This window comes from Eucyclogobius newberryi, unplaced genomic scaffold (genome assembly GCF_026437365.1).
Source record: "Eucyclogobius newberryi isolate DKJ021-1_F unplaced genomic scaffold, fEucNew1.0.hap1 SCAF_152, whole genome shotgun sequence".
NCBI lineage: Eukaryota > Metazoa > Chordata > Actinopteri > Gobiiformes > Gobiidae > Eucyclogobius > Eucyclogobius newberryi.
Genome location: NW_027315782.1, coordinates 15,483 through 83,453, shown reverse-complemented (window position 1 = coordinate 83,453; position 67,971 = coordinate 15,483). Strand labels below are relative to the sequence as shown.

At 46.9% G+C, this 67,971-nt stretch overlaps 2 protein-coding genes across 3 annotated transcripts; both read right to left on the bottom strand.

The window, feature by feature from the left end:
* Positions 1–38,067: 38,067 nt before the first annotated feature.
* Positions 38,068–54,516, bottom strand: smim19 (small integral membrane protein 19). The gene is made up of 3 exons (XM_072447059.1): positions 54,227–54,516; positions 49,267–49,391; positions 38,068–38,168 (listed from the first exon to the last, which is right to left on the bottom strand). The coding sequence occupies exons 1-3, from the start codon at positions 54,361–54,363 to the stop codon at positions 38,107–38,109; spliced, it is 324 nt and encodes a 107-aa protein (XP_072303160.1). The 5' UTR covers positions 54,364–54,516; the 3' UTR covers positions 38,068–38,106.
* A 1,655-nt stretch (positions 54,517–56,171) lies between these two features.
* On the bottom strand, positions 56,172–66,595 carry fam199x (family with sequence similarity 199, X-linked). 2 transcript variants are annotated; one of them, XM_072447060.1, is made up of 8 exons: positions 66,504–66,595; positions 64,952–65,171; positions 62,515–62,731; positions 59,558–59,716; positions 58,308–58,469; positions 56,648–56,855; positions 56,463–56,566; positions 56,172–56,391 (listed from the first exon to the last, which is right to left on the bottom strand). In XM_072447060.1, the coding sequence occupies exons 2-8, from the start codon at positions 65,116–65,118 to the stop codon at positions 56,218–56,220; spliced, it is 1,191 nt and encodes a 396-aa protein (XP_072303161.1). In that variant the 5' UTR covers positions 65,119–65,171; positions 66,504–66,595; the 3' UTR covers positions 56,172–56,217. The 2 variants fall into 2 exon arrangements, with proteins under 2 accessions (XP_072303161.1, XP_072303162.1); XM_072447061.1 differs by having other exon boundaries at positions 56,463–56,563.
* Between the last annotated feature and the right edge of the window lie 1,376 nt (positions 66,596–67,971).

The window sequence follows — 67,971 nt, the reverse complement described above, 5'->3', positions numbered from 1 at the left end:
ATCTAAAGCGAATCTAAAGCGGGTCTAAAGCGGGTCTAAAGAGGATCTAAAGCGGGTCTAAAGAGGATCTAAAGCAGGTCTAAAGAGGATCTAAAGCGGGTCTAAAGAGGATCTAAAGCGGGTCTAAAGAGGATCTAAAGCGGGTCTAAAGAGGATCTCAAGCGGATCTAAAGCGGATCTAAAGAGGATCTAAAGCAGGTCTAAAGAGGATCTAAAGAGTATCTAAAGCGGGTCTAAAGAGGATCTAAAGCGGGTCTAAAGAGGATCTAAAGCAGGTCTAAAGAGGATCTAAAGCGGGTCTAAAGAGGATCTAAAGCGGGTCTAAAGAGGATCTAAAGCGGGTCTAAAGAGGATCTAAAGAGGATCTAAAGCGGGTCTAAAGAGGATCTAAAGCGGGTCTAAAGAGGATCTAAAGAGGATCTAAAGCGGGTCTAAAGAGGATCTAAAGCGGATCTAAAGCGGGTCTAAAGAGGATCTAAAGCGGGTCTAAAGAGGATCTAAAGCAGGTCTAAAGAGGATCTAAAGCGGGTCTAACGAGGATCTAAAGAGGATCTAAAGCAGGTCTAAAGTGGGTCTAAAGAAGGTCTAAAGAGGGTCTAAAGAGGATCTAAAGAGGATCTAAAGCGGGTCTAAAGCGGGTCTAAAGAGGATCTAAAGAGGATCTAAAGCGGGTGTAAAGCGGGTCTAAAGCGGGTGTAAAGAGGATCTAAAGCGGGTCTAAAGCGGGTCTAAAGCGGGTCTAAAGAGGATCTAAAGCGGGTCTAAAGAGGATCTAAAGCAGGTCTAAAGAGGATCTAAAGAGGGTCTAAAGCGGGTCTAAAGCAGGTCTAAAGAGGATCTAAAGAGGATCTAAAGCGGGTCTAAAGAGGATCTAAAGAGGATCTAAAGCGGGTCTAAAGAGGATCTAAAGAGGATCTAAAGCGGGTCTAAAGAGGATCTAAAGCGGGTCTAAAGCGGGTCTAAAGAGGATCTAAAGCGGGTCTAAAGAGGATCTAAAGAGGATCTAAAGAGTATCTAAAGCGGGTCCAAAGAGGATCTAAAGCGGGTCTAAAGAGGATCTAAAGCGGGTCTAAAGAGGATCTAAAGCGGGTCTAAAGAGGATCTAAAGAGGATCTAAAGCGGGTCTAAAGAGGATCTAAAGCGGATCTAAAGCGGGTCTAAAGAGGATCTAAAGCGTCTAAAGAGGATCTAAAGCGGGTCTAAAGAGGATCTAAAGCGGGTCTAAAGAGGATCTAAAGCGGGTCTAAAGAGGATCTAAAGCGGGTCTAAAGAGGATCTAAAGCAGGTCTAAAGAGAATCTAAAGAGGATCTAAAGCGGGTCTAAAGAGGATCTAAAGCGGGTCTAAAGAGGATCTAAAGCGGGTCTAAAGCGGATCTAAAGCGGGTCTAAAGCGGGTCTAAAGAGGATCTAAAGCGGGTCTAAAGAGGATCTAAAGCGGGTCTAAAGAGGATCTAAAGCGGGTCTAAAGCGGATCTAAAGCTGGTCTAAAGAGGATCTAAAGCGGGTCTAAAGAGGATCTAAAGCGGGTCTAAAGAGGATCTAAAGCGGATCTAAAGCGGGTCTAAAGAGGATCTAAAGAGGATCTAAAGCGGGTCTAAAGAGGATCTAAAGCGGGTCTAAAGAGGATCTAAAGCGGGTCTAAAGCAGGTCTAAAGAGGATCTAAAGAGGATCTAAAGCGGATCTAAAGCGGGTCTAAAGCGGGGCTAAAGAGGATCTAAAGCGGGTCTAAAGAGGATCTAAAGCAGGTCTAAAGAGGATCTAAAGCGGGTCTAAAGAGGATCTAAAGAGGATCTAAAGCGGGTCTAAAGAGGATCTAAAGAGGATCTAAAGCGGGTCTAAAGCAGGTCTAAAGAGGATCTAAAGAGGATCTAAAGCGGGTCTAAAGAGGATCTAAAGAGGATCTAAAGGGGGTCCAAAGAGGATCTAAAGCGGGTCTAAAGAGGATCTAAAGAGGATCTAAAGAGGATCTAAAGCGGGTCTAAAGCAGGTCTAAAGAGGATCTAAAGCAGGTCTAAAGAGGATCTAAAGAGGATCTAAAGCAGGTCTAAAGAGGATCTAAAGCGGGTCTAAAGCAGGTCTAAAGAGGATCTAAAGCAGGTCTAAAGAGGATCTAAAGAGGATCTAAAGAGGATCCAAAGCAGGTCTAAAGAGGATCTAAAGCGGGTCTAAAGAGGATATAAAGCGGGTCTAAAGAGGATCTAAAGCGGGTCTAAAGAGGATCTAAAGAGGATCTAAAGCGGATCTAAAGCGGGTCTAAAGCGGGTCTAAAGAGGATCTAAAGCGGGTCTAAAGAGGATCTAAAGCAGGTCTAAAGAGGATCTAAAGCGGGTCTAAAGCGGGTCTAAAGAGGATCTAAAGCGGGTCTAAAGAGGATCTAAAGAGGATCTAAAGAGTATCTAAAGCGGGTCCAAAGAGGATCTAAAGCGGGTCTAAAGAGGATCTAAAGCGGGTCTAAAGAGGATCTAAAGCGGGTCTAAAGAGGATCTAAAGAGGATCTAAAGCGGGTCTAAAGAGGATCTAAAGAGGATCTAAAGCGGGTCTAAAGAGGATCTAAAGCGGATCTAAAGCGGGTCTAAAGAGGATCTAAAGCGGGTCTAAAGAGGATCTAAAGCGGGTCTAAAGAGGATCTAAAGCGGATCTAAAGCGGGTCTAAAGAGGATCTAAAGCGGGTCTAAAGAGGATCTAAAGCGGGTCTAAAGAGGATCTAAAGCAGGTCTAAAGAGGATCTAAAGAGGATCTAAAGCGGGTCTAAAGAGGATCTAAAGCGGGTCTAAAGAGGATCTAAAGCGGGTCTAAAGCGGGTCTAAAGCGGGTCTAAAGAGGATCTAAAGCGGGTCTAAAGAGGATCTAAAGCGGGTCTAAAGAGGATCTAAAGCGGGTCTAAAGCGGATCTAAAGCTGGTCTAAAGAGGATCTAAAGCGGGTCTAAAGAGGATCTAAAGCGGGTCTAAAGAGGATCTAAAGCGGATCTAAAGCGGGTCTAAAGAGGATCTAAAGAGGATCTAAAGCGGGTCTAAAGAGGATCTAAAGCGGGTCTAAAGAGGATCTAAAGCGGGTCTAAAGCAGGTCTAAAGAGGATCTAAAGAGGATCTAAAGCGGATCTAAAGCGGGTCTAAAGCGGGGCTAAAGAGGATCTAAAGCGGGTCTAAAGGGGATCTAAAGCAGGTCTAAAGAGGATCTAAAGCGGGTCTAAAGAGGATCTAAAGAGGATCTAAAGCGGGTCTAAAGAGGATCTAAAGAGGATCTAAAGCGGGTCTAAAGCAGGTCTAAAGAGGATCTAAAGAGGATCTAAAGAGGATCTAAAGAGGATCTAAAGCGGGTCTAAAGAGGATCTAAAGAGGATCTAAAGGGGGTCCAAAGAGGATCTAAAGCGGGTCTAAAGAGGATCTAAAGAGGATCTAAAGAGGATCTAAAGCGGGTCTAAAGCAGGTCTAAAGAGGATCTAAAGCAGGTCTAAAGAGGATCTAAAGAGGATCTAAAGCAGGTCTAAAGAGGATCTAAAGCGGGTCTAAAGCAGGTCTAAAGAGGATCTAAAGCAGGTCTAAAGAGGATCTAAAGAGGATCTAAAGAGGATCTAAAGCAGGTCTAAAGAGGATCTAAAGCGGGTCTAAAGAGGATCTAAAGCGGGTCTAAAGAGGATCTAAAGCGGGTCTAAAGAGGATCTAAAGAGGATCTAAAGCGGATCTAAAGCGGGTCTAAAGCGGGTCTAAAGAGGATCTAAAGCGGGTCTAAAGAGGATCTAAAGCAGGTATAAAGAGGATCTAAAGCGGGTCTAAAGAGGATCTAAAGCGGGAATAAAGAGGATCTAAAGCGGATCTAAAGCGGATCTAAAGAGGATCTAAAGCAGGTCTAAAGAGGATCTAAAGAGTATCTAAAGCGGGTCTAAAGAGGATCTAAAGCGGGTCTGAAGAGGATCTAAAGGAGGTCTAAAGAGGATCTAAAGCGGATCTAAAGAGGATCTAAAGCGGGTCTAAAGAGGATCTAAAGCGGGTCTAAAGAGGATGTAAAGCGGGTCTAAAGAGGATCTAAAGAGGATCTAAAGCGGGTCTAAAGAGGATCTAAAGCGGGTCTAAAGAGGATCTAAAGAGGATCTAAAGCGGGTCTAAAGAGGATCTAAAGCGGATCTAAAGCGGGTCTAAAGAGGATCTAAAGCGGGTCTAAATAGGATCTAAAGCAGGTCTAAAGAGGATCTAAAGCGGGTCTAAAGAGGATCTAAAGAGGATCTAAAGAGGATCTAAAGCAGGTCTAAAGCGGGTCTAAAGAAGGTCTAAAGAGGGTCTAAAGAGGATCTAAAGAGGATCTAAAGCGGGTCTAAAGCGGGTCTAAAGAGGATCTAAAGCGGGTCTAAAGCGGGTCTAAAGCGGGTCTAAAGAGGATCTAAAGCGGGTCTAAAGAGGATCTAAAGCAGGTCTAAAGAGGATCTAAAGAGGATCTAAAGCGGGTCTAAAGCGGGTCTAAAGCGGGTCTAAAGAGGATCTAAAGCGGGTCTAAAGAGGATCTAAAGCAGGTCTAAAGAGGATCTAAAGAGGGTCTAAAGCGGGTCTAAAGCAGGTCTAAAGAGGATCTAAAGAGGATCTAAAGCGGGTCTAAAGAGGATCTAAAGAGGATCTAAAGCGGGTCTAAAGAGGATCTAAAGAGGATCTAAAGCGGGTCTAAAGAGGATCTAAAGCGGGTCTAAAGCGGGTCTAAAGAGGATCTAAAGCGGGTCTAAAGAGGATCTAAAGAGGATCTAAAGAGTATCTAAAGCGGGTCCAAAGAGGATCTAAAGCGGGTCTAAAGAGGATCTAAAGCGGGTCTAAAGAGGATCTAAAGCGGGTCTAAAGAGGATCTAAAGAGGATCTAAAGCGGGTCTAAAGAGGATCTAAAGCGGATCTAAAGCGGGTCTAAAGAGGATCTAAAGCGTCTAAAGAGGATCTAAAGCGGGTCTAAAGAGGATCTAAAGCGGGTCTAAAGAGGATCTAAAGCGGGTCTAAAGAGGATCTAAAGCGGGTCTAAAGAGGATCTAAAGCAGGTCTAAAGAGAATCTAAAGAGGATCTAAAGCGGGTCTAAAGAGGATCTAAAGCGGGTCTAAAGAGGATCTAAAGCGGGTCTAAAGCGGATCTAAAGCGGGTCTAAAGCGGGTCTAAAGAGGATCTAAAGCGGGTCTAAAGAGGATCTAAAGCGGGTCTAAAGAGGATCTAAAGCGGGTCTAAAGCGGATCTAAAGCTGGTCTAAAGAGGATCTAAAGCGGGTCTAAAGAGGATCTAAAGCGGGTCTAAAGAGGATCTAAAGCGGATCTAAAGCGGGTCTAAAGAGGATCTAAAGAGGATCTAAAGCGGGTCTAAAGAGGATCTAAAGCGGGTCTAAAGAGGATCTAAAGCGGGTCTAAAGCAGGTCTAAAGAGGATCTAAAGAGGATCTAAAGCGGATCTAAAGCGGGTCTAAAGCGGGGCTAAAGAGGATCTAAAGCGGGTCTAAAGAGGATCTAAAGCAGGTCTAAAGAGGATCTAAAGCGGGTCTAAAGAGGATCTAAAGAGGATCTAAAGCGGGTCTAAAGAGGATCTAAAGAGGATCTAAAGCGGGTCTAAAGCAGGTCTAAAGAGGATCTAAAGAGGATCTAAAGCGGGTCTAAAGAGGATCTAAAGAGGATCTAAAGGGGGTCCAAAGAGGATCTAAAGCGGGTCTAAAGAGGATCTAAAGAGGATCTAAAGAGGATCTAAAGCGGGTCTAAAGCAGGTCTAAAGAGGATCTAAAGCAGGTCTAAAGAGGATCTAAAGAGGATCTAAAGCAGGTCTAAAGAGGATCTAAAGCGGGTCTAAAGCAGGTCTAAAGAGGATCTAAAGCAGGTCTAAAGAGGATCTAAAGAGGATCTAAAGAGGATCCAAAGCAGGTCTAAAGAGGATCTAAAGCGGGTCTAAAGAGGATATAAAGCGGGTCTAAAGAGGATCTAAAGCGGGTCTAAAGAGGATCTAAAGAGGATCTAAAGCGGATCTAAAGCGGGTCTAAAGCGGGTCTAAAGAGGATCTAAAGCGGGTCTAAAGAGGATCTAAAGCAGGTCTAAAGAGGATCTAAAGCGGGTCTAAAGCGGGTCTAAAGAGGATCTAAAGCGGGTCTAAAGAGGATCTAAAGAGGATCTAAAGAGTATCTAAAGCGGGTCCAAAGAGGATCTAAAGCGGGTCTAAAGAGGATCTAAAGCGGGTCTAAAGAGGATCTAAAGCGGGTCTAAAGAGGATCTAAAGAGGATCTAAAGCGGGTCTAAAGAGGATCTAAAGAGGATCTAAAGCGGGTCTAAAGAGGATCTAAAGCGGATCTAAAGCGGGTCTAAAGAGGATCTAAAGCGGGTCTAAAGAGGATCTAAAGCGGGTCTAAAGAGGATCTAAAGCGGATCTAAAGCGGGTCTAAAGAGGATCTAAAGCGGGTCTAAAGAGGATCTAAAGCGGGTCTAAAGAGGATCTAAAGCAGGTCTAAAGAGGATCTAAAGAGGATCTAAAGCGGGTCTAAAGAGGATCTAAAGCGGGTCTAAAGAGGATCTAAAGCGGGTCTAAAGCGGGTCTAAAGCGGGTCTAAAGAGGATCTAAAGCGGGTCTAAAGAGGATCTAAAGCGGGTCTAAAGAGGATCTAAAGCGGGTCTAAAGCGGATCTAAAGCTGGTCTAAAGAGGATCTAAAGCGGGTCTAAAGAGGATCTAAAGCGGGTCTAAAGAGGATCTAAAGCGGATCTAAAGCGGGTCTAAAGAGGATCTAAAGAGGATCTAAAGCGGGTCTAAAGAGGATCTAAAGCGGGTCTAAAGAGGATCTAAAGCGGGTCTAAAGCAGGTCTAAAGAGGATCTAAAGAGGATCTAAAGCGGATCTAAAGCGGGTCTAAAGCGGGGCTAAAGAGGATCTAAAGCGGGTCTAAAGGGGATCTAAAGCAGGTCTAAAGAGGATCTAAAGCGGGTCTAAAGAGGATCTAAAGAGGATCTAAAGCGGGTCTAAAGAGGATCTAAAGAGGATCTAAAGCGGGTCTAAAGCAGGTCTAAAGAGGATCTAAAGAGGATCTAAAGAGGATCTAAAGAGGATCTAAAGCGGGTCTAAAGAGGATCTAAAGAGGATCTAAAGGGGGTCCAAAGAGGATCTAAAGCGGGTCTAAAGAGGATCTAAAGAGGATCTAAAGAGGATCTAAAGCGGGTCTAAAGCAGGTCTAAAGAGGATCTAAAGCAGGTCTAAAGAGGATCTAAAGAGGATCTAAAGCAGGTCTAAAGAGGATCTAAAGCGGGTCTAAAGCAGGTCTAAAGAGGATCTAAAGCAGGTCTAAAGAGGATCTAAAGAGGATCTAAAGAGGATCTAAAGCAGGTCTAAAGAGGATCTAAAGCGGGTCTAAAGAGGATCTAAAGCGGGTCTAAAGAGGATCTAAAGCGGGTCTAAAGAGGATCTAAAGAGGATCTAAAGCGGATCTAAAGCGGGTCTAAAGCGGGTCTAAAGAGGATCTAAAGCGGGTCTAAAGAGGATCTAAAGCAGGTATAAAGAGGATCTAAAGCGGGTCTAAAGAGGATCTAAAGCGGGAATAAAGAGGATCTAAAGCGGATCTAAAGCGGATCTAAAGAGGATCTAAAGCAGGTCTAAAGAGGATCTAAAGAGTATCTAAAGCGGGTCTAAAGAGGATCTAAAGCGGGTCTGAAGAGGATCTAAAGGAGGTCTAAAGAGGATCTAAAGCGGATCTAAAGAGGATCTAAAGCGGGTCTAAAGAGGATCTAAAGCGGGTCTAAAGAGGATGTAAAGCGGGTCTAAAGAGGATCTAAAGAGGATCTAAAGCGGGTCTAAAGAGGATCTAAAGCGGGTCTAAAGAGGATCTAAAGAGGATCTAAAGCGGGTCTAAAGAGGATCTAAAGCGGATCTAAAGCGGGTCTAAAGAGGATCTAAAGCGGGTCTAAATAGGATCTAAAGCAGGTCTAAAGAGGATCTAAAGCGGGTCTAAAGAGGATCTAAAGAGGATCTAAAGAGGATCTAAAGCAGGTCTAAAGCGGGTCTAAAGAAGGTCTAAAGAGGGTCTAAAGAGGATCTAAAGAGGATCTAAAGCGGGTCTAAAGCGGGTCTAAAGAGGATCTAAAGCGGGTCTAAAGCGGGTCTAAAGCGGGTCTAAAGAGGATCTAAAGCGGGTCTAAAGAGGATCTAAAGCAGGTCTAAAGAGGATCTAAAGAGGATCTAAAGCGGGTCTAAAGCAGGTCTAAAGAGGATCTAAAGAGGATTTAAAGCGGGTCTAAAGAGGAACTAAAGAGGATCTAAAGCGGGTCTAAAGAGGATCTAAAGAGGATCTAAAGCGGGTCTAAAGAGGATCTAAAGCGGGTCTAAAGAGGATCTAAAGCAGGTCTAAAGAGGATCTAAAGCAGGTCTAAAGAGGATCTAAAGAGTATCTAAAGCGGGTCTAAAGAGGATCTAAAGCGGGTCTAAAGAGGATCTAAAGCGGGTCTAAAGAGGATCTAAAGCGGGTCTAAAGAGGATCTAAAGCAGGTCTAAAGAGGATCTAAAGAGGATCTAAAGCGGGTCTAAAGAGGATCTAAAGCGGGTCTAAAGAGGATCTAAAGCGGGTCTAAAGCAGGTCTAAAGAGGATCTATAGAGGATCTAAAGCGGATCTAAAGCGGGTCTAAAGCGGGGCTAAAGAGGATCTAAAGCGGGTCTAAAGAGGATCTAAAGCAGGTCTAAAGAGGATCTAAAGCGGGTCTAAAGAGGATCTAAAGAGGATCTAAAGCGGGTCTAAAGAGGATCTAAAGAGGATCTAAAGCGGGTCTAAAGCAGGTCTAAAGAGGATCTAAAGAGGATCTAAAGAGGATCTAAAGAGGATCTAAAGCGGGTCTAAAGAGGATCTAAAGAGGATCTAAAGGGGGTCCAAAGAGGATCTAAAGCGGGTCTAAAGAGGATCTAAAGAGGATCTAAAGAGGATCTAAAGCAGGTCTAAAGAGGATCTAAAGAGGATCTAAAGCAGGTCTAAAGAGGATCTAAAGCGGGTCTAAAGCAGGTCTAAAGAGGATCTAAAGCGGGTCTAAAGAGGATCTAAAGAGGATCTAAAGCGGGTCTAAAGAGGATCTAAAGAGGATCTAAAGAGGATCTAAAGCGGGTCTAAAGAGGATCTAAAGCAGGTCTAAAGAGGATCTAAAGCGGGTCTAAAGAGGATCTAAAGCGGGTCTAAAGAGGATCTAAAGAGGATCTAAAGAGGATCTAAAGAGGATCTAAAGCGGGTCTAAAGAGGATCTAAAGCAGGTCTAAAGAGGATCTAAAGCAGGTCTAAAGAGGATCTAAAGAGGATCTAAAGCGGGTCTAAAGAGGATCTAAAGCGGGTCTAAAGAGGATCTAAAGCGGGTCTAAAGCGGATCTAAAGCGGGTCTAAAGCGGGTCTAAAGAGGATCTAAAGCGGGTCTAAAGCGGGTCTAAAGAGGATCTAAAGCAGGTCTAAAGAGGATCTAAAGCAGGTCTAAAGAGGATCTAAAGAGGATCTAAAGCGGGTCTAAAGAGGATCTAAAGCGGGTCTAAAGAGGATCTAAAGCGGGTCTAAAGCGGATCTAAAGCGGGTCTAAAGCGGGTCTAAAGAGGATCTAAAGCGGGTCTAAAGAGGATCTAAAGCGGGTCTAAAGAAGATCTAAATCGGGTCTAAAGCGGATCTAAAGCGGGTCTAAAGAGGATCTAAAGCGGGTCTAAAGAGGATCTAAAGCGGGTCTAAAGAGGATCTAAAGCGGATCTAAAGCAGGTCTAAAGAGGATCTAAAGAGGATCTAAAGCGGGTCTAAAGAGGATCTAAAGCGGGTCTAAAGAGGATCTAAAGCGGGTCTAAAGCAGGTCTAAAGAGGATCTAAAGAGGATCTAAAGCGGATCTAAAGCGGGTCTAAAGCGGGGCTAAAGAGGATCTAAAGCGGGTCTAAAGAGGATCTAAAGCAGGTCTAAAGAGGATCTAAAGAGGATCTAAAGCGGGTCTAAAGAGGATCTAAAGAGGATCTAAAGCGGGTCTAAAGAGGATCTAAAGAGGATCTAAAGCGGGTCTAAAGCAGGTCTAAAGAGGATCTAAAGAGGATCTAAAGAGGATCTAAAGCGGGTCTAAAGAGGATCTAAAGAGGATCTAAAGGGGGTCCAAAGAGGATCTAAAGCGGGTCTAAAGAGGATCTAAAGAGGATCTAAAGAGGATCTAAAGCGGGTCTAAAGCAGGTCTAAAGAGGATCTAAAGCAGGACTAAAGAGGATCTAAAGAGGATCTAAAGAGGATCTAAAGAGGATCTAAAGCAGGTCTAAAGAGGATCTAAAGCGGGTCTAAAGCAGGTCTAAAGAGGATCTAAAGCAGGTCTAAAGAGGATCTAAAGAGGATCTAAAGAGGATCTAAAGCAGGTCTAAAGAGGATCTAAAGCGGGTCTAAAGAGGATCTAAAGCGGGTCTAAAGAGGATCTAAAGCGGGTCTAAAGAGGATCTAAAGAGGATCTAAAGCGGATCTAAAGCGGGTCTAAAGCGGGTCTAAAGAGGATCTAAAGCGGGTCTAAAGAGGATCTAAAGCGGGTCTAAAGAGGATCTAAAGCGGGTCTAAAGAGGATCTAAAGCGGGTCTAAAGAGGATCTAAAGCGGGTCTAAAGAGGATCTAAAGCGGATCTAAAGCGGATCTAAAGAGGATCTAAAGCAGGTCTAAAGAGGATCTAAAGAGTATCTAAAGCGGGTCTAAAGAGGATCTAAAGCGGGTCTAAAGAGGATCTAAAGCAGGTCTAAAGAGGATCTAAAGCGGGTCTAAAGAGGATCTAAAGCGGGTCTAAAGAGGATCTAAAGCGGGTCTAAAGAGGATCTAAAGAGGATCTAAAGCGGGTCTAAAGAGGATCTAAAGAGGATCTAAAGCGGGTCTAAAGAGGATCTAAAGCGGATCTAAAGCGGGTCTAAAGAGGATCTAAAGCGGGTCTAAAGAGGATCTAAAGCAGGTCTAAACAGGATCTAAAGCGGGTCTAACGAGGATCTAAAGAGGATCTAAAGCAGGTCTAAAGTGGGTCTAAAGAAGGTCTAAAGAGGGTCTAAAGAGGATCTAAAGAGGATCTAAAGCGGGTCTAAAGCGGGTCTAAAGAGGATCTAAAGAGGATCTAAAGCGGGTGTAAAGCGGGTCTAAAGCGGGTGTAAAGAGGATCTAAAGCGGGTCTAAAGCGGGTCTAAAGCGGGTCTAAAGAGGATCTAAAGCGGGTCTAAAGAGGATCTAAAGCAGGTCTAAAGAGGATCTAAAGAGGGTCTAAAGCGGGTCTAAAGCAGGTCTAAAGAGGATCTAAAGAGGATCTAAAGCGGGTCTAAAGAGGATCTAAAGAGGATCTAAAGCGGGTCTAAAGAGGATCTAAAGAGGATCTAAAGCGGGTCTAAAGAGGATCTAAAGCGGATCTAAAGCGGGTCTAAAGAGGATCTAAAGCGGGTCTAAAGAGGATCTAAAGAGGATCTAAAGCGGATCTAAAGCGGGTCTAAAGCGGGTCTAAAGAGGATCTAAAGCGGGTCTAAAGAGGATCTAAAGCAGGTCTAAAGAGGATCTAAAGCGGGTCTAAAGAGGATCTAAAGCGGGTCTAAAGAGGATCTAAAGCGGGTCTAAAGAGGATCTAAAGCGGATCTAAAGCGGATCTAAAGAGGATCTAAAGCAGGTCTAAAGAGGATCTAAAGAGTATCTAAAGCGGGTCTAAAGAGGATCTAAAGCGGGTCTAAAGAGGATCTAAAGCAGGTCTAAAGAGGATCTAAAGCGGGTCTAAAGAGGATCTAAAGCGGGTCTAAAGAGGATCTAAAGCGGGTCTAAAGAGGATCTAAAGCGGGTCTAAAGAGGATCTAAAGAGGATCTAAAGCGGGTCTAAAGAGGATCTAAAGAGGATCTAAAGCGGGTCTAAAGAGGATCTAAAGCGGATCTAAAGCGGGTCTAAAGAGGATCTAAAGCGGGTCTAAAGAGGATCTAAAGCAGGTCTAAAGAGGATCTAAAGCGGGTCTAACGAGGATCTAAAGAGGATCTAAAGCAGGTCTAAAGTGGGTCTAAAGAAGGTCTAAAGAGGGTCTAAAGAGGATCTAAAGAGGATCTAAAGCGGGTCTAAAGAGGATCTAAAGAGGATCTAAAGCGGGTGTAAAGCGGGTCTAAAGCGGGTGTAAAGAGGATCTAAAGCGGGTCTAAAGCGGGTCTAAAGCGGGTCTAAAGAGGATCTAAAGCGGGTCTAAAGAGGATCTAAAGCAGGTCTAAAGAGGATCTAAAGAGGGTCTAAAGCGGGTCTAAAGCAGGTCTAAAGAGGATCTAAAGAGGATCTAAAGCGGGTCTAAAGAGGATCTAAAGAGGATCTAAAGCGGGTCTAAAGAGGATCTAAAGAGGATCTAAAGCGGGTCTAAAGAGGATCTAAAGCGGGTCTAAAGCGGGTCTAAAGAGGATCTAAAGCGGGTCTAAAGAGGATCTAAAGAGGATCTAAAGAGTATCTAAAGCGGGTCCAAAGAGGATCTAAAGCGGGTCTAAAGAGGATCTAAAGCGGGTCTAAAGAGGATCTAAAGCGGGTCTAAAGAGGATCTAAAGAGGATCTAAAGCGGGTCTAAAGAGGATCTAAAGAGGATCTAAAGCGGGTCTAAAGCGGGTCTAAAGAGGATCTAAAGCGGGTCTAAAGAGGATCTAAAGCGGGTCTAAAGAGGATCTAAAGCGGGTCTAAAGAGGATCTAAAGCGGGTCTAAAGAGGATCTAAAGCAGGTCTAAAGAGGATCTAAAGAGGATCTAAAGCGGGTCTAAAGAGGATCTAAAGCGGGTCCAAAGAGGATCTAAAGCGGGTCTAAAGCGGATCTAAAGCGGGTCTAAAGCGGGTCTAAAGAGGATCTAAAGCGGGTCTAAAAAGGATCTAAAGCGGGTCTAAAGAGGATCTAAAGCGGGTCTAAAGCGGATCTAAAGCTGGTCTAAAGAGGATCTAAAGCGGGTCTAAAGAGGATCTAAAGCGGGTCTAAAGAGGATCTAAAGCGGATCTAAAGCGGGTCTAAAGAGGATCTAAAGAGGATCTAAAGCGGGTCTAAAGAGGATCTAAAGCGGGTCTAAAGAGGATCTAAAGCGGGTCTAAAGCAGGTCTAAAGAGGATCTAAAGAGGATCTAAAGCGGATCTAAAGCGGGTCTAAAGCGGGGCTAAAGAGGATCTAAAGCGGGTCTAAAGAGGATCTAAAGCAGGTCTAAAGAGGATCTAAAGCGGGTCTAAAGAGGATCTAAAGAGGATCTAAAGCGGGTCTAAAGAGGATCTAAAGAGGATCTAAAGCGGGTCTAAAGCAGGTCTAAAGAGGATCTAAAGAGGATCTAAAGAGGATCTAAAGCGGGTCTAAAGAGGATCTAAAGAGGATCTAAAGGGGGTCCAAAGAGGATCTAAAGCGGGTCTAAAGAGGATCTAAAGAGGATCTAAAGAGGATCTAAAGCGGGTCTAAAGCAGGTCTAAAGAGGATCTAAAGCAGGTCTAAAGAGGATCTAAAGAGGATCTAAAGCAGGTCTAAAGAGGATCTAAAGCGGGTCTAAAGCAGGTCTAAAGAGGATCTAAAGCAGGTCTAAAGAGGATCTAAAGAGGATCTAAAGAGGATCCAAAGCAGGTCTAAAGAGGATCTAAAGCGGGTCTAAAGAGGATATAAAGCGGGTCTAAAGAGGATCTAAAGCGGGTCTAAAGAGGATCTAAAGAGGATCTAAAGCGGATCTAAAGCGGGTCTAAAGCGGGTCTAAAGAGGATCTAAAGCGGGTCTAAAGAGGATCTAAAGCAGGTCTAAAGAGGATCTAAAGCGGGTCTAAAGCGGGTCTAAAGAGGATCTAAAGCGGGTCTAAAGAGGATCTAAAGAGGATCTAAAGAGTATCTAAAGCGGGTCCAAAGAGGATCTAAAGCGGGTCTAAAGAGGATCTAAAGCGGGTCTAAAGAGGATCTAAAGCGGGTCTAAAGAGGATCTAAAGAGGATCTAAAGCGGGTCTAAAGAGGATCTAAAGAGGATCTAAAGCGGGTCTAAAGAGGATCTAAAGCGGATCTAAAGCGGGTCTAAAGAGGATCTAAAGCGGGTCTAAAGAGGATCTAAAGCGGGTCTAAAGAGGATCTAAAGCGGATCTAAAGCGGGTCTAAAGAGGATCTAAAGCGGGTCTAAAGAGGATCTAAAGCGGGTCTAAAGAGGATCTAAAGCAGGTCTAAAGAGGATCTAAAGAGGATCTAAAGCGGGTCTAAAGAGGATCTAAAGCGGGTCTAAAGAGGATCTAAAGCGGGTCTAAAGCGGATCTAAAGCGGGTCTAAAGCGGGTCTAAAGAGGATCTAAAGCGGGTCTAAAGAGGATCTAAAGCGGGTCTAAAGAGGATCTAAAGTGGGTCTAAAGCGGATCTAAAGCTGGTCTAAAGAGGATCTAAAGCGGGTCTAAAGAGGATCTAAAGCAGGTCTAAAGAGGATCTAAAGCGGATCTAAAGCGGGTCTAAAGAGGATCTAAAGAGGATCTAAAGCGGGTCTAAAGAGGATCTAAAGCGGGTCTAAAGAGGATCTAAAGCGGGTCTAAAGCAGGTCTAAAGAGGATCTAAAGAGGATCTAAAGCGGATCTAAAGCGGGTCTAAAGCGGGGCTAAAGAGGATCTAAAGCGGGTCTAAAGAGGATCTAAAGCAGGTCTAAAGAGGATCTAAAGCGGGTCTAAAGAGGATCTAAAGAGGATCTAAAGCGGGTCTAAAGAGGATCTAAAGAGGATCTAAAGCGGGTCTAAAGCAGGTCTAAAGAGGATCTAAAGAGTATCTAAAGCGGGTCTAAAGAGGATCTAAAGCGGGTCTAAAGAGGATCTAAAGCAGGTCTAAAGAGGATCTAAAGCGGATCTAAAGAGGATCTAAAGCGGGTCTAAAGAGGATCTAAAGCGGGTCTAAAGAGGATGTAAAGCGGGTCTAAAGAGGATCTAAAGAGGATCTAAAGCGGGTCTAAAGAGGATCTAAAGCGGGTCTAAAGAGGATCTAAAGAGGATCTAAAGCGGGTCTAAAGAGGATCTAAAGCGGATCTAAAGCGGGTCTAAAGAGGATCTAAAGCGGGTCTAAAGAGGATCTAAAGCAGGTCTAAAGAGGATCTAAAGCGGGTCTAAAGAGGATCTAAAGAGGATCTAAAGAGGATCTAAAGCAGGTCTAAAGCGGGTCTAAAGAAGGTCTAAAGAGGGTCTAAAGAGGATCTAAAGAGGATCTAAAGCGGGTCTAAAGCGGGTCTAAAGAGGATCTAAAGCGGGTCTAAAGCGGGTCTAAAGCGGGTCTAAAGAGGATCTAAAGCGGGTCTAAAGAGGATCTAAAGCAGGTCTAAAGAGGATCTAAAGAGGATCTAAAGCGGGTCTAAAGCAGGTCTAAAGAGGATCTAAAGAGGATTTAAAGCGGGTCTAAAGAGGATCTAAAGAGGATCTAAAGCGGGTCTAAAGAGGATCTAAAGAGGATCTAAAGCGGGTCTAAAGAGGATCTAAAGCGGGTCTAAAGAGGATCTAAAGCAGGTCTAAAGAGGATCTAAAGCAGGTCTAAAGAGGATCTAAAGAGTATCTAAAGCGGGTCTAAAGAGGATCTAAAGCGGGTCTAAAGAGGATCTAAAGCGGGTCTAAAGAGGATCTAAAGCGGGTCTAAAGAGGATCTAAAGCAGGTCTAAAGAGGATCTAAAGAGGATCTAAAGCGGGTCTAAAGAGGATATAAAGCGGGTCTAAAGAGGATCTAAAGCGGGTCTAAAGCAGGTCTAAAGAGGATCTATAGAGGATCTAAAGCGGATCTAAAGCGGGTCTAAAGCGGGGCTAAAGAGGATCTAAAGCGGGTCTAAAGAGGATCTAAAGCAGGTCTAAAGAGGATCTAAAGCGGGTCTAAAGAGGATCTAAAGAGGATCTAAAGCGGGTCTAAAGAGGATCTAAAGAGGATCTAATGCGGGTCTAAAGCAGGTCTAAAGAGGATCTAAAGAGGATCTAAAGAGGATCTAAAGAGGATCTAAAGCGGGTCTAAAGAGGATCTAAAGAGGATCTAAAGGGGGTCCAAAGAGGATCTAAAGCGGGTCTAAAGAGGATCTAAAGAGGATCTAAAGAGGATCTAAAGCGGGTCTGAAGCAGGTCTAAAGAGGATCTAAAGCAGGTCTAAAGAGGATCTAAAGAGGATCTAAAGCAGGTCTAAAGAGGATCTAAAGCGGGTCTAAAGCAGGTCTAAAGAGGATCTAAAGCAGGTCTAAAGAGGATCTAAAGAGGATCTAAAGAGGATCTAAAGAGGATCTAAAGCGGGTCTAAAGAGGATCTAAAGAGGATCTAAAGCGGGTCTAAAGCAGGTCTAAAGAGGATCTAAAGAGGATCTAAAGCGGGTCTAAAGAGGATCTAAAGGGGGTCCAAAGAGGATCTAAAGCGGGTCTAAAGAGGATCTAAAGAGGATCTAAAGAGGATCTAAAGCGGGTCTAAAGCAGGTCTAAAGAGGATCTAAAGCAGGTCTAAAGAGGATCTAAAGAGGATCTAAAGCAGGTCTAAAGAGGATCTAAAGCGGGTCTAAAGCAGGTCTAAAGAGGATCTAAAGCAGGTCTAAAGAGGATCTAAAGAGGATCTAAAGAGGATCCAAAGCAGGTCTAAAGAGGATCTAAAGCGGGTCTAAAGAGGATATAAAGCGGGTCTAAAGAGGATCTAAAGCGGGTCTAAAGAGGATCTAAAGAGGATCTAAAGCGGATCTAAAGCGGGTCTAAAGCGGGTCTAAAGAGGATCTAAAGCGGGTCTAAAGAGGATCTAAAGCAGGTCTAAAGAGGATCTAAAGCGGGTCTAAAGCGGGTCTAAAGAGGATCTAAAGCGGGTCTAAAGAGGATCTAAAGAGGATCTAAAGAGTATCTAAAGCGGGTCCAAAGAGGATCTAAAGCGGGTCTAAAGAGGATCTAAAGCGGGTCTAAAGAGGATCTAAAGCGGGTCTAAAGAGGATCTAAAGAGGATCTAAAGCGGGTCTAAAGAGGATCTAAAGAGGATCTAAAGCGGGTCTAAAGAGGATCTAAAGCGGATCTAAAGCGGGTCTAAAGAGGATCTAAAGCGGGTCTAAAGAGGATCTAAAGCGGGTCTAAAGAGGATCTAAAGCGGATCTAAAGCGGGTCTAAAGAGGATCTAAAGCGGGTCTAAAGAGGATCTAAAGCGGGTCTAAAGAGGATCTAAAGCAGGTCTAAAGAGGATCTAAAGAGGATCTAAAGCGGGTCTAAAGAGGATCTAAAGCGGGTCTAAAGAGGATCTAAAGCGGGTCTAAAGCGGGTCTAAAGCGGGTCTAAAGAGGATCTAAAGCGGGTCTAAAGAGGATCTAAAGCGGGTCTAAAGAGGATCTAAAGCGGGTCTAAAGCGGATCTAAAGCTGGTCTAAAGAGGATCTAAAGCGGGTCTAAAGAGGATCTAAAGCGGGTCTAAAGAGGATCTAAAGCGGATCTAAAGCGGGTCTAAAGAGGATCTAAAGAGGATCTAAAGCGGGTCTAAAGAGGATCTAAAGCGGGTCTAAAGAGGATCTAAAGCGGGTCTAAAGCAGGTCTAAAGAGGATCTAAAGAGGATCTAAAGCGGATCTAAAGCGGGTCTAAAGCGGGGCTAAAGAGGATCTAAAGCGGGTCTAAAGGGGATCTAAAGCAGGTCTAAAGAGGATCTAAAGCGGGTCTAAAGAGGATCTAAAGAGGATCTAAAGCGGGTCTAAAGAGGATCTAAAGAGGATCTAAAGCGGGTCTAAAGCAGGTCTAAAGAGGATCTAAAGAGGATCTAAAGAGGATCTAAAGAGGATCTAAAGCGGGTCTAAAGAGGATCTAAAGAGGATCTAAAGGGGGTCCAAAGAGGATCTAAAGCGGGTCTAAAGAGGATCTAAAGAGGATCTAAAGAGGATCTAAAGCGGGTCTAAAGCAGGTCTAAAGAGGATCTAAAGCAGGTCTAAAGAGGATCTAAAGAGGATCTAAAGCAGGTCTAAAGAGGATCTAAAGCGGGTCTAAAGCAGGTCTAAAGAGGATCTAAAGCAGGTCTAAAGAGGATCTAAAGAGGATCTAAAGAGGATCTAAAGCAGGTCTAAAGAGGATCTAAAGCGGGTCTAAAGAGGATCTAAAGCGGGTCTAAAGAGGATCTAAAGCGGGTCTAAAGAGGATCTAAAGAGGATCTAAAGCGGATCTAAAGCGGGTCTAAAGCGGGTCTAAAGAGGATCTAAAGCGGGTCTAAAGAGGATCTAAAGCAGGTATAAAGAGGATCTAAAGCGGGTCTAAAGAGGATCTAAAGCGGGACTAAAGAGGATCTAAAGCGGATCTAAAGCGGATCTAAAGAGGATCTAAAGCAGGTCTAAAGAGGATCTAAAGAGTATCTAAAGCGGGTCTAAAGAGGATCTAAAGCGGGTCTGAAGAGGATCTAAAGGAGGTCTAAAGAGGATCTAAAGCGGATCTAAAGAGGATCTAAAGCGGGTCTAAAGAGGATCTAAAGCGGGTCTAAAGAGGATGTAAAGCGGGTCTAAAGAGGATCTAAAGAGGATCTAAAGCGGGTCTAAAGAGGATCTAAAGCGGGTCTAAAGAGGATCTAAAGAGGATCTAAAGCGGGTCTTAAGAGGATCTAAAGCGGATCTAAAGCGGGTCTAAAGAGGATCTAAAGCGGGTCTAAAGAGGATCTAAAGCAGGTCTAAAGAGGATCTAAAGCGGGTCTAAAGAGGATCTAAAGAGGATCTAAAGAGGATCTAAAGCAGGTCTAAAGCGGGTCTAAAGAAGGTCTAAAGAGGGTCTAAAGAGGATCTAAAGAGGATCTAAAGCGGGTCTAAAGCGGGTCTAAAGAGGATCTAAAGCGGGTCTAAAGCGGGTCTAAAGCGGGTCTAAAGAGGATCTAAAGCGGGTCTAAAGATGATCTAAAGCAGGTCTAAAGAGGATCTAAAGAGGATCTAAAGCGGGTCTAAAGCAGGTCTAAAGAGGATCTAAAGAGGATTTAAAGCGGGTCTAAAGAGGAACTAAAGAGGATCTAAAGCGGGTCTAAAGAGGATCTAAAGAGGATCTAAAGCGGGTCTAAAGAGGATCTAAAGCAGGTCTAAAGAGGATCTAAAGCAGGTCTAAAGAGGATCTAAAGAGTATCTAAAGCGGGTCTAAAGAGGATCTAAAGCGGGTCTAAAGAGGATCTAAAGCGGGTCTAAAGAGGATCTAAAGCGGGTCTAAAGAGGATCTAAAGCAGGTCTAAAGAGGATCTAAAGAGGATCTAAAGCGGGTCTAAAGAGGATCTAAAGCGGGTCTAAAGAGGATCTAAAGCGGGTCTAAAGCAGGTCTAAAGAGGATCTATAGAGGATCTAAAGCGGATCTAAAGCGGGTCTAAAGCGGGGCTAAAGAGGATCTAAAGCGGGTCTAAAGAGGATCTAAAGCAGGTCTAAAGAGGATCTAAAGCGGGTCTAAAGAGGATCTAAAGAGGATCTAAAGCGGGTCTAAAGAGGATCTAAAGAGGATCTAAAGCGGGTCTAAAGCAGGTCTAAAGAGGATCTAAAGAGGATCTAAAGAGGATCTAAAGAGGATCTAAAGCGGGTCTAAAGAGGATCTAAAGAGGATCTAAAGGGGGTCCAAAGAGGATCTAAAGCGGGTCTAAAGAGGATCTAAAGAGGATCTAAAGAGGATCTAAAGCAGGTCTAAAGAGGATCTAAAGAGGATCTAAAGCAGGTCTAAAGAGGATCTAAAGCGGGTCTAAAGCAGGTCTAAAGAGGATCTAAAGCGGGTCTAAAGAGGATCTAAAGAGGATCTAAAGCGGGTCTAAAGAGGATCTAAAGAGGATCTAAAGAGGATCTAAAGCGGGTCTAAAGAGGATCTAAAGCAGGTCTAAAGAGGATCTAAAGCGGGTCTAAAGAGGATCTAAAGCGGGTCTAAAGAGGATCTAAAGAGGATCTAAAGAGGATCTAAAGAGGATCTAAAGCGGGTCTAAAGAGGATCTAAAGCAGGTCTAAAGAGGATCTAAAGCAGGTCTAAAGAGGATCTAAAGAGGATCTAAAGCGGGTCTAAAGAGGATCTAAAGCGGGTCTAAAGAGGATCTAAAGCGGGTCTAAAGCGGATCTAAAGCGGGTCTAAAGCGGGTCTAAAGAGGATCTAAAGCGGGTCTAAAGCGGGTCTAAAGAGGATCTAAAGCAGGTCTAAAGAGGATCTAAAGCAGGTCTAAAGAGGATCTAAAGAGGATCTAAAGCGGGTCTAAAGAGGATCTAAAGCGGGTCTAAAGAGGATCTAAAGCGGGTCTAAAGCGGATCTAAAGCGGGTCTAAAGCGGGTCTAAAGAGGATCTAAAGCGGGTCTAAAGAGGATCTAAAGCGGGTCTAAAGAAGATCTAAATCGGGTCTAAAGCGGATCTAAAGCGGGTCTAAAGAGGATCTAAAGCGGGTCTAAAAAGGATCTAAAGCGGGTCTAAAGAGGATCTAAAGCGGATCTAAAGCAGGTCTAAAGAGGATCTAAAGAGGATCTAAAGCGGGTCTAAAGAGGATCTAAAGCGGGTCTAAAGAGGATCTAAAGCGGGTCTAAAGCAGGTCTAAAGAGGATCTAAAGAGGATCTAAAGCGGATCTAAAGCGGGTCTAAAGCGGGGCTAAAGAGGATCTAAAGCGGGTCTAAAGAGGATCTAAAGCAGGTCTAAAGAGGATCTAAAGAGGATCTAAAGCGGGTCTAAAGAGGATCTAAAGAGGATCTAAAGCGGGTCTAAAGAGGATCTAAAGAGGATCTAAAGCGGGTCTAAAGCAGGTCTAAAGAGGATCTAAAGAGGATCTAAAGAGGATCTAAAGCGGGTCTAAAGAGGATCTAAAGAGGATCTAAAGGGGGTCCAAAGAGGATCTAAAGCGGGTCTAAAGAGGATCTAAAGAGGATCTAAAGAGGATCTAAAGCGGGTCTAAAGCAGGTCTAAAGAGGATCTAAAGCAGGACTAAAGAGGATCTAAAGAGGATCTAAAGAGGATCTAAAGAGGATCTAAAGCAGGTCTAAAGAGGATCTAAAGCGGGTCTAAAGCAGGTCTAAAGAGGATCTAAAGCAGGTCTAAAGAGGATCTAAAGAGGATCTAAAGAGGATCTAAAGCAGGTCTAAAGAGGATCTAAAGCGGGTCTAAAGAGGATCTAAAGCGGGTCTAAAGAGGATCTAAAGCGGGTCTAAAGAGGATCTAAAGAGGATCTAAAGCGGATCTAAAGCGGGTCTAAAGCGGGTCTAAAGAGGATCTAAAGCGGGTCTAAAGAGGATCTAAAGCGGGTCTAAAGAGGATCTAAAGCGGGTCTAAAGAGGATCTAAAGCGGGTCTAAAGAGGATCTAAAGCGGGTCTAAAGAGGATCTAAAGCGGATCTAAAGCGGATCTAAAGAGGATCTAAAGCAGGTCTAAAGAGGATCTAAAGAGTATCTAAAGCGGGTCTAAAGAGGATCTAAAGCGGGTCTAAAGAGGATCTAAAGCAGGTCTAAAGAGGATCTAAAGCGGGTCTAAAGAGGATCTAAAGCGGGTCTAAAGAGGATCTAAAGCGGGTCTAAAGAGGATCTAAAGAGGATCTAAAGCGGGTCTAAAGAGGATCTAAAGAGGATCTAAAGCGGGTCTAAAGAGGATCTAAAGCGGATCTAAAGCGGGTCTAAAGAGGATCTAAAGCGGGTCTAAAGAGGATCTAAAGCAGGTCTAAAGAGGATCTAAAGCGGGTCTAACGAGGATCTAAAGAGGATCTAAAGCAGGTCTAAAGTGGGTCTAAAGAAGGTCTAAAGAGGGTCTAAAGAGGATCTAAAGAGGATCTAAAGCGGGTCTAAAGCGGGTCTAAAGAGGATCTAAAGAGGATCTAAAGCGGGTGTAAAGCGGGTCTAAAGCGGGTGTAAAGAGGATCTAAAGCGGGTCTAAAGCGGGTCTAAAGCGGGTCTAAAGAGGATCTAAAGCGGGTCTAAAGAGGATCTAAAGCAGGTCTAAAGAGGATCTAAAGAGGGTCTAAAGCGGGTCTAAAGCAGGTCTAAAGAGGATCTAAAGAGGATCTAAAGCGGGTCTAAAGAGGATCTAAAGAGGATCTAAAGCGGGTCTAAAGAGGATCTAAAGAGGATCTAAAGCGGGTCTAAAGAGGATCTAAAGCGGATCTAAAGCGGGTCTAAAGAGGATCTAAAGCGGGTCTAAAGAGGATCTAAAGAGGATCTAAAGCGGATCTAAAGCGGGTCTAAAGCGGGTCTAAAGAGGATCTAAAGCGGGTCTAAAGAGGATCTAAAGCAGGTCTAAAGAGGATCTAAAGCGGGTCTAAAGAGGATCTAAAGCGGGTCTAAAGAGGATCTAAAGCGGGTCTAAAGAGGATCTAAAGCGGATCTAAAGCGGATCTAAAGAGGATCTAAAGCAGGTCTAAAGAGGATCTAAAGAGTATCTAAAGCGGGTCTAAAGAGGATCTAAAGCGGGTCTAAAGAGGATCTAAAGCAGGTCTAAAGAGGATCTAAAGCGGGTCTAAAGAGGATCTAAAGCGGGTCTAAAGAGGATCTAAAGCGGGTCTAAAGAGGATCTAAAGCGGGTCTAAAGAGGATCTAAAGAGGATCTAAAGCGGGTCTAAAGAGGATCTAAAGAGGATCTAAAGCGGGTCTAAAGAGGATCTAAAGCGGATCTAAAGCGGGTCTAAAGAGGATCTAAAGCGGGTCTAAAGAGGATCTAAAGCAGGTCTAAAGAGGATCTAAAGCGGGTCTAACGAGGATCTAAAGAGGATCTAAAGCAGGTCTAAAGTGGGTCTAAAGAAGGTCTAAAGAGGGTCTAAAGAGGATCTAAAGAGGATCTAAAGCGGGTCTAAAGAGGATCTAAAGAGGATCTAAAGCGGGTGTAAAGCGGGTCTAAAGCGGGTGTAAAGAGGATCTAAAGCGGGTCTAAAGCGGGTCTAAAGCGGGTCTAAAGAGGATCTAAAGCGGGTCTAAAGAGGATCTAAAGCAGGTCTAAAGAGGATCTAAAGAGGGTCTAAAGCGGGTCTAAAGCAGGTCTAAAGAGGATCTAAAGAGGATCTAAAGCGGGTCTAAAGAGGATCTAAAGAGGATCTAAAGCGGGTCTAAAGAGGATCTAAAGAGGATCTAAAGCGGGTCTAAAGAGGATCTAAAGCGGGTCTAAAGCGGGTCTAAAGAGGATCTAAAGCGGGTCTAAAGAGGATCTAAAGAGGATCTAAAGAGTATCTAAAGCGGGTCCAAAGAGGATCTAAAGCGGGTCTAAAGAGGATCTAAAGCGGGTCTAAAGCGGGTCTAAAGCAGGTCTAAAGAGGATCTAAAGAGGATCTAAAGCGGGTCTAAAGAGGATCTAAAGAGGATCTACAGCGGGTCTAAAGAGGATCTAAAGAGGATCTAAAGCGGGTCTAAAGAGGATCTAAAGAGGATCTAAAGCGGGTCTAAAGAGGATCTAAAGCGGATCTAAAGCGGGTCTAAAGAGGATCTAAAGCGGGTCTAAAGAGGATCTAAAGAGGATCTAAAGCGGATCTAAAGCGGGTCTAAAGCGGGTCTAAAGAGGATCTAAAGCGGGTCTAAAGAGGATCTAAAGCAGGTCTAAAGAGGATCTAAAGCGGGTCTAAAGAGGATCTAAAGCGGGTCTAAAGAGGATCTAAAGCGGGTCTAAAGAGGATCTAAAGCGGATCTAAAGCGGATCTAAAGAGGATCTAAAGCAGGTCTAAAGAGGATCTAAAGAGTATCTAAAGCGGGTCTAAAGAGGATCTAAAGCGGGTCTAAAGAGGATCTAAAGCAGGTCTAAAGAGGATCTAAAGCGGGTCTAAAGAGGATCTAAAGCGGGTCTAAAGAGGATCTAAAGCGGGTCTAAAGAGGATCTAAAGCGGGTCTAAAGAGGATCTAAAGAGGATCTAAAGCGGGTCTAAAGAGGATCTAAAGAGGATCTAAAGCGGGTCTAAAGAGGATCTAAAGCGGATCTAAAGCGGGTCTAAAGAGGATCTAAAGCGGGTCTAAAGAGGATCTAAAGCAGGTCTAAAGAGGATCTAAAGCGGGTCTAACGAGGATCTAAAGAGGATCTAAAGCAGGTCTAAAGTGGGTCTAAAGAAGGTCTAAAGAGGGTCTAAAGAGGATCTAAAGAGGATCTAAAGCGGGTCTAAAGAGGATCTAAAGAGGATCTAAAGCGGGTGTAAAGCGGGTCTAAAGCGGGTGTAAAGAGGATCTAAAGCGGGTCTAAAGCGGGTCTAAAGCGGGTCTAAAGAGGATCTAAAGCGGGTCTAAAGAGGATCTAAAGCAGGTCTAAAGAGGATCTAAAGAGGGTCTAAAGCGGGTCTAAAGCAGGTCTAAAGAGGATCTAAAGAGGATCTAAAGCGGGTCTAAAGAGGATCTAAAGAGGATCTAAAGCGGGTCTAAAGAGGATCTAAAGAGGATCTAAAGCGGGTCTAAAGAGGATCTAAAGCGGGTCTAAAGCGGGTCTAAAGAGGATCTAAAGCGGGTCTAAAGAGGATCTAAAGAGGATCTAAAGAGTATCTAAAGCGGGTCCAAAGAGGATCTAAAGCGGGTCTAAAGAGGATCTAAAGCGGGTCTAAAGAGGATCTAAAGCGGGTCTAAAGAGGATCTAAAGAGGATCTAAAGCGGGTCTAAAGAGGATCTAAAGAGGATCTAAAGCGGGTCTAAAGCGGGTCTAAAGAGGATCTAAAGCGGGTCTAAAGAGGATCTAAAGCGGGTCTAAAGAGGATCTAAAGCGGGTCTAAAGAGGATCTAAAGCGGGTCTAAAGAGGATCCAAAGCAGGTCTAAAGAGGATCTAAAGAGGATCTAAAGCGGGTCTAAAGAGGATCTAAAGCGGGTCTAAAGAGGATCTAAAGCGGGTCTAAAGCGGATCTAAAGCGGGTCTAAAGCGGGTCTAAAGAGGATCTAAAGCGGGTCTAAAAAGGATCTAAAGCGGGTCTAAAGAGGATCTAAAGCGGGTCTAAAGCGGATCTAAAGCTGGTCTAAAGAGGATCTAAAGCGGGTCTAAAGAGGATCTAAAGCGGGTCTAAAGAGGATCTAAAGCGGATCTAAAGCGGGTCTAAAGAGGATCTAAAGAGGATCTAAAGCGGGTCTAAAGAGGATCTAAAGCGGGTCTAAAGAGGATCTAAAGCGGGTCTAAAGCAGGTCTAAAGAGGATCTAAAGAGGATCTAAAGCGGATCTAAAGCGGGTCTAAAGCGGGGCTAAAGAGGATCTAAAGCGGGTCTAAAGAGGATCTAAAGCAGGTCTAAAGAGGATCTAAAGCGGGTCTAAAGAGGATCTAAAGAGGATCTAAAGCGGGTCTAAAGAGGATCTAAAGAGGATCTAAAGCGGGTCTAAAGCAGGTCTAAAGAGGATCTAAAGAGGATCTAAAGAGGATCTAAAGCGGGTCTAAAGAGGATCTAAAGAGGATCTAAAGGGGGTCCAAAGAGGATCTAAAGCGGGTCTAAAGAGGATCTAAAGAGGATCTAAAGAGGATCTAAAGCGGGTCTAAAGCAGGTCTAAAGAGGATCTAAAGCAGGTCTAAAGAGGATCTAAAGAGGATCTAAAGCAGGTCTAAAGAGGATCTAAAGCGGGTCTAAAGCAGGTCTAAAGAGGATCTAAAGCAGGTCTAAAGAGGATCTAAAGAGGATCTAAAGAGGATCCAAAGCAGGTCTAAAGAGGATCTAAAGCGGGTCTAAAGAGGATATAAAGCGGGTCTAAAGAGGATCTAAAGCGGGTCTAAAGAGGATCTAAAGAGGATCTAAAGCGGATCTAAAGCGGGTCTAAAGCGGGTCTAAAGAGGATCTAAAGCGGGTCTAAAGAGGATCTAAAGCAGGTCTAAAGAGGATCTAAAGCGGGTCTAAAGCGGGTCTAAAGAGGATCTAAAGCGGGTCTAAAGAGGATCTAAAGAGGATCTAAAGAGTATCTAAAGCGGGTCCAAAGAGGATCTAAAGCGGGTCTAAAGAGGATCTAAAGCGGGTCTAAAGAGGATCTAAAGCGGGTCTAAAGAGGATCTAAAGAGGATCTAAAGCGGGTCTAAAGAGGATCTAAAGAGGATCTAAAGCGGGTCTAAAGAGGATCTAAAGCGGATCTAAAGCGGGTCTAAAGAGGATCTAAAGCGGGTCTAAAGAGGATCTAAAGCGGGTCTAAAGAGGATCTAAAGCGGATCTAAAGCGGGTCTAAAGAGGATCTAAAGCGGGTCTAAAGAGGATCTAAAGCGGGTCTAAAGAGGATCTAAAGCAGGTCTAAAGAGGATCTAAAGAGGATCTAAAGCGGGTCTAAAGAGGATCTAAAGCGGGTCTAAAGAGGATCTAAAGCGGGTCTAAAGAGGATCTAAAGCAGGTCTAAAGAGGATCTAAAGAGGATCTAAAGCGGGTCTAAAGAGGATCTAAAGCGGGTCTAAAGCGGATCTAAAGCGGGTCTAAAGCGGGTCTAAAGAGGATCTAAAGCGGGTCTAAAGAGGATCTAAAGTGGGTCTAAAGCGGATCTAAAGCTGGTCTAAAGAGGATCTAAAGCGGGTCTAAAGAGGATCTAAAGCAGGTCTAAAGAGGATCTAAAGCGGGTCTAAAGCGGATCTAAAGCGGGTCTAAAGCGGGTCTAAAGAGGATCTAAAGCGGGTCTAAAGAGGATCTAAAGTGGGTCTAAAGCGGATCTAAAGCTGGTCTAAAGAGGATCTAAAGCGGGTCTAAAGAGGATCTAAAGCAGGTCTAAAGAGGATCTAAAGCGGATCTAAAGCGGGTCTAAAGAGGATCTAAAGAGGATCTAAAGCGGGTCTAAAGAGGATCTAAAGCGGGTCTAAAGAGGATCTAAAGCGGGTCTAAAGCAGGTCTAAAGAGGATCTAAAGAGGATCTAAAGCGGATCTAAAGCGGGTCTAAAGCGGGGCTAAAGAGGATCTAAAGCGGGTCTAAAGAGGATCTAAAGCAGGTCTAAAGAGGATCTAAAGCGGGTCTAAAGAGGATCTAAAGAGGATCTAAAGCGGGTCTAAAGAGGATCTAAAGAGGATCTAAAGCGGGTCTAAAGCAGGTCTAAAGAGGATCTAAAGAGTATCTAAAGCGGGTCTAAAGAGGATCTAAAGCGGGTCTAAAGAGGATCTAAAGCAGGTCTAAAGAGGATCTAAAGCGGATCTAAAGAGGATCTAAAGCGGGTCTAAAGAGGATCTAAAGCGGGTCTAAAGAGGATGTAAAGCGGGTCTAAAGAGGATCTAAAGAGGATCTAAAGCGGGTCTAAAGAGGATCTAAAGCGGGTCTAAAGAGGATCTAAAGAGGATCTAAAGCGGGTCTAAAGAGGATCTAAAGCGGATCTAAAGCGGGTCTAAAGAGGATCTAAAGCGGGTCTAAAGAGGATCTAAAGCAGGTCTAAAGAGGATCTAAAGCGGGTCTAAAGAGGATCTAAAGAGGATCTAAAGAGGATCTAAAGCAGGTCTAAAGCGGGTCTAAAGAAGGTCTAAAGAGGGTCTAAAGAGGATCTAAAGAGGATCTAAAGCGGGTCTAAAGCGGGTCTAAAGAGGATCTAAAGCGGGTCTAAAGCGGGTCTAAAGCGGGTCTAAAGAGGATCTAAAGCGGGTCTAAAGAGGATCTAAAGCAGGTCTAAAGAGGATCTAAAGAGGATCTAAAGCGGGTCTAAAGCAGGTCTAAAGAGGATCTAAAGAGGATTTAAAGCGGGTCTAAAGAGGATCTAAAGAGGATCTAAAGCGGGTCTAAAGAGGATCTAAAGAGGATCTAAAGCGGGTCTAAAGAGGATCTAAAGCGGGTCTAAAGAGGATCTAAAGCAGGTCTAAAGAGGATCTAAAGCAGGTCTAAAGAGGATCTAAAGAGTATCTAAAGCGGGTCTAAAGAGGATCTAAAGCGGGTCTAAAGAGGATCTAAAGCGGGTCTAAAGAGGATCTAAAGCGGGTCTAAAGAGGATCTAAAGCAGGTCTAAAGAGGATCTAAAGAGGATCTAAAGCGGGTCTAAAGAGGATCTAAAGCGGGTCTAAAGAGGATCTAAAGCGGGTCTAAAGCAGGTCTAAAGAGGATCTATAGAGGATCTAAAGCGGATCTAAAGCGGGTCTAAAGCGGGGCTAAAGAGGATCTAAAGCGGGTCTAAAGAGGATCTAAAGCAGGTCTAAAGAGGATCTAAAGCGGGTCTAAAGAGGATCTAAAGAGGATCTAAAGCGGGTCTAAAGAGGATCTAAAGAGGATCTAATGCGGGTCTAAAGCAGGTCTAAAGAGGATCTAAAGAGGATCTAAAGAGGATCTAAAGAGGATCTAAAGCGGGTCTAAAGAGGATCTAAAGAGGATCTAAAGGGGGTCCAAAGAGGATCTAAAGCGGGTCTAAAGAGGATCTAAAGAGGATCTAAAGAGGATCTAAAGCGGGTCTGAAGCAGGTCTAAAGAGGATCTAAAGCAGGTCTAAAGAGGATCTAAAGAGGATCTAAAGCAGGTCTAAAGAGGATCTAAAGCGGGTCTAAAGCAGGTCTAAAGAGGATCTAAAGCAGGTCTAAAGAGGATCTAAAGAGGATCTAAAGAGGATCTAAATCAGGTGTAAAGAGGATCTAAAGCGGGTCTAAAGAGGATCTAAAGCGGGTCTAAAGAGGATCTAAAGCGGGTCTAAAGAGGATCTAAAGAGGATCTAAAGCGGATCTAAAGCGGGTCTAAAGCGGGTCTAAAGAGGATCTAAAGCGGGTCTAAAGAGGATCTAAAGCAGGTCTAAAGAGGATCTAAAGCGGGTCTAAAGAGGATCTAAAGCGGGTCTAGAGGGTCTAAAGCGGGTCTAAAGAGGATCTAAAGCGGATCTAAAGCGGATCTAAAGAGGATCTAAAGCAGGTCTAAAGAGGATCTAAAGAGTATCTAAAGCGGGTCTAAAGAGGATCTAAAGCGGGTCTAAAGAGGATCTAAAGCGGGTCTAAAGAGGATCTAAAGCGGGTCTAAAGAGGATCTAAAGCGGGTCTAAAGAGGATCTAAAGCAGGTCTAAAGAGGATCTAAAGAGGATCTAAAGCGGGTCTAAAGAGGATCTAAAGCGGGTCTAAAGAGGATCTAAAGCGGGTCTAAAGCAGGTCTAAAGAGGATCTAAAGAGGATCTAAAGCGGATCTAAAGCGGGTCTAAAGCGGGGCTAAAGAGGATCTAAAGCGGGTCTAAAGAGGATCTAAAGCAGGTCTAAAGAGGATCTAAAGCGGGTCTAAAGAGGATCTAAAGAGGATCTAAAGCGGGTCTAAAGAGGATCTAAAGAGGATCTAAAGCGGGTCTAAAGCAGGTCTAAAGAGGATCTAAAGAGGATCTAAAGAGGATCTAAAGCGGGTCTAAAGAGGATCTAAAGAGGATCTAAAGGGGGTCCAAAGAGGATCTAAAGCGGGTCTAAAGAGGATCTAAAGAGGATCTAAAGAGGATCTAAAGCGGGTCTAAAGCAGGTCTAAAGAGGATCTAAAGCAGGTCTAAAGAGGATCTAAAGAGGATCTAAAGCAGGTCTAAAGAGGATCTAAAGCGGGTCTAAAGCAGGTCTAAAGAGGATCTAAAGCAGGTCTAAAGAGGATCTAAAGAGGATCTAAAGAGGATCTAAAGCAGGTCTAAAGAGGATCTAAAGCGGGTCTAAAGAGGATCTAAAGCGGGTCTAAAGAGGATCTAAAGCGGGTCTAAAGAGGATCTAAAGAGGATCTAAAGCGGATCTAAAGCGGGTCTAAAGCGGGTCTAAAGAGGATCTAAAGCGGGTCTAAAGAGGATCTAAAGCAGGTCTAAAGAGGATCTAAAGCGGGTCTAAAGAGGATCTAAAGCGGGTCTAGAGGGTCTAAAGCGGGTCTAAAGAGGATCTAAAGCGGATCTAAAGCGGATCTAAAGAGGATCTAAAGCAGGTCTAAAGAGGATCTAAAGAGTATCTAAAGCGGGTCTAAAGAGGATCTATAGCGGGTCTAAAGAGGATCTAAAGCAGGTCTAAAGAGGATCTAAAGCGGGTCTAAAGAAGATCTAAAGCGGGTCTAAAGAGGATCTAAAGCGGGTCTAAAGAGGATGTAAAGCGGGTCTAAAGAGGATCTAAAGAGAATCTAAAGCAGGTCTAAAGCGGGTCTAAAGAAGGTCTAAAGAGGGTCTAAAGAGGATCTAAAGAGGATCTAAAGCGGGTCTAAAGCGGGTCTAAAGAGGATCTAAAGCGGGTCTAAAGCGGGTCTAAAGAGGATCTAAAGCGGGTCTAAAGAGGATCTAAAGCAGGTCTAAAGAGGATCTAAAGCGGGTCTAAAGCAGGTCTAAAGAGGATCTAAAGAGGATCTAAAGCGGGTCTAAAGAGGATCTAAAGAGGATCTAAAGCGGGTCTAAAGAGGATCTAAAGCGGGTCTAAAGAGGATCTAAAGCAGGTCTAAAGAGGATCTAAAGCAGGTCTAAAGAGGATCTAAAGAGTATCTAAAGCGGGTCTAAAGAGGATCTAAAGCGGGTCTAAAGAGGATCTAAAGCGGGTCTAAAGAGGATCTAAAGCGGGTCTAAAGAGGATCTAAAGAGGATCTAAAGCGGGTCTAAAGAGGATCTAAAGAGGATCTAAAGCGGGTCTAAAGAGGATCTAAAGCGGATCTAAAGCGGGTCTAAAGAGGATCTAAAGCGGGTCTAAAGAGGATCTAAAGCGGGTCTAAAGAGGATCTAAAGCGGATCTAAAGCGGGTCTAAAGAGGATCTAAAGCGGGTCTAAAGAGGATCTAAAGCGGGTCTAAAGAGGATCTAAAGCAGGTCTAAAGAGGATCTAAAGAGGATCTAAAGCGGGTCTAAAGAGGATCTAAAGCGGGTCTAAAGAGGATCTAAAGAGGATCTAAAGCGGGTCTAAAGAGGATCTAAAGAGGATCTAAAGCGGGTCTAAAGAGGATCTAAAGCGGATCTAAAGCGGGTCTAAAGAGGATCTAAAGCGGGTCTAAAGAGGATCTAAAGCGGGTCTAAAGAGGATCTAAAGCGGATCTAAAGCGGGTCTAAAGAGGATCTAAAGCGGGTCTAAAGAGGATCTAAAGCAGGTCTAAAGAGGATCTAAAGCAGGTCTAAAGAGGATCTAAAGAGGATCTAAAGCGGGTCTAAAGAGGATCTAAAGCGGGTCTAAAGAGGATCTAAAGAGGATCTAAAGCGGGTCTAAAGAGGATCTAAAGCGGATCTAAAGCAAGTCTAAAGAGGATCTAAAGCGGGTCTAAAGAGGATCTAAAGCGGGTCTAAAGAGCATCGAAAGCAGGTCTAAAGAGGATCTAAAGCGGGTCTAAAGAGGATCTAAAGAGGATCTAAAGCGGGTCTAAAGAGGGTCTAAAGAGGGTCTAAAGAGGATCTAAAGAGGATCTAAAGCGGGTCTAAAGCGGGTCTAAAGAGGATCTAAAGCGGATCTAAAGCGGGTCTAAAGCAGGACTAAAAAGGATCTAAAGCGGGTGTAAAGCAGGTCTAAAGAGGATCTAAAGCGGGTCTAAAGAGGATATAAAGAGAATCTAAAGTGGGTCTAAAGAGGATCTAAAGAGGATCTAAAGCGGGTCTAAAGAGGATCTAAAGCGGATCTAAAGCAGGTCTAAAGAGGATCTAAAGCGGATCTAAAGCGGGTCTAAAGAGGATCTAAAGAGGATCTAAAGCGGATCTAAAGCGGGTCTAAAGAGGATCTAAAGAGGGTCTAAAGAGGATCTAAAGCGGGTCTAAAGAGGATCTAAAGCGGGTCTAAAGAGGATCTAAAGCAGGTCTAAAGAGGATCTAAAGAGGATCTAAAGCGGATCTAAAGCGGGTCTAAAGAGGATCTAAAGAGGATCTAAAGCGGGTCTAAAGAGGATCTAAAGCGGATCTAAAGCGGATCTAAAGAGGATCTAAAGCGGGTCTAAAGAGGATCTAAAGCAGGTCTAAAGAGGATCTAAAGAGGATCTAAAGCGGGTCTAAAGAGGATCCAAAGCGGGTCTAAAGAGGATCTAAAGAGGATCTAAAGCGGGTCTAAAGAGGATCTAAAGCGAATCTAAAGCGGGTCTAAAGAGGATCTAAAGCAGGTCTAAAGAGGATCTAAAGCGGGTCTAAAGAGGATCTAAAGCAGGTCTAAAGAGGATCTAAAGCGGGTCTAAAGAGGATCTAAAGCGGGTCTAAAGAGGGTCTAAAGAGGATCTAAAGAGGATCTAAAGCGGGTCTAAAGCGGGTCTAAAGAGGATCTAAAGCGGATCTAAAGCGGGTCTAAAGCGGGACTAAAAAGGATCTAAAGCGGGTGTAAAGCAGGTCTAAAGAGGATCTAAAGCGGGTCTAAAGAGGATCTAAAGCGGGTCTAAAGAGGATCTAAAGAGGATCTAAAGCGGGTCTAAAGAGGATCTAAAGAGGATCTAAAGCGGGTCTAAAGAGGATCTAAAGCGGATCTAAAGCGGGTCTAAAGAGGATCTAAAGCGGGTCTAAAGAGGATCTAAAGAGGATCTAAAGCGGGTCTAAAGAGGATCTAAAGCGGATCTAAAGCGGGTCTAAAGAGGATCGAAAGCGGATCTAAAGTGGGTCTAAAGAGGATCTAAAGCGGGTCTAAAGAGGATCTAAAGCGGGTCTAAAGAGGATCTAAAGCGGATCTAAAGCGGGTCTAAAGAGGATCTAAAGCGGGTCTAAAGAGGATCTAAAGCGGATCTAAAGCGGGTCTAAAGAGGATCTAAAGCGGGTCTAAAGAGGATCTAAAGCGGGTCTAAAGAGGATCTAAAGCGGGTCTAAAGAGGATCTAAAGAGGATCTAAAGCGGGTCTAAAGAGGATCTAAAGAGGATCTAAAGCGGGTCTAAAGAGGATCTAAAGCGGATCTAAAGCGGGTCTAAAGAGGATCGAAAGCGGATCTAAAGCGGGTCTAAAGAGGATCTAAAGCGGGTCTAAAGAGGATCTAAAGCGGGTCTAAAGAGGATCTAAAGAGGATCTAAAGCGGGTCTAAAGAGGATCTAAAGCGGGTCTAAAGAGGATCTAAAGCGGATCTAAAGCGGGTCTAAAGAGGATCTAAAGCGGGTCTAAAGAGGATCTAAAGCGGGTCTAAAGAGGATCTAAAGCGGGTCTAAAGAGGATCTAAAGCGGGTCTAAAGAGGATCTAAAGAGGATCTAAAGCGGGTCTAAAGAGGATCTAAAGCGGATCTAAAGCGGGTCTAAAGAGGATCGAAAGCGGATCTAAAGCGGGTCTAAAGAGGATCTAAAGCGGGTCTAAAGAGGATCTAAAGCGGGTCTAAAGAGGATCTAAAGCGGGTCTAAAGCAGGTCTAAAGAGGATCTAAAGAGGATCTAAAGCGGGTCTAAAGAGGATCTAAAGAGGATCTAAAGCGGGTCTAAAGAGGATCTAAAGCGGGTCTAAAGAGGATCTAAAGCAGGTCTAAAGAGGATCTAAAGCAGGTCTAAAGAGGATCTAAAGAGTATCTAAAGCGGGTCTAAAGAGGATCTAAAGCGGGTCTAAAGAGGATCTAAAGCGGGTCTAAAGCGGGTCTAAAGAGGATCTAAAGCGGGTCTAAAGCGGGTCTAAAGAGGATCTAAAGCGGGTCTAAAGAGGATCTAAAGCAGGTCTAAAGAGGATCTAAAGCGGGTCTAAAGCAGGTCTAAAGAGGATCTAAAGAGGATCTAAAGCGGGTCTAAAGAGGATCTAAAGAGGATCTAAAGCGGGTCTAAAGAGGATCTAAAGCGGGTCTAAAGAGGATCTAAAGCAGGTCTAAAGAGGATCTAAAGCAGGTCTAAAGAGGATCTAAAGAGTATCTAAAGCGGGTCTAAAGAGGATCTAAAGCGGGTCTAAAGAGGATCTAAAGCGGGTCTAAAGAGGATCTAAAGCGGGTCTAAAGAGGATCTAAAGAGGATCTAAAGCGGGTCTAAAGAGGATCTAAAGAGGATCTAAAGCGGGTCTAAAGAGGATCTAAAGCGGATCTAAAGCGGGTCTAAAGAGGATCTAAAGCGGGTCTAAAGAGGATCTAAAGCGGGTCTAAAGAGGATCTAAAGCGGATCTAAAGCGGGTCTAAAGAGGATCTAAAGCGGGTCTAAAGAGGATCTAAAGCGGGTCTAAAGAGGATCTAAAGCAGGTCTAAAGAGGATCTAAAGAGGATCTAAAGCGGGTCTAAAGAGGATCTAAAGCGGGTCTAAAGAGGATCTAAAGAGGATCTAAAGCGGGTCTAAAGAGGATCTAAAGAGGATCTAAAGCGGGTCTAAAGAGGATCTAAAGCGGATCTAAAGCGGGTCTAAAGAGGATCTAAAGCGGGTCTAAAGAGGATCTAAAGCGGGTCTAAAGAGGATCTAAAGCGGATCTAAAGCGGGTCTAAAGAGGATCTAAAGCGGGTCTAAAGAGGATCTAAAGCAGGTCTAAAGAGGATCTAAAGCAGGTCTAAAGAGGATCTAAAGAGGATCTAAAGCGGGTCTAAAGAGGATCTAAAGCGGGTCTAAAGAGGATCTAAAGAGGATCTAAAGCGGGTCTAAAGAGGATCTAAAGCGGATCTAAAGCAAGTCTAAAGAGGATCTAAAGCGGGTCTAAAGAGGATCTAAAGCGGGTCTAAAGAGCATCGAAAGCAGGTCTAAAGAGGATCTAAAGCGGGTCTAAAGAGGATCTAAAGAGGATCTAAAGCGGGTCTAAAGAGGGTCTAAAGAGGGTCTAAAGAGGATCTAAAGAGGATCTAAAGCGGGTCTAAAGCGGGTCTAAAGAGGATCTAAAGCGGATCTAAAGCGGGTCTAAAGCAGGACTAAAAAGGATCTAAAGCGGGTGTAAAGCAGGTCTAAAGAGGATCTAAAGCGGGTCTAAAGAGGATATAAAGAGAATCTAAAGTGGGTCTAAAGAGGATCTAAAGAGGATCTAAAGCGGGTCTAAAGAGGATCTAAAGCGGATCTAAAGCAGGTCTAAAGAGGATCTAAAGCGGATCTAAAGCGGGTCTAAAGAGGATCTAAAGAGGATCTAAAGCGGATCTAAAGCGGGTCTAAAGAGGATCTAAAGAGGGTCTAAAGAGGATCTAAAGCGGGTCTAAAGAGGATCTAAAGCGGGTCTAAAGAGGATCTAAAGCAGGTCTAAAGAGGATCTAAAGAGGATCTAAAGCGGATCTAAAGCGGGTCTAAAGAGGATCTAAAGAGGATCTAAAGCGGGTCTAAAGAGGATCTAAAGCGGATCTAAAGCGGATCTAAAGAGGATCTAAAGCGGGTCTAAAGAGGATCTAAAGCAGGTCTAAAGAGGATCTAAAGAGGATCTAAAGCGGGTCTAAAGAGGATCCAAAGCGGGTCTAAAGAGGATCTAAAGAGGATCTAAAGCGGGTCTAAAGAGGATCTAAAGCGAATCTAAAGCGGGTCTAAAGAGGATCTAAAGCAGGTCTAAAGAGGATCTAAAGCGGGTCTAAAGAGGATCTAAAGCAGGTCTAAAGAGGATCTAAAGCGGGTCTAAAGAGGATCTAAAGCGGGTCTAAAGAGGGTCTAAAGAGGATCTAAAGAGGATCTAAAGCGGGTCTAAAGCGGGTCTAAAGAGGATCTAAAGCGGATCTAAAGCGGGTCTAAAGCGGGACTAAAAAGGATCTAAAGCGGGTGTAAAGCAGGTCTAAAGAGGATCTAAAGCGGGTCTAAAGAGGATCTAAAGCGGGTCTAAAGAGGATCTAAAGAGGATCTAAAGCGGGTCTAAAGAGGATCTAAAGAGGATCTAAAGCGGGTCTAAAGAGGATCTAAAGCGGATCTAAAGCGGGTCTAAAGAGGATCTAAAGCGGGTCTAAAGAGGATCTAAAGAGGATCTAAAGCGGGTCTAAAGAGGATCTAAAGCGGATCTAAAGCGGGTCTAAAGAGGATCGAAAGCGGATCTAAAGTGGGTCTAAAGAGGATCTAAAGCGGGTCTAAAGAGGATCTAAAGCGGGTCTAAAGAGGATCTAAAGCGGGTCTAAAGAGGATCTAAAGCGGGTCTAAAGAGGATCTAAAGCGGGTCTAAAGAGGATCTAAAGCGGGTCTAAAGAGGATCTAAAGAGGATCTAAAGCGGGTCTAAAGAGGATCTAAAGAGGATCTAAAGCGGGTCTAAAGAGGATCTAAAGCGGATCTAAAGCGGGTCTAAAGAGGATCGAAAGCGGATCTAAAGCGGGTCTAAAGAGGATCTAAAGCGGGTCTAAAGAGGATCTAAAGCGGGTCTAAAGAGGATCTAAAGAGGATCTAAAGCGGGTCTAAAGAGGATCTAAAGCGGGTCTAAAGAGGATCTAAAGCGGATCTAAAGCGGGTCTAAAGAGGATCTAAAGCGGGTCTAAAGAGGATCTAAAGCGGGTCTAAAGAGGATCTAAAGCGGGTCTAAAGAGGATCTAAAGCGGGTCTAAAGAGGATCTAAAGAGGATCTAAAGCGGGTCTAAAGAGGATCTAAAGCGGATCTAAAGCGGGTCTAAAGAGGATCGAAAGCGGATCTAAAGCGGGTCTAAAGAGGATCTAAAGCGGGTCTAAAGAGGATCTAAAGCGGGTCTAAAGAGGATCTAAAGCGGATCTAAAGCGGGTCTAAAGAGGATCTAAAGCGGGTCTAAAGAGGATCTAAAGCGGGTCTAAAGAGGATCTAAAGCGGATCTAAAGCGGGTCTAAAGAGGATCTAAAGCGGGTCTAAAGAGGATCTAAAGTGGGTCTAAAGAGGATCTAAAGCGGGTCTAAAGAGGATCTAAAGAGGATCTAAAGCGGGTCTAAAGAGGATCTAAAGAGGATCTAAAGCGGGTCTAAAGAGGATCTAAAGCGGATCTAAAGCGGGTCTAAAGAGGATCTAAAGCGGGTCTAAAGAGGATCTAAAGCAGGTCTAAAGAGGATCTAAAGCGGGTCTAAAGAGGATCTAAAGAGGATCTAAAGCGGGTCTAAAGAGGATCTAAAGAGGATCTAAAGCAGGTCTAAAGCGAGTCTAAAGAGGGTCTAAAGAGGATCTAAAGAGGATCTAAAGCGGGTCTAAAGAGGATCTAAAGCGGATCTAAAGCGGGTCTAAAGCAGGTCTAAAGCGGGACTAAAAAGGATCTAAAGCGGGTCTAAAGAGGATCTAAAGCGGGTCTGAAAAGGATCTAAAGCGGGTCTAAAGAGGATCTAAAGAGGATCTAAAGCAGGTCTAAAGAGGATCTAAAGCGGGTCTAAAGAGGATCTAAAGAGGATCTAAAGCGGGTCTAAAGAGGATCTAAAGAGGATCTAAAGCAGGTCTAAAGCGGGTCTAAAGAGGGTCTAAAGCAGGTCTAAAGCAGGACTAAAGAGGATCTAAAGCGGGTCTAAAGCAGGTCTAAAGAGGATCTAAAGCGGGTCTAAAGCGGGACTAAAAAGGATCTAAAGCAGGACTAAAGCGGGTCTAAAAAGGATCTAAAGCGGGTCTAAAGCAGGTCTAAAGAGGATCTAAAGCGGGTCTAAAGCAGGTCTAAAGAGGATCTAAAGCGGGTCTAAAGCAGGTCTAAAGAGGATCTAAAGCAGGTCTAAAGAGGATCTAAAGCAGGTCTAAAGCGGGACTAAAAAGGATCTAAAGCAGGTGTAAAGCGGGTCTAAAGCAGGTCTAAAGAGGATCTAAAGCAGGTCTAAAGCGGGACTAAAAAGGATCTAAAGCAGGTGTAAAGCGGGTCTAAAGCAGGTCTAAAGAGGATCTAAAGAGGATCTAAAGCAGGTCTAAAGAGGATCTAAAGCGGGTCTAAAGCAGGTCTAAAGAGGATCTAAAGCAGGTCTAAAGAGGATCTAAAGCGGGTCTAAAGCAGGTCTAAAGAGGATCTAAAGCAGGTCTAAAGCGGGACTAAAAAGGATCTAAAGCAGGTGTAAAGCGGGTCTAAAGCAGGTCCAAAGAGGATCTAAAGAGGATCTAAAGCGGGTCTAAAGAGGATCTAAAGCAGGTGTAAAGCGGGTCTAAAGCAGGTCTAAAGAGGATCTAAAGCGGGTCTAAAGCAGGTCTAAAGAGGATCTAAAGCGGGTCTAAAGAGGATCTAAAGCAGGTGTAAAGCGGGTCTAAAGCAGGTCTAAAGAGGATCTAAAGCGGATCTAAAGCGGGTCTAAAGAGGATCTAAAGCGGGTCTAAAGCAGGTCTAAAGAGGATCTAAAGCAGGTCTAAAGCAGGTCTAAAGAGGATCTAAAGAGGATCTAAAGCAGGTCTAAAGCGGGTGTAAAGCGGGTCTAAAGCAGGTCTAAAGAGGATCTAAAGCGGATCTAAAGCGGGTCTAAAGAGGATCTAAAGCGGGTCTAAAGCAGGTCTAAAGCAGGTCTAAAGAGGATCTAAAGCGGATCTAAAGCGGGTCTAAAGAGGGTCTAAAGCGGGTCTAAAGCAGGTCTAAAGCGGGTCTAAAGAGGATCTAAATTATAAAGAACTTGATCGACTGAAGAAACATGAATTCTTTATTTTCACATTTTATTATTGACACAATCTGAAAAAAGTGAAACATAAAATAACGACTAAACTTAATTTTCAGCACAAACTAAACATTGCACTTTTTTTTTATAAGAACTTAAATCTACAAGAGAAAAACAATGAAATCGAAGAGTCCGTTTTATTCCATTGAGAGCTGAACACTGTCCGTTTGGTTGTTCTGCTGATGCTCATATTTCCGCGCTGAAAAACAAAACCAAAGTTAAAGGTCCCATAACATGCAAAATGGTGCTTCAGAAATGTCCAGAGTGTTTTTTTGATTGATTCCCGCAGTGTTTAGCTTTAGTACAGACTATCTCCTTTCCTCCAATCTCCAAACTGACGGGCGGTGGGGCAAGACCGCGTCACCATCCCCCCCTCACCCCCCCCTCCCGCCCCCTTCCCCCCGGCTCCGCGCTGCTGTCTCCCTACAAGCCCATTCCGGAGTTTTTCTGCTTCGATTTACGAGGAAACACGGTTCAAAGAGGCCCAAAACGTCATTAATGATTTCGCACTCTTTACTATTATCACAATGGTGAAGGTTTATGTGGCAGTTGATGCAGCAACCGGGACAATAAACGGAGAGAAGTTCTATCCGATACCGAAAAACCAGGAAATAAGAGCGCGATGGACATAAGACGTCTTATGATATCTATTCTGCGCACGCTGTAGAATAAACACCAAATTTATTTAGGCTCAAAGTAGTGTTGATCTGAAGTTCTATCGTTTCTCACTGACTCGCGCAGCAGGAGCGGCGCAGCGCGGAGCAGACAGCTGTGGGGCTACGTCACGGGTGGGCGGGGCAAACGCACTCAGACTACGTCACGGGTGGGCGGGGCAAACGCACTCTGAGACTACGTCACGGGGTGGGCGGGGCAAACGCACTCTGAGACTACGTCACGGGTGGGCGGGGCAAACGCACTCTGAGACTACGTCACGGGTGGGCGGGGCAAACGCACTCTGAGACTACGTCACGGGGTGGGCGGGGCAAACGCACTCTGAGACTACGTCACGGGGTGGGCGGGGCAAACGCACTCTGAGACTACGTCACGGGTGGGCGGGGCAAACGCACTCTGAGACTACGTCACGGGGTGGGCGGGGCAAACGCACTCTGAGACTACGTCACGGGTGGGCGGGGCAAACGCACTCTGAGACTACGTCACGGGTGGGCGGGGCAAACGCACTCTGAGACTACGTCACGGGGTGGGCGGGGCAAACGCACTCTGAGACTACGTCACGGGGTGGGCGGGGCAAACGCACTCTGAGACTACGTCACGGGTGGGCGGGGCAAACGCACTCTGAGACTACGTCACGGGTGGGCGGGGCAAACGCACTCTGAGACTACGTCACGGGTGGGCGGGGCAAACGCACTCTGAGACTACGTCACGGGGTGGGCGGGGGAGCCAGATGGCTCTTCACAAGGGTGGGGGCGAAAACACTTAGGATAGACTACGAAACGTGAAAAAAAGCATGATATGGCACCTTTAAGATTGAGCAAATGAACTCTCAGTGTTACAGTTTGTCTAAAGCGGGTCTAAAGCGGGTCTAAAGCGGGTCTAAAGCGGGACTAAAGCAGGACTAAAGCGGGTCTAAAGCGGGTCTAAAGCGGGACTAAAGCAGGACTAAAGCAGGACTAAAGCGGGTCTAAAGCGGGTCTAAAGCGGGACTAAAGCGGGTCTAAAGCGGGACTAAAGCAGGACTAAAGCGGGTCTGAAGCGGGTCTAAAGCGGGTCTAAAGCGGGACTAAAGCAGGACTAAAGCAGGACTAAAGCGGGTCTAAAGCGGGTCTAAAGCGGGTCTAAAGCGGGACTAAAGCAGGACTAAAGCAGGACTAAAGCAGGTCTAAAGCGGGTCTAAAGCGGGACTAAAGCGGGACTAAAGCAAGTCTAAAGCGGGACTAAAGCGGGACTAAAGCGGGTCTAAAGCGGGACTAAAGCGGGTCTAAAGCGGGTCTAAAGCGGGTCTAAAGCGGGACTAAAGCGGGTCTAAAGCGGGACTAAAGCGGGTCTAAAGCGGGTCTAAAGCGGGTCTAAAGCGGGACTAAAGCGGGTCTAAAGCGGGTCTAAAGAGGATCTAAAGAGGATCTAAAGCAGGACTAAAGCGGGTCTAAAGCGGGTCTAAAGCGGGTCTAAAGCGGGTCTAAAGCAGGACTAAAGCAGGACTAAAGCAGGACTAAAGCGGGACTAAAGCGGGTCTGAAGCGGGACTAAAGCAGGACTAAAGCAGGACTAAAGCGGGTCTAAAGCGGGTCTAAAGCGGGTCTAAAGCGGGACTAAAGCAGGACTAAAGCGGGTCTAAAGCGGGTCTAAAGCGGGTCTAAAGCGGGACTAAAGCGGGTCTAAAGCGGGACTAAAGCGGGTCTAAAGCGGGTCTAAAGCGGGACTAAAGCGGGACTAAAGCAAGTCTAAAGCGGGACTAAAGCGGGACTAAAGCGGGACTAAAGCGGGTCTAAAGCGGGACTAAAGCGGGACTAAAGCGGGTCTAAAGCGGGACTAAAGCGGGTCTAAAGCGGGTCTAAAGCGGGTCTAAAGCGGGTCTAAAGCGGGTCTAAAGCGGGACTAAAGCGGGACTAAAGCAAGTCTAAAGCGGGACTAAAGCGGGACTAAAGCGGGACTAAAGCGGGTCTAAAGCGGGACTAAAGCGGGACTAAAGCGGGTCTAAAGCGGGACTAAAGCGGGTCTAAAGCGGGTCTAAAGCGGGTCTAAAGCGGGACTAAAGCGGGTCTAAAGCGGGTCTAAAGCGGGTCTAAAGCGGGTCTAAAGCGGGACTAAAGCGGGACTAAAGCGGGTCTAAAGCGGGACTAAAGCGGGTCTAAAGCGGGTCTAAAGCGGGTCTAAAGCGGGACTAAAGCGGGTCTAAAGCGGGACTAAAGCGGGTCTAAAGCGGGTCTAAAGCGGGTCTAAAGCGGGACTAAAGCGGGTCTAAAGCGGGTATAAAGCGGGTCTAAAGCGGGACTAAAGCGGGTCTAAAGCGGGTCTAAAGCGGGTCTAAAGCGGGACTAAAGCAGGACTAAAGCAGGACTAAAGCGGGTCTAAAGCGGGTCTAAAGCGGGACTAAAGCAGGACTAAAGCGGGACTAAAGCGGGTCTAAAGCGGGACTAAAGCGGGACTAAAGCAAGTCTAAAGCGGGACTAAAGCGGGACTAAAGCGGGACTAAAGCGGGTCTAAAGCGGGACTAAAGCGGGACTAAAGCGGGTCTAAAGCGGGACTAAAGCGGGTCTAAAGCGGGTCTAAAGCGGGTCTAAAGCGAGACTAAAGCGGGTCTAAAGCGGGTCTAAAGCGGGTCTAAAGCGGGACTAAAGCGGGTCTAAAGCGGGTCTAAAGCGGGTCTAAAGCGAGACTAAAGCGGGTCTAAAGCGGGTCTAAAGCGGGTCTAAAGCGGGACTAAAGCGGGTCTAAAGCGGGTCTAAAGCGTGTCTAAAGCGGGACTAAAGCGGGTCTAAAGCGGGTCTAAAGCGGGACTAAAGCGGGACTAAAGCGGGTCTAAAGCGGGTCTAAAGCGGGTCTAAAGCGGGACTAAAGCGGGACTAAAGCGGGTCTAAAGCGGGTCTAAAGAGGATCTAAAGAGGATCTAAAGCAGGTCTAAAGAGGATCTAAAGCGGGTCTAAAGAGGATCTAAAGAGGATCTAAAGCGGGACTAAAGCGGGTCTAAAGCGGGTCTAAAGAGGATCTAAAGAGGATCTAAAGAAGGTCTAAAGAGGATCTAAAGAAGGTCTAAAGAGGATCTAAAGCGGGTCTAATTAGGATCTAAAGCGGGTCTAAAGAGGATCTAAAGAGGATCTAAAGCAGGTCTAAAGAGGATCTAAAGCAGGTCTAAAGAGGATCTAAAGCGGGACTAAAGCAGGACTAAAGCGGGTCTAAAGCGGGTCTAAAGCGGGACTAAAGCAGGACTAAAGCAGGACTAAAGCGGGTCTAAAGCGGGTCTAAAGCGGGACTAAAGCGGGTCTAAAGCGGGACTAAAGCAGGACTAAAGCGGGTCTGAAGCGGGTCTAAAGCGGGTCTAAAGCGGGACTAAAGCAGGACTAAAGCAGGACTAAAGCGGGTCTAAAGCGGGTCTAAAGCGGGTCTAAAGCGGGACTAAAGCAGGACTAAAGCAGGACTAAAGCAGGTCTAAAGCAGGTCTAAAGCGGGTCTAAAGCGGGACTAAAGCGGGACTAAAGCAAGTCTAAAGCGGGACTAAAGCGGGACTAAAGCGGGTCTAAAGCGGGTCTAAAGCGGGACTAAAGCGGGTCTAAAGCGGGTCTAAAGCGGGTCTAAAGCGGGTCTAAAGCGGGTCTAAAGCGGGACTAAAGCGGGTCTAAAGCGGGTCTAAAGCGGGACTAAAGCGGGTCTAAAGCGGGACTAAAGCGGGACTAAAGCGGGTCTAAAGCGGGACTAAAGCGGGTCTAAAGCGGGTCTAAAGCGGGTCTAAAGCGGGACTAAAGCGGGTCTAAAGCGGGACTAAAGCGGGTCTAAAGCGGGTCTAAAGCGGGTCTAAAGCGGGACTAAAGCGGGTCTAAAGCGGGTCTAAAGAGGATCTAAAGAGGATCTAAAGCAGGACTAAAGCGGGTCTAAAGCGGGTCTAAAGCGGGTCTAAAGCGGGTCTAAAGCAGGACTAAAGCAGGACTAAAGCAGGACTAAAGCAGGACTAAAGCGGGTCTGAAGCGGGACTAAAGCAGGACTAAAGCAGGACTAAAGCGGGTCTAAAGCGGGTCTAAAGCGGGTCTAAAGCGGGACTAAAGCGGGACTAAAGCGGGTCTAAAGCGGGTCTAAAGCGGGTCTAAAGCGGGACTAAAGCGGGACTAAAGCGGGACTAAAGCGGGTCTAAAGCGGGTCTAAAGCGGGACTAAAGCGGGACTAAAGCAAGTCTAAAGCGGGACTAAAGCGGGACTAAAGCGGGACTAAAGCGGGTCTAAAGCGGGACTAAAGCGGGACTAAAGCGGGTCTAAAGCGGGACTAAAGCGGGTCTAAAGCGGGTCTAAAGCGGGTCTAAAGCGGGTCTAAAGCAGGTCTAAAGCGGGTCTAAAGCGGGTCTAAAGCGGGACTAAAGCGGGACTAAAGCAAGTCTAAAGCGGGACTAAAGCGGGACTAAAGCGGGACTAAAGCGGGTCTAAAGCGGGACTAAAGCGGGACTAAAGCGGGTCTAAAGCGGGACTAAAGCGGGTCTAAAGCGGGTCTAAAGCGGGTCTAAAGCGGGACTAAAGCGGGTCTAAAGCGGGTCTAAAGCGGGTCTAAAGCGGGACTAAAGCGGGACTAAAGCGGGTCTAAAGCGGGACTAAAGCGGGTCTAAAGCGGGTCTAAAGCGGGTCTAAAGCGGGACTAAAGCGGGTCTAAAGCGGGACTAAAGCGGGTCTAAAGCGGGTCTAAAGCGGGTCTAAAGCGGGACTAAAGCGGGTCTAAAGCGGGTCTAAAGCGGGTCTAAAGCGGGACTAAAGCGGGTCTAAAGCGGGTCTAAAGCGGGTCTAAAGCGGGACTAAAGCAGGACTAAAGCAGGACTAAAGCGGGTCTAAAGCGGGTCTAAAGCGGGACTAAAGCAGGACTAAAGCAGGACTAAAGCGGGTCTAAAGCGGGACTAAAGCGGGACTAAAGCAAGTCTAAAGCGGGACTAAAGCGGGACTAAAGCGGGACTAAAGCGGGTCTAAAGCGGGACTAAAGCGGGACTAAAGCGGGTCTAAAGCGGGACTAAAGCGGGTCTAAAGCGGGTCTAAAGCGGGTCTAAAGCGAGACTAAAGCGGGTCTAAAGCGGGTCTAAAGCGGGTCTAAAGCGGGACTAAAGCGGGTCTAAAGCGGGTCTAAAGCGGGTCTAAAGCGAGACTAAAGCGGGTCTAAAGCGGGTCTAAAGCGGGTCTAAAGCGGGACTAAAGCGGGTCTAAAGCGGGTCTAAAGCGTGTCTAAAGCGGGACTAAAGCGGGTCTAAAGCGGGTCTAAAGCGGGACTAAAGCGGGACTAAAGCGGGTCTAAAGCGGGTCTAAAGCGGGTCTAAAGCGGGACTAAAGCGGGACTAAAGCGGGTCTAAAGCGGGTCTAAAGAGGATCTAAAGAGGATCTAAAGCAGGTCTAAAGAGGATCTAAAGCGGGTCTAAAGAGGATCTAAAGAGGATCTAAAGCAGGTCTAAAGAAGGTCTAAAGAGGATCTAAAGAAGGTCTAAAGAGGATCTAAAGCGGGTCTAATTAGGATCTAAAGCGGGTCTAAAGAGGATCTAAAGAGGATCTAAAGCAGGTCTAAAGAGGATCTAAAGCAGGTCTAAAGAGGATCTAAAGCGGGTCTAAAGAGGACCTAAAGAGGATCTAAAGCGGGTCTAAAGAGGATCTAAAGAGGATCTATAGCAGGTCTAAAGAGGATCTAAAGCGGGTCTAAAGAGGATCTAAAGAGGATCTAAAGCGGATCTAAAGAGGATCTAAAGCAGGTCTAAAGAGGATCTAAAGCAGGTCTAAAGAGGATCTAAAGCAGGTCTAAAGAGGATCTAAAGCGGGTCTAAAGAGGATCTAAAGAGGATCTAAAGCGGATCTAAAGCAGGTCTAAAGAGGATCTAAAGAGGATCTAAAGCGGGTCTAAAGAGGATCTAAAGAGGATCTAAAGAAGGTCTAAAGAGGATCTAAAGCAGGTCTAAAGAGGATCTAAAGAAGGTCTAAAGAGGATCTAAAGCGGGTCTAAAGAGGATCTAAAGAGGATCTAAAGCAGGTCTAAAGAGGATCTAAAGCTGGTCTAAAGCAGGTCTAAAGAGGATCTAAAGCGGGTCTAAAGAGGATCTAAAGAGGATCTAAAGCGGGTCTAAAGAGGATCTAAAGAGGATCTATAGCAGGTCTAAAGAGGATCTAAAGCGGGTCTAAAGAGGATCTAAAGAGGATCTAAAGCGGATCTAAAGAGGATCTAAAGCAGGTCTAAAGAGGATCTAAAGCATATCTAAAGAGGATCTAAAGCAGGTCTAAAGAGGATCTAAAGCGGGTCTAAAGAGGATCTAAAGCGGGTCTAAAGCAGGTCTAAAGAGGGTCTAAAGAGGATCTAAAGCGGGTCTAAAGCAGGTCTAAAGAGGATCTAAAGCGGGTCTAAAGAGGATCTAAAGAGGATCTAAAGCGGGTCTAAAGAGGATCTAAAGAGGATCTAAAGCGGGTCTAAAGAGGATCTAAAGCAGGTCTAAAGAGGATCTAAAGCGGGTCTAAAGAGGATCTAAAGCGGGTCTAAAGAGGATCTAAAGAGGATCTAAAGAGGATCTAAAGAGGATCTAAAGCGGGTCTAAAGAGGATCTAAAGCAGGTCTAAAGAGGATCTAAATCAGGTCTAAAGAGGATCTAAAGAGGATCTAAAGCGGGTCTAAAGAGGATCTAAAGCGGGTCTAAAGAGGATCTAAAGCGGGTCTAAAGCGGATCTAAAGCGGGTCTAAAGAGGATCTAAAGCGGGTCTAAAGAGGATCTAAAGCGGGTCTAAAGAGGATCTAAAGCGGGTCTAAAGCGGATCTAAAGCGGGTCTAAAGAGGATCTAAAGAGGATCTAAAGCGGGTCTAAAGAGGATCTAAAGAGGATCTAAAGCGGGTCTAAAGAGGATCTAAAGAGGATCTAAAGCAGGTCTAAAGAGGATCTAAAGCGGGTCTAAAGAGGATCTAAAGAGGATCTAAAGCAGGTCTAAAGAAGGTCTAAAGAGGATCTAAAGCAGGTCTAAAGAGGATCTAAAGAAGGTCTAAAGAGGATCTAAAGCGGGTCTAATTAGGATCTAAAGCGGGTCTAAAGAGGATCTAAAGCGGGTCTAAAGCAGGTCTAAAGAGGATCTAAAGCGGGTCTAAAGAGGACCTAAAGAGGATCTAAAGCGGGTCTAAAGAGGATCTAAAGCGGGTCTAAAGAGGATCTAAAGAGGATCTATAGCAGGTCTAAAGAGGATCTAAAGCGGGTCTAAAGAGGATCTAAAGAGGATCTAAAGCGGATCTAAAGAGGATCTAAAGCAGGTCTAAAGAGGATCTAAAGCAGGTCTAAAGAGGATCTAAAGCGGGTCTAAAGAGGATCTAAAGCGGGTCTAAAGAGGATCTAAAGAGGATCTAAAGCGGATCTAAAGCAGGTCTAAAGAGGATCTAAAGAGGATCTAAAGCGGGTCTAAAGAGGATCTAAAGAGGATCTAAAGAAGGTCTAAAGAGGATCTAAAGCAGGTCTAAAGAGGAACTAAAGAAGGTCTAAAGAGGATCTAAAGCGGGTCTAAAGAGGATCTAAAGAGGATCTAAAGCAGGTCTAAAGAGGATCTAAAGCGGGTCTAAAGCAGGTCTAAAGAGGATCTAAAGCGGGTCTAAAGAGGATCTAAAGAGGATCTAAAGTGGGTCTAAAGAGGATCTAAAGCAGGTCTAAAGAGGATCTAAAGCGGGTCTAAAGAGGATCTAAAGAGGATCTAAAGCGGATCTAAAGAGGATCTAAAGCAGGTCTAAAGAGGATCTAAAGCATATCTAAAGAGGATCTAAAGCAGGTCTAAAGAGGATCTAAAGCGGGTCTAAAGAGGATCTAAAGCGGGTCTAAAGCAGGTCTAAAGAGGGTCTAAAGAGGATCTAAAGAGGATCTAAAGCAGGTCTAAAGAGGATCTAAAGCGGGTCTAAAGCAGGTCTAAAGAGGATCTAAAGCGGGTCTAAAGAGGATCTAAAGAGGATCTAAAGCGGGTCTAAAGAGGATCTAAAGCAGGTCTAAAGAGGATCTAAAGCGGGTCTAAAGAGGATCTAAAGCGGGTCTAAAGAGGATCTAAAGAGGATAAAAAGAGGATCTAAAGAGGATCTAAAGCGGGTCTAAAGAGGATCTAAAGCAGGTCTAAAGAGGATCTAAATCAGGTCTAAAGAGGATCTAAAGAGGATCTAAAGCGGGTCTAAAGAGGATCTAAAGCGGGTCTAAAGAGGATCTAAAGCGGGTCTAAAGAGGATCTAAAGAGGATCTAAAGCGGGTCTAAAGAGGATCTAAAGCAGGTCTAAAGAGGATCTAAAGCGGGTCTAAAGAGGATCTAAAGCGGGTCTAAAGAGGATCTAAAGAGGATCTAAAGAGGATCTAAAGAGGATCTAAAGCGGGTCTAAAGAGGATCTAAAGCAGGTCTAAAGAGGATCTAAATCAGGTCTAAAGAGGATCTAAAGAGGATCTAAAGCGGGTCTAAAGAGGATCTAAAGCGGGTCTAAAGAGGATCTAAAGCGGGTCTAAAGCGGATCTAAAGCGGGTCTAAAGCGGGTCTAAAGAGGATCTAAAGCGGGTCTAAAGAGGATCTAAAGCGGGTCTAAAGCGGATCTAAAGCGGGTCTAAAGAGGATCTAAAGCGGATCTAAAGCGGGTCTAAAGCGGGTCTAAAGCGGGTCTAAAGCGGGACTAAAGCAGGTCTAAAGCAGGTCTAAAGCGGGACTAAAGCGGGTCTAAAGCGGGTCTAAAGCGGGTCTAAAGCAGGTCTAAAGCGGGACTAAAGCGGGACTAAAGCAGGACTAAAGCAGGACTAAAGCGGGTCTAAAGCGGGACTAAAGCGGGACTAAAGCGGGACTAAAGCGGGACTAAAGCAGGACTAAAGCAGGACTAAAGCAGGACTAAAGGAGGTCTAAAGCGGGTCTAAAGCGGGTCTAAAGCGGGTCTAAAGCGGGTCTAAAGCGGGACTAAAGCGGGACTAAAGCAGGTCTAAAGCAGGACTAAAGCAGGTCTAAAGCAGGACTAAAGCAGGACTAAAGCAGGACTAAAGCAGGACTAAAGCAGGAATAAAGCAGGTCTAAAGCAGGACTAAAGCAGGACTAAAGCAGGACTAAAGCAGGACTAAAGCAGGTCGAAAGCAGGACTAAAGCAGGAATAAAGCAGGTCTAAAGCAGGACTAAAGCAGGACTAAAGCAGGACTAAAGCAGGACTAAAGCAGGTCGAAAGCAGGACTAAAGCAGGACTAAAGCAGGTCTAAAGCAGGACTAAAGCAGGAATAAAGCAGGTCTAAAGCAGGACTAAAGCAGGACTAAAGCAGGTCGAAAGCAGGACTAAAGCAGGAATAAAGCAGGTCTAAAGCAGGACTAAAGCAGGACTAAAGCAGGACTAAAGCAGGACTAAAGCAGGACTAAAGCAGGACTAAAGCGGGACTAAAGGAGGTCTAAAGCGGGTCTAAAGCGGGACTAAAGCGGGTCTAAAGCGGGTCTAAAGCGGGACTAAAGCGGGACTAAAGCGGGTCTAAAGCGGGACTAAAGCGGGTCTAAAGCGGGACTAAAGCGGGTCTAAAGCGGGACTAAAGCGGGTCTAAAGCGGGACTAAGGCGGGACTAAGGCGGGACTAAAGCGGGTCTAAGGCGGGACTAAGGCGGGACTAAAGCGGGACTAAAGCGGGACTAAAGCGGGACTAAAGCGGGACTAAAGCGGGTCTAAAGCGGGTCTAAGGCGGGACTAAGGCGGGACTAAGGCGGGACTAAGGCGGGACTAAAGCGGGACTAAAGCGGGACTAAAGCGGGACTAAAGCAGGACTAAAGCGGGTCTAAAGCGGGACTAAAGCGGGACTAAAGCGGGTCTAAAGCGGGTCTAAGGCGGGACTAAGGCGGGACTAAGGCGGGACTAAGGCGGGACTAAAGCGGGACTAAAGCGGGACTAAAGCGGGACTAAAGCGGGTCTAAAGCAGGTCTAAAGCGGGTCTAAAGCGGGACTAAAGCAGGACTAAAGCAGGTCTAAAACAGGTCTAAAGCGGGTCTAAAGCAGGTCTAAAGCGGGTCTAAAGCGGGACTAAAGCGGGACTAAAGCAGGACTAAAGCGGGTCTAAAGCAGGACTAAAGCGGGTCTAAAGCAGGTCTAAAGCGGGACTAAAGCAGGTCTAAAGCGGGTCTAAAGCGGGACTAAAGCGGGACTAAAGCAGGTCTAAAACAGGTCTAAAGCAGGTCTAAAGCAGGACTAAAGCGGGTCTAAAGCAGGTCTAAAGCGGGTCTAAAGCGGGACTAAAGCGGGACTAAAGCAGGACTAAAGCGGGTCTAAAGCAGGACTAAAGCGGGTCTAAAGCAGGTCTAAAGCGGGTCTAAAGCGGGTCTAAAGCGGGACTAAAGCGGGACTAAAGCGGGTCTAAAGCGGGACTAAAGCGGGTCTAAAGCGGGACTAAAGCGGGTCTAAAGCGGGACTAAGGCGGGACTAAGGCGGGACTAAGGCGGGACTAAAGCGGGTCTAAAGCAGGACTAAGGCGGGACTAAGGCGGGTCTAAGGCGGGTCTAAGGCGGGACTAAGGCGGGACTAAAGCGGGACTAAAGCGGGACTAAAGCGGGACTAAAGCGGGTCTAAAGCGGGTCTAAAATGGGTCTAAGGCGGGACTAAGGCGGGACTAAGGCGGGACTAAAGCGGGACTAAAGCGGGACTAAAGCGGGTCTAAAGCGGGCGTGGTCCTCACCCAGAGAGTACATCTCCAGCTGCTGCCGGAGCCTCACTTTCTGGAGAGAGTCGTAGAAGTTTGGTTCAGAGCTGGAGCCGGCGTTCGGAGGCAACGTGAAGATCCTCATGATCTTCCTCTTGTTTCTATGACGACAGCGTCACAGAGTTAAGACCATTAAACATGTCGTTAGGGCACTTTGTCTTCTCTAAACGATGATGTACTTTGAAGGACGCTCTCATGTGACACGCCCCCTGGAGGACGCTCTCATGAGACACGCCCCCTGGAGGACGCTCTCATGAGACACGCCCCCTAGAGGACGCTCTCATGTGACACGCCCCCTGGAGGACGCTCTCACATGTGACACGCCCCCTGGAGGACGCTCTCATGAGACACGCCCCCTGGAGGACGCTCTCATGAGACACGCCCCCTAGAGGACGCTCTCATGTGACACGCCCCCTGGAGGACGCTCTCATGTGACACGCCCCCTGGAGGACGCTCTCACATGTGACACGCCCCCTGGAGGACGCTCTCATGTGACACGCCCCCTAGAGGACGCTCTCATGTGACACGCCCCCTGGAGGACGCTCTCATGAGACACGCCCCCTGGAGGACGCTCTCATGAGACACGCCCCCTGGAGGACGCTCTCATGAGACACGCCCCCTAGAGGATGCTCACATGTGACACGCCCCCTGGAGGACGCTCTCATGAGACACGCCCCCTAGAGGACGCTCTCATGTGACACGCCCCCTGGAGAACGCTCCCATGAGACACGCCCCCTGGAGGACGCTCTCACATGTGACACGCCCCCTGGAGGACGCTCTCACATGTGACACGCCCCCTGGAGGACGCTCTCATGAGACACGCCCCCTGGAGGACGCTCTCATGAGACACGCCCCCTGGAGGACGCTCTCATGTGACACGCCCCCTGGAGGACGCTCTCATGTGACACGCCCCCTGGAGGACGCTCTCACATGTGACACGCCCCCTGGAGGACGCTCTCATGAGACACGCCCCCTGGAGGACGCTCTCATGAGACACGCCCCCTTGAGGACGCTCTCATGAGACACGCCCCCTAGAGGACGCTCTCATGTGACACGCCCCCTGGAGGACGCTCTCATGTGACACGCCCCCTGGAGGACGCTCTCATGTGACACGCCCCCTGGAGGACGCTCTCATGAGACACGCCCCCTAGAGGACGCTCTCATGTGACACGCCCCCTGGAGAACGCTCCCATGAGACACGCCCCCTGGAGGACGCTCTCACATGTGACACGCCCCCTGGAGGACGCTCTCATGAGACACGCCCCCTGGAGGACGCTCTCATGAGACACGCCCCCTGGAGGACGCTCTCATGTGACACGCCCCCTGGAGGACGCTCTCATGAGACACGCCCCCTGGAGGACGCTCTCATGAGACACGCCCCCTAGAGGACGCTCTCATGTGACACGCCCCCTGGAGGACGCTCTCATGTGACACGCCCCCTGGAGGACGCTCTCATGAGACACGCCCCCTGGAGGACGCTCTCATGTGACACGCCCCCTGGAGGACGCTCCCATGTGACACGCCCCCTGGAGGACGCTCCCATGTGACACGCCCCCTGGAGGACGCTCCCATGTGACACGCCCCCTGGAGGACGCTCTCATGTGACACGCCCCCTGGAGGACGCTCACGTGTGACGCCCCCTGGAGGACGCTCTCACATGTGACACGCCCCCTGGAGGACGCTCTCATGTGACACGCCCCCTGGAGGACGCTCTCATGAGACACGCCCCCTAGAGGACGCTCTCATGTGACACGCCCCCTGGAGGACGATCCCATGTGACACACCCCCTGGAGGACGCTCCCATGTGACACGCCCCCTGGAGGACGCTCTCACATGTGACACGCCCCCTGGAGGACGCTCTCACATGTGACACGCCCCCTGGAGGACGCTCTCATGTGACACGCCTCCTGGAGGACGCTCACGTGTGACACGCCCCCTGGAGGACGCTCTCATGAGACACGCCCCCTGGAGGACACTCTCTCATGTGACACGCCCCCTGGAGGACGCTCACGTGTGACACGCCCCCTGGAGGACGCTCTCACATGTGACACGCCCCCTGGAGGACGCTCTCATGTGACACGCCCCCTGGAGGACGCTCTCATGTGACACGCCTCCTGGAGGACGCTCTCATGTGACACGCCCCCTGGAGGACGCTCTCATGAGACACGCCCCCTGGAGGACGCTCTCATGAGACACGCCCCCTGGAGGACACTCTCTCATGAGACACGCCCCCTTGAGGACGCTCTCATGTGACACGCCCCCTGGAGGACGCTCCCATGAGACACGCCCCCTGGAGGACGCTCTCACATGTGACACGCCCCCTGGAGGACGCTCTCATGTGACACGCCCCCTGGAGGACGCTCCCATGAGACACGCCCCCTGGAGGACGCTCTCACATGTGACACGCCCCCTGGAGGACGCTCACGTGTGACACGCCCCCTGGAGGACGCTCACGTGTGACACGCACCCTGGAGGACGCTCACGTGTGACACGCCCCCTGGAGGACACTCTCACATGTGACACGCCCCCTGGAGGACGCTCCCATGAGACACGCCCCCTAGAGGACGCTCTCATGTGACACGCCCCCTGGAGGACGCTCTCATGTGACACGCCCCCTGGAGGACGCTCTCAAATGTGACACGCCCCCTGGAGGACACTCTCTCATGAGACACGCCCCCTGGAGGACACTCTCATGTGACACGCCCCCTGGAGGACGCTCACGAGTAACACGCCCCCTGGAGGACGCTCTCATGTGACACGCCCCCTGGAGGACGCTCCCATGTGACACGCCCCCTGGAGGACGCTCCCATGTGACACGCCCCCTGGAGGACGCTCCCATGTGACACGCCCCCTGGAGGACGCTCCCATGTGACACGCCCCCTGGAGGACGCTCTCATGTGACACGCCCCCTGGAGGATGCTCTCACATGTGACACGCCCCCTGGAGGACGCTCTCATGAGACACGCCTCCTGGAGGACACTCTCTCATGTGACACGCCCCCTGGAGGATGCTCTCACATGTGACACGCCCCCTGGAGGACGCTCTCATGAGACACGCCTCCTGGAGGACACTCTCCCATGTGACACGCCTCCTGGAGGACACTCTCACATGTGACACGCCCCCTGGAGGACGCTCTCATGAGACACGCCTCCTGGAGGACACTCTCCCATGTGACACGCCTCCTGGAGGACACTCTCTCATGTGACACGCCCCCTGGAGGACGCTCTCATGTGACACGCCCCCTGGAGGACGCTCACGAGTGACACGCCCCCTGGAGGACGCTCTCATGTGACACGCCCCCTGGAGGACGCTCTCATGTGACACGCCCCCTGGAGGACGCTCTCATGTGACACGCCCCCTGGAGGACGCTCACGAGTAACACGCCCCCTGGAGGACGCTCTCATGTGACACGCCCCCTGGAGGACGCTCCCATGTGACACGCCCCCTGGAGGACGCTCTCATGTGACACGCCCCCTGGAGGACGCTCACATGTGACACGCCCTCTGGAGGACGCTCCAATGTGACACGCCCCCTGGAGGACGCTCCCATGTGACACGCCCCCTGGAGGACGCTCCCATGTGACACGCCCCCTGGAGGACGCTCTCATGTGACACGCCCCCTGGAGGATGCTCTCACATGTGACACGCCCCCTGGAGGACACTCTCTCATGAGACACGCCCCCTGGAGGACGCTCTCATGTGACACGCCCCCTGTAGGACGCTCACGAGTAACACGCCCCCTGGAGGACGCTCTCATGTGACACGCCCCCTGGAGGACGCTCCCATGTGACACGCCCCCTGGAGGACGCTCTCATGTGACACGCCCCCTGGAGGACGCTCACATGTGACACGCCCTCTGGAGGACGCTCCAATGTGACACGCCCCCTGGAGGACGCTCCCATGTGACACGCCCCCTGGAGGACGCTCCCATGTGACACGCCCCCTGGAGGACGCTCTCATGTGACACGCCCCCTGGAGGATGCTCTCACATGTGACACGCCCCCTGGAGGACGCTCTCATGAGACACGCCTCCTGGAGGACACTCTCATGTGACACGCCCCCTGGAGGATGCTCTCACATGTGACACGCCCCCTGGAGGACGCTCTCATGAGACACGCCTCCTGGAGGACACTCTCCCATGTGACACGCCTCCTGGAGGACACTCTCTCATGTGACACGCCCCCTGGAGGACGCTCTCATGAGACACGCCTCCTGGAGGACGCTCTCATGAGACACGCCCCCTGGAGGACACTCTCTCATGTGACACGCCCCCTGGAGGACGCTCACGTGTGACACGCCCCCTGGAGGACGCTCACGTGTGACACGCCCCCTGGAGGACGCTCTCACATGTGACACGCCCCCTGGAGGACGCTCTCACATGTGACACGCCCCCTGGAGGACGCTCTCATGAGACACGCCCCCTGGAGGACGCTCACGTGTGACACGCCCCCTGGAGGACGCTCACGTGTGACACGCCCCCTGGAGGACGCTCTCACATGTGACACGCCCCCTGGAGGACGCTCACGTGTGACACGCCCCCTGGAGGACGCTCTCACATTTGACACGCCCCCTGGAGGACGCTCTCATGTGACACGCCCCCTGGAGGACGCTCACGAGTGACACGCCCCCTGGAGGACGCTCTCATGTGACACACCCCCTGGAGGACGCTCCCATGTGACACGCCCCCTGGAGGACGCTCTCACATTTGACACGCCCCCTGGAGGACGCTCTCATGTGACACGCCCCCTGGAGGACGCTCACGTGTGACACGCCCCCTGGAGGACGCTCTCACATGTGACACGCCCCCTGGAGGACGCTCTCACATGTGACACGCCCCCTGGAGGACGCTCTCACATGTGACACGCCCCCTGGAGGACGCTCTTAGTCTCTCCACAACTCGGACGTAAACACTGTGACGTCATGCGGTGAACACTCACTTCTTGGCGTACAGCAGCAGTCCGAAGCTGACCAGGATGACCAGCAGATACACGTTGGTCGCCTCGTTCCAAGCTTCGTGCACAGAATAATCCAGAGGCTCCTGCGGCTCGTTCCCCAGCAGCGCGTGACCGCCCATCAGACCGAGGACCGGGGCGGAGCGCGCGCGTGTGTGTGCGGGGAGCCGGCGGGACGGAGCGGGACGGAGCGGACCGGGATGTGTGACGGGGTGAACGGGGGAAAAGCAGAGTTCAGCTGAGGCGGCGCGTTAGCTTCTTCCGCTAGCTTCAGGGGAGTAAACACGGCCACTTCCGGTTTGCTGTTGGCGCTGCATAAAGCGTTCAGAGAGTGCTGCCCTCTGCTGGACACTGGGCGTCACTGCAAGTCAGTTTGAGCCAAAAAAGACTAATATAAATATAAAAACATCTAGAGTGTCTTTAAAAAGGAGCTACGAGTGAACTTCTGCTACTAAATATATACTAATATATATATATATATATATATATATATATATATATATATATATATATATATATATTCTGACTGGATTATATTTTATTTTACATAAGGCTGGTAGTTTGTTTTTAAAGTCATTGTACGACCCTTTACCTGAACTTGACCTTTGACCTAAACTTGACTTTGAATGACCTCTGGACCTGACACTAGTATTTATCTAGTGTTTTAAATGTCACACATCAGATGACTTGCATGTTAGCATATTAGCCTGTTAGCATGTGCCGTTTGCCAATGGGGGGATTCCAGATGTTTACCTCTGATCTCATTCATAATTCCTCTGGTGATGCACGTTTTCACATTTGGAGGAATGACGCGCATTTCCAGGGAAACAAGCAGGAGTACGAGTCAGGTTTGTGGAGAGTCAGCTGCTCACAGTAAGTGCAATTAAACACATCTTAATTACTTTAATGTTTGTCTTTTTTGGCTTAAAGTGTCATTTTCACACTTGAATCTGAGGATTAGATTTATAAACCTTTAAGATCATTTTATCATCTTTGAGTGAAAAAGTGAACGACAAAAACGTCACAAATGTTTTACCCCAATTTATTTTTGTGGATACATGATATTTACAACGTCCAACTCAATCTCATCATTATTAATGTGAACAAAAGGAGAATTCAAAAGCTCTGGACGAAGACAAAACGCTTTAGAACAAAGAAGTTTCAAATTAAATCAGGAAAAACAGAAACTTCATTCATTTTTCTCATTTACACATTTTCTCAAAGTAAATCCCAAAACATTTATTTACAAAACACAAAGCTTTAGTTCAGAAGAATTAGCAGGAGAATTGAGACCATGCAGCTGTTCAGTGCTCCCTCTATGCCTTTGGCAAGACCATGCAGCTGTTCAGTGCTCCCTCTACACCTTTGGAGACCATGCAGCTGTTCAGTTTATTGAGAAAACGACTCGTCGTCATGGAGACGATGCTTTGCACAAAACGGTTCCTGGACGACTTTAGCTAAGCCACGCCTACTCTCCTACATTACCCACAATGCACTGCTGAAGCGCGCTGGTTTAGTGAGGTCTTATAGCGGCTGTGTCAGATGCGCTTCCGTAGCGTTTGACTGAGATGAGGCGGGTCAAAGGTTAAACCGTGTCATTTATTCATCTTATTTTTGGACACGCCCCCTGCTGTTCTCTGAGTGGAAAACACGACATCGCCATGACGACGAACTCTCCTGAGAAACCCTGGCTCGTTTTACATTAAATTATGATTATTCTGAGCGTGACGAGTCTGTTCTGACACTGTAGTACCACAGGAGAGCTGCAGGGGGAGCTCTAACGCCACCGTCACAGTCTCCACCTTGAACCTGGTGCTAGTTGTGGTCAGACGTCCAGCTCTGACCAGATCTGACCTGCATCTCTGGCCAAACGCTCCAGAACGCTTCCCTCTGACGCAGTCCGGGCGGGGCATCCGGGCGGGGTGTCTGGGTGGGGCGTGGCGGGCCTAGCGGGAGCACTGATGGCTTCACGTTGGTCACATGAGTATGTCGAGGTCGTCGGTGCGGTCGTCCTCCTCGGTCACCCGTAGCGACAGCACCTCCTCGTTCAGGAAGAGTCCGCTGAGCTGCTCTTTCCGGGCCTGACGCTGCTCCTTCAGCTGTCGCTTCCTCAAGGCTTTCTGCTGCAGCTTCCTCTGCTTTGAGCGCTTCTGTGGGAGGGCATCCGGGTCACACACACACACTCAGGGTTAACTGTATCGAGCTCTAAAGCCTCTCTGACCTTAGAGTCTCGGATGCGCTCGGCTGCACTCGACAGGTTCCCGTCGCTGTGAGCTCGGCTGATGTTGGCGACGCCGCTGCTGCTGCCGCCCGACGCTGGTCCTGCTGAACACACAGATGTGCCTGAGGCTGGACCACCTTCTACACACGTCTGAGGACAAAGTGGGCGGGGCCATGCGGTCGTACCTGTGACGGAGTTGGACGCCGTGGAGCCCGCGGACGAGCTGGCAGAGCTGATGATGCTGGCGTTGCTGCTGCCCGCTCCGGTGGTGCTGCCCGCTCCGGTGGTGCTGCCCGCTCCGGTGCTGTGCGAGCTGTGGCTGCTCCTCTTCCAGGCGTCTCTGGTGCTGCTCGCTCGCTGTCGAGGGCCGTGCTCGCGGATGTAACTGCGAACCTGCAATGCCAACGTTCAAGAGCTTTAAAACCACGAGGACTCGATCACGGGTCACTCTAGGACACATCTATGCCCGATACTAAACTTAGCACTTTCATGGTCCACCCCGGAAGATGAGTCTCACCAAATTTTAGGTTAAATCGGGCTAACGCCCTTGAAGGAGTTCATAAAAGTATAAAGTGTCATTATGTTCACATTTCAGAGATCTGGCGATTTCCTCATTGGAATAACATGGGAGGTTTCTGTCATCGCTACGGCGACGCCGTAACCAATATGACATGGTTCTCGTGGACTTTTTTGATCGGGATGCCAAGGTGGAATTTTGTGCCAAATGTTGTAAAATTTCAAAAAACTAAACATTTTACCCTCCATAAAAATGTTTATTTCACACTGTAGGGGGCGCTGTCGCGCCAAATTAATTTATTTCACTTCAAGTAGGTTTAGGGCAAAGAGTTTAACAACTGATTAAAATTTGACGCAATTCGGACGTTATCTGCGCAAACAACAGCAAATTTAGAATTTGGGAAATTTCTGAAATTCTAGCTACAGTTTGTGGCTTCGCCGCTCAGACCGAGACAGATGTTTTGATGTCCCACTCCTCAACACCATTTTCACCACATTTCAGCTTTTTCAGGCCAACGTCCTGGGAAAAGTTGGTAAAAGTACAACTTAAAAAAATTCAGTCATGCTTCGCAAATTTTGATCCAATATGGCCGACATTTGGTTGGGCGGACGGCGTTGCCATAATAATATTTTTCACTTCTCTTGTCACCATCTACCTCTGCGCCAAATCTCATGATTCTACGATCAGAATTCTTTTGGCCATTTCCTATCGCTCAATGCATTTTTGGTACATTTGGGGGCGCTGACGCGCCAAACTTTTTAGTTTTAGAAAAGGAGAAAGCCAGAATGTAGAGAGGCAGGTGTGCAAATTTTTGTGACTTTTCGTCAATGTTCACTGGGTGAAAAATAGGGGGGTTGGTCCCGAGAAGAAGAAGAAAAAGAAGAAAGAATAATATTCTGATGCGAAAACAATGTTTCCCATTTTTCAAATATCATAAACTATACATTTTACCTCATGGTGTGGGTCCCTGGTCACTGACAGGTACTTTAGTTAATTTTGAGTGGGCTCCGCCCACTTTGTGTTTTTGGCCCTCTATACAGTAATAATGTTACATTTTTGCATTACATGTTTATATGAACGGAACATGCAAGAGATGGGGAACGTATTCGTGAGCTACTTAAGAGTAAACGAGTGCTATGACCCCCATCGTCCGTTTACAACGGTAATGTTCCATTTTCCTACTACTACTTAGTCTGCACGGGCGTGCGTGCGGAGTGCGTGCGGAGTGCCTAATAATGATCATGATAATATTGACAATGATAATCATAATTATCATAATAATAATCATAGAGTTGATTTGAGCCTGTTGCCGTGGCGACTCTTCTCACCTGCTTGAGCTTGTCGTCGGTCAGACAGTTGAGCTCGATGATGAACTCACTGTCGGTGGGTGAGATCTGGGCGCTCGGGTCGATGATCTTGATGATGTCGAGTTGTTCTCTCAGACCCATCTCTGTGCTCACTCTACGACTCAGGTACTCGATGTACTCCACCTGAAACACCACCACCTTTAACTCACCTTTAACTCACCTTTAACTCACCTTTAACTCACCTTTAACCCACCTTTAACTCACCTTTAACTCACCTTTAACCCACCTTTAACTCACCTTTAACCCACCTTTAACTCACCTTTAACCCACCTTTAACTCACCTTTAACCCACCTTTAACTCACCTTTAACTCACCTTTAACCCACCTTTAACTCACCTTTAACTCACCTTTAACCCACCTTTAACTCACCTTTAACTCACCTTTAACTCACCTTTAACCCACCTTTAACTCACCTTTAACTCACCTTTAACTCACCTTTAACCCACCTTTAACTCACCTTTAACCCACCTTTAACTCACCTTTAACCCACCTTTAACTCACCTTTAACTCACCTTTAACCCACCTTTAACTCACCTTTAACTCACCTTTAACCCACCTTTAACTCACCTTTAACTCACCTTTAACCCACCTTTAACTCACCTTTAACCCACCTTTAACTCACCTTTAACTCACCTTTAACCCACCTTTAACTCACCTTTAACCCACCTTTAACTCACCTTTAACTCACCTTTAACTCACCTTTAACCCACCTTTAACTCACCTTTAACTCACCTTTAACTCACCTTTAACCCTGCTGGTGTGAGGACGTCTGACCTGCTGGTGTGAGGACGTCTGACCTGCTGGTGTGAGGACGTCTGACCTGCTGGTGTGAGGACGTCTGACCTGCTGGTGTGAGGACGTCTGACCTGCTGGTGTGAGGACGTCTGACCTGCTTGTGTGAGGACGTCTGACCTGCTTGTGTGAGGATGTCTGACCTGCTGGTGTGAGGACGTCTGACCTGCTGGTGTGAGGACGTCTGACCTGCTGGTGTGAGGACGTCTGACCTGCTGGTGTGAGGACGTCTGACCTGCTGGTGTGAGGACGTCTGACCTGCTTGTGTGAGGATGTCTGACCTGCTGGTGTGAGGACGTCTGACCTGCTTGTGTGAGGATGTCTGACCTGCTTGTGTGAGGATGTCTGACCTGCTGGTGTGAGGACGTCTGACCTGCTTGTGTGAGGATGTCTGACCTGCTGGTGTGAGGACGTCTGACCTGCTCGTCGTTGGTCATGGCGCTCCACAGCAGCTCGTCCAGGTTACGATGGGCCTGAGACTTGGGTTTGCGTTTGGAGAAGAGACAAGGAGAAGACGGCACGCTCGGGATAATGTCAGAGAGAACGTCACTGCCACTCGCAATGTCACTGCCCGGGAGCTGCAGAAGAAGACACAACAGAAGAGGTCAGGAGAAGAAGACACAACAGAAGAGGTCAGGAGAAGAAGACACAACAGAAGAGGTCAGGAGAAGAAGACACAACAGAAGAGGTCAGGAGAAGAAGACACAACAGATGAGGTCAGGAGAAGAAGACACAACAGATGAGGTCAGGAGAAGAAGACACAACAGAAGAGGTCAGGAGAAGAAGACACAACAGAAGAGGTCAAGAGAAGAAGACAACAGAAGAGGTCAGGAGAAGAAGACACAACAGAAGAGGTCAGGAGAAGAAGACACAACAGAAGAGGTCAAGAGAAGAAGACACAACAGAAGAGGTCAGGAGAAGAAGACACAACAGAAGAGGTCAAGAGAAGAAGACACAACAGAAGAGGTCAGGAGAAGACACAACAGAAGAGGTCAAGAGAAGAAGACACAACAGAAGAGGTCAAGAGAAGAAGACACAACAGATGAGGTCAAGAGAAGAAGACACAACAGAAGAGGTCAGGAGAAGAAGACACAACAGAAGAGGTCAAGAGAAGAAGACACAACAGAAGAGGTCAGGAGAAGAAGACACAACAGAAGAGGTCAAGAGAAGAAGACACAACAGAAGAGGTCAGGAGAAGAAGACACAACAGAAGAGGTCAGGAGAAGAAGACACAACAGAAGAGGTCAAGAGAAGAAGACACAACAGAAGAGGTCAAGAGAAGAAGACACAACAGAAGAGGTCAAGAGAAGAAGACACAACAGAAGAGGTCAAGAGAAGAAGACACAACAGAAGAGGTCAGGAGAAGAAGACAACAGAAGAGGTCAGGAGAAGAAGACACAACAGAAGAGGTCAGGAGAAGAAGACACAACAGAAGAGGTCAAGAGAAGAAGACACAACAGAAGAGGTCAAGAGAAGAAGACACAACAGAAGAGGTCAGGAGAAGAAGACACAACAGAAGAGGTCAAGAGAAGAAGACACAACAGAAGAGGTCAGGAGAAGACACAACAGAAGAGGTCAAGAGAAGAAGACACAACAGAAGAGGTCAAGAGAAGAAGACACAACAGATGAGGTCAAGAGAAGAAGACACAACAGAAGAGGTCAGGAGAAGAAGACACAACAGAAGAGGTCAAGAGAAGAAGACACAACAGAAGAGGTCAGGAGAAGAAGACACAACAGAAGAGGTCAAGAGAAGAAGACACAACAGAAGAGGTCAGGAGAAGAAGACACAACAGAAGAGGTCAGGAGAAGAAGACACAACAGAAGAGGTCAGGAGAAGAAGACACAACAGAAGAGGTCAAGAGAAGAAGACACAACAGAAGAGGTCAAGAGAAGAAGACGCAACAGAAGAGGTCAGGAGGAGAAGACACAACAGAAGAGGTCAAGAGAAGAAGACACAACAGAAGAGGTCAGGAGAAGAAGACACAACAGAAGAGGTCAAGAGAAGAAGACACAACAGATGAGGTCAAGAGAAGAAGACACAACAGAAGAGGTCAAGAGAAGAAGACACAACAGAAGAGGTCAAGAGAAGAAGGTGGTTCAGGTCGAGTCGTCTCGTTCAAGTTCATGAAATAAAGTAATTTTATCTGTTTTAAATGAGACTAAATGAAATAGTGGATCCAGAGGAGGAGAAAGAGGGGCTGCAGCTGAAGCACGAGCTTTGGAGACGTCTCCATGAAGACACATGGGGACACATGGAGACACATGGGGACACATGGGGACACATGAGGACACATGGGGACACATGGAGACACATGAGGACACATGAGGACACATGGAGACACATGAGGACACATGGGGACACATGGGGACACATGGAGACACATGGGGACACATGAAGACACATGGAGACACATGGAGACACATGGAGACACATGGGGACACATGGGGACACATGAAGACACATGGAGACACATGGATGTTTCTATGATGGAAATCTGAAATGCTTTATTCTTTTTTGACATGTTTGAATAATGTCACCGTCTGTTTGGTCCAAACAAACATGAGGAGCATTTGTGTCAGAAGAAGAACCATCTGGTGCTTTACATCTGTGGTGCTTTACATCTGGTGCTTTACATCTGTGGTGCTTTACATCTGGTGCTTTACATCTGTGGTGCTTTACATCTGTGGTGCTTTACATCTGGTGCTTTACATCTGGTGCTTTACATCTGTGGTGCTTTACATCTGGTGCTTTACATCTGGTGCTTTACATCTGTGGTGCTTTACATCTGTGGTGCTTTACATCTGTGGTGCTTTACATCTGGTGCTTTACATCTGGTGCTTTACATCTGGTGCTTTACATCTGTGGTGCTTTACATCTGGTGCTTTACATCTGGTGCTTTACATCTGGTGCTTTACATCTGGTGCTTTACATCTGGTGCTTTACATCTGGTGCTTTACATCTGTGGTGCTTTACATCTGTGGTGCTTTACATCTGTGGTGCTTTACATCTGTGGTGCTTTACATCTGTGGTGCTTTACATCTGTGGTGCTTTACATCTGGTGCTTTACATCTGTGGTGCTTTACATCTGTGGTGCTTTACATCTGGTGCTTTACATCTGTGGTGCTTTACATCTGTGGTGCTTTACATCTGTGGTGCTTTACATCTGGTGCTTTACATCTGTGGTGCTTTACATCTGTGGTGCTTTACATCTGTGGTGCTTTACATCTGTGGTGCTTTACATCTGGTGCTTTACATCTGGTGCTTTACATCTGTGGTGCTTTACATCTGGTGCTTTACATCTGGTGCTTTACATCTGTGGTGCTTTACATCTGGTGTGCTTGACATTTGTGGTGCTTGACATTTGGGGTCTTTTACCTGCCACTCGAACTCACTGTCGGACCAGTCCCAGTAGGTGGAGATGGAGGACACGTCACTGCAGACGCTTCCTTCAGGAAACAGATCCAGAGACGCCAGCTCCTGATCGTCCAGAAGAGAGAAGCAGTCGTCCTGGTCGCCCACGGAGACCGAGGAGAACAACTCCTCACTGCACTCGGACGAGGCCACGCTGGTGCCACACGACGTCAGGTTCCACCTACGGAACCAGAACCTTTAGTTCAGAGATACAGGCTTCTAGAGAACCTACGGAACCAGAACCTTTAGTTCAGAGATACAGGCTTCTAGAGAACCTACAGCACCAGAACCTTTAGTTCAGAGATACAGGCTTCTAGAGAACCTACAGCACCAGAACCTTTAGCTCAGAGATACAGGCTTCTAGAGAACCTACGGAACCAGAACCTTTAGTTCAGAGATACAGGCTTCTAGAGAACCTACAGCACCAGAACCTTTAGTTCAGAGATACAGGCTTCTAGAGAACCTACAGCACCAGAACCTTTAGCTCAGAGATACAGGCTTCTAGAGAACCTACGGAACCAGAACCTTTAGTTCAGAGATACAGACTTCTAGAGAACCTACGGAACCAGAACATTTAGTTCAGAGATACAGGCTTCTAGAGAACCTATGGAACCAGAACCTTTAGTTCAGAGATACAGGCTTCTAGAGAACCTACGAACCAGAACCTTTAGTTCAGACAGATAAAGGCTTCTAGAGAACCTACAGCACCAGAACCTTTAGTTCAGAGATACAGGCTTCTAGAGAACCTACGGAACCAGAACCTTTAGTTCAGAGATACAGGCTTCTAGAGAACCTACGGAACCAGCACCTTTAGTTCAGAGATACAGACTTCTAGAGAACCTACAGCACCAGAACCTTTAGTTCAGAGATACAGTCTACTAGAGAACCTTTGGAACCAGAACCTTTAGTTCAGACAGATACAGGCTTCTAGAGAACCTACAGCACCAGAACCTTTAGTTCAGAGATACAGTCTACTAGAGAACCTACGGAACCAGCACCTTTAGTTCAGAGATACAGGCTTATAGAAAACATACGGAACCAGAACCTTTAGTTCAGAGATACAGGCTTCTAGAGAACCTACGGAACCAGAACCTTTAGTTCAGAGATACAGGCTTCTAGAGAACCTACGGAACCAGAACCTTTAGTTCAGACAGATACAGGCTTCTAGAAAACATACGGAACCAGAACCTTTAGTTCAGAGATACAGGCTTCTAGAGAACCTACGGAACCAGAACCTTTAGTTCAGAGATACAGGCTTCTAGAGAACCTACGGAACCAGAACCTTTAGTTCAGAGATACAGGCTTCTAGAGAACCTACGGAACCAGAACCTTTAGTTCAGAGATACAGGCTTCTAGAGAACCTACGGAACCAGCACCTTTAGTTCAGAGCTACAGGCTTCTAGAGAACCTACAGCACCAGAACCTTTAGTTCAGAGATACAGGCTTCTAGAGAACCTACGGAACCAGAACCTTTAGTTCAGAGATACAGGCTTCTAGAGAACCTACGGAACCAGCACCTTTAGTTCAGAGATACAGGCTTCTAGAGAACCTACGGAACCAGCACCTTTAGTTCAGAGATACAGACTTCTAGAGAACCTACAGCACCAGAACCTTTAGTTCAGAGATACAGTCTACTAGAGAACTACGGAACCAGCACCTTTAGTTCAGAGATACAGGCTTCTAGAGAATCTACAGCACCCGAACCTTTAGTTCTGAGATACAGGCTTCTAGAGAACCTACAGCACCAGAACCTTTAGTTCAGAGATACAGGCTTCTAGAGAACCTACAGCACCAGAACCTTTAGTTCAGAGATACAGGCTTCTAGAGAACCTACAGCACCAGAACCTTTAGTTCAGACAGATACAGGCTTCTAGAGAACCTACGGAAGGAGAACCTTTAGTTCAGAAATACAGGCTTCTAGAGAACCTACGGAACCAGAACCTTTAGTTCAGAGATACAGGCTTCTAGAGAACCTACAGCACCAGAACCTTTAGTTCAGACAGATACAGGCTTCTAGAGAACCTACAGCACCAGAACCTTTAGTTCAGAGATACAGGCTACGAGAGAACCTACAGCACCAGAACCTTTAGTTCAGACAGATACAGGCTTCTAGAGAACCTACAGCACCAGAACCTTTAGTTCAGAGATACAGGCTACGAGAGAACCTACAGCACCAGAACCTTTAGTTCAGACAGATACAGGCTTCTAGAGAACCTACAGCACCAGAACCTTTAGTTCAGAGATACAGACTAGACCTGGACTAAGTCTAAATAAAGACTGAAATGAGCCCAATATTGGACCAAACTAACTTCACATGTGAATAATAATAATAGGGCGGAGCTCGGTGTTTCCACACCCTCAGCCCCTCCCTCTTGGCGGGGGGGCGGGGCATCCGTCTCACCTGTTGTGCAGCCGGTGCAGCGGGTCAGTGCGGTGGCAGGACGACAGCTGGCAGCCGAAGTCGCTCCCGTCCAGAGTCCCCACATCGCTCAGGTTTGTCCTCTGGGACAGCAGCGGGAACGGCTCCTCAGGGGCCAGGAACTTCTCGTACAGGGAGTCGGACATCATGCCAGCGACGCACGATGCAACGCCGCACGAGCCAGCGCAGGCGACACACGAACCTGTGACACACCAACAATACACATGATGAATAAGCAGCAGACACTTTACAGGTCAGACCGCGCCTGACACAGGCGTCCAACTCCTGCGTCAGGCATAAATTGGAGGCCGCGGTCTGGACGTCCTGGACGCCTTGGACACTCGTCCATAAATACACTCAGACGCGCGTCCGAAGCGTCCAGTGCACGTGCTCAGAGGAGGTCGTTGTGTTTCCTGGTGTTGCTTGTTCTCTTGATGCGATGGCAGAACAGGTGGAGAAAGTGGCTTTGGTGCATTAACTTTACAAAGTCCAAACGGAGGCGATGGGCCCCGGGGCCCGTCTGGGTCCAGATACTTCAGAGTTTAGTCATTATCATTATTTTCTCCAAGATCTGCATCTTAAGGATTTTTTTAATCGTTGGGGGTTTGTTTTGAATCTTTTCACGGGTTGTGCGTCGCACGTCTAAAGCGACGCTCAAACGCCCCCGATGCTCCACATAAGACTTTGAATGTGAACTGGACGCTCTGGTCTGAACAGGGCCCACGACACTTACAGCTCAAGTTTTATCTTTCAATCACAAAAATGACTGAATAGTGTTTTTTGTTACGTCTTAATTTCATTGAACAATAAGTCGATTCTATTGTTCAGTGAGCAAAAATACACTTTCTTCATAAATATTCTCTCTAGAAGCTTACAAAAAGAGTCAGAAAAGTCTAATTATCTCCAAAACAAGAGAATAAAGTGATATTTCTGCTCTTTTATGGTTCATTTAAAGCTCCACTTACGTTTCCCGCGCCACTTGAACTTCAACAACACATTTAAGCTAATTATGATGCTATTTCCAGAATATTATCATCAAGATAAAGCAATAACAATAGAGATAATCGTGTCTAAAGGTGGATATCCATAGCAACAGAGCTGTAACATAATAATACACAATCTGAACTATAAAAGGAGAAACTACTACACATATTTACAGCTGTTCCGTGTTTGAGTTCAAAAGTAAAAGCACCAAAATGAACCATGACGTTTAGCTGTGATTTATTCGATTACGTTCAAATAAAGTCTCGTTTTTATCTCGCCGCTTCCGCAGTTTAATCGCGGAGAAGTCGAGTTGAAAATGTGTCATAAAAGCACGACATTTGTTAAAAAGTGCACGTTGTAAACGGCGTGAGCCCAGAAGCTAGCGCGGAAGCTAACCCCGAGCTAGCGCCGTTAGCTGTTGACGTCGACGTAATGTTCGCCACGACAAAAACACGGCCTCGCGCCACGTTTCCCGCGCAGAAATCACGCCGAATGCCGCGCGGACACGTCCGACTCGTGGCCGGGACGGCGCCCGCACACGGGGACTGACCTGCGGCGCGTTAAAACGGGATCTTTGTCGCCATTCCCGCTCGTAAATCCGATCTTTTTCCTCCACTTTGGATCCACCGGAAGCAGACGTCCGCCACGCCGCGCGCTGATTGGCTCACGTCGCGTTCGGCAACAGATGACGCACGGATTACGTCAGAAGTAAACGCCTCGAATGACGTTAAATCTTGGATCTGTTATAGGTTAAAATATACATGAAGATCGATATAAAGATGCAACAAATACGAAATGACGGGAATGACAGAGAGAAAGAGTAATATAGAAAGAAAGAAAGAAAGAAAGAGAGAAAGAAAGAAAGAAAGAAGGCATAAATTAAGATGCTGATTAAGATACATAAGATAAGATAAGATAAGATAAGATATTCCTTTATTGTCCCACATGGGGAAATTTCATTGGTGCAACGCAGGTAGATCCAGAGGTAGATACAGAAGAACAGATCACTTATAGGAAGTCTGAAAAACACTTTCAGTAGAAGATCTCCTTTAAACAAATAAAAAACTCCCATAGACAAATAAATAAATAAATACATAAATACCATTGCATGTGATCCCGACAGTAATTGCACTGGAATATGTGTCACGACAGCACATAGATTGCACATGAATTCCAACAGCAATTGCACATATGACAGAATTGCACATCAGTATTAGGTTAGGTCAGTATTGTACATGTTCAGGACTAACAGTTTTTGTTATAAAGTCTGACAGCAGCAGGAAGGAAAGACCTACGGAACCTTTCCTTCACACAGCGAGGGTGGATCAGTCACTGAAGCTGCTCTCCAGAGCGGACAGAGTGTCCTGCAGGGGACAGAGTGTCCTGCAGGGGGCGACACTCATGGTCCAGCATAGATGTGAATCTAGCCAGGACCCTTCTGTCCCCCACCTCCTGCACCGAGTCCAGAGGACAGCCCAGGACGGAGCTGGACTTCTTGATGACTCTGTCCAGCTTCCTCCTCTCCCTCTCTGTGATGCTGCTGCTCCAGCAGGCCACACCTACAGGAGCTGATGCACCACAGAGTCGTAGAAGGTCTTCAGGAGTGGCCCTGTCACTCCTGAAGACCTGAGTCTCCTCAGGAGGTAGAGCCCACTCTGGCTCTTCCTGTACTTCCGTCTGTGTTATGAGTCCAGTTTGTGGTTCAGATGAACACCCAGGTACTTGTATGAGTCACTCTCTCAATGTCCCGTCCCTGGATGTTCACTGGTGAGGGGGCAGTGGGGTGGCGTCTGCGGAAATCCACCACCATCTCCTTGGTCTTCCCCGCGTTGATGAGGAGGTGGTTCCGCTGACACCAGTCCACAAAGTCCTACTCCAGTCCTCTGTACTCCGCATCATCGTCGTCCGTGATGAGTCCTATGATGGCAGAGTCGTCAGAGAACTTCTGCAGGACACAGCTGTCCATGTCTGAAGTCTGCAGTGTAAAGGGTGAAGAGAAAGGGCGCGAGGACAGTGCC

Coding starts and splice junctions, on each gene's coding strand:
- smim19 (XM_072447059.1), bottom strand. CDS start 54,363: ATGGGCGGTCACGCGCTGCTGGGGAACGAGCCGCAGGAGCCTCTGGAT. Junction 49,392..54,226: donor CTGCTGCTGTACGCCAAGAA/GTGAGTGTTCAC, acceptor CTGTCGTCATAG/AAACAAGAGGAAGATCATGA. Junction 38,169..49,266: donor GCTGGAGATGTACTCTCTGG/GTGAGGACCACG, acceptor TTTGTTTTTCAG/CGCGGAAATATGAGCATCAG.
- fam199x (XM_072447060.1), bottom strand. CDS start 65,118: ATGATGTCCGACTCCCTGTACGAGAAGTTCCTGGCCCCTGAGGAGCCG. Junction 56,567..56,647: donor GGCGTCCAACTCCGTCACAG/GTACGACCGCAT, acceptor CTGTGTGTTCAG/CAGGACCAGCGTCGGGCGGC. Junction 56,392..56,462: donor AGCGCATCCGAGACTCTAAG/GTCAGAGAGGCT, acceptor GCCCTCCCACAG/AAGCGCTCAAAGCAGAGGAA.